At 42.5% G+C, this 72,089-nt stretch overlaps 2 protein-coding genes, 1 long non-coding RNA gene and 1 pseudogene across 3 annotated transcripts; all 4 read right to left on the reverse strand.

Annotated features, from left to right (window-relative positions):
* Nucleotides 1-25,120: 25,120 nt before the first annotated feature.
* LOC131321184 (uncharacterized) lies at nucleotides 25,121-43,771 on the reverse strand (annotated as a pseudogene).
* LOC131318923 (uncharacterized) lies at nucleotides 28,670-29,734 on the reverse strand. Its single transcript, XR_009197832.1, has 2 exons — nucleotides 29,093-29,734; nucleotides 28,670-29,009 (listed from the first exon to the last, which is right to left on the reverse strand). It is a non-coding gene; the product is annotated as an uncharacterized LOC131318923 (long non-coding RNA).
* Nucleotides 33,282-34,429, reverse strand: LOC131318922 (uncharacterized). Its single transcript, XM_058348971.1, has 2 exons — nucleotides 33,747-34,429; nucleotides 33,282-33,648 (listed from the first exon to the last, which is right to left on the reverse strand). Exons 1-2 carry the CDS (start codon nucleotides 34,120-34,122, stop codon nucleotides 33,635-33,637), a joined length of 390 nt encoding a protein of 129 aa, XP_058204954.1. The 5' UTR covers nucleotides 34,123-34,429; the 3' UTR covers nucleotides 33,282-33,634.
* LOC131318921 (uncharacterized) lies at nucleotides 37,689-39,853 on the reverse strand. The gene is made up of 2 exons (XM_058348970.1): nucleotides 38,879-39,853; nucleotides 37,689-38,645 (listed from the first exon to the last, which is right to left on the reverse strand). The coding sequence occupies exons 1-2, from the start codon at nucleotides 39,849-39,851 to the stop codon at nucleotides 38,608-38,610; spliced, it is 1,011 nt and encodes a 336-aa protein (XP_058204953.1). The 5' UTR covers nucleotides 39,852-39,853; the 3' UTR covers nucleotides 37,689-38,607.
* Nucleotides 43,772-72,089: the final 28,318 nt, after the last annotated feature.

Raw genomic sequence — 72,089 nt, forward strand, 5'->3', positions numbered from 1 at the left:
CAAAAATGTCAAACCTGGATCGAAATTTTGATGGAATGTGACCGAATCTCAAGGTGAGATTGCCTACGTATCCCTTTTCAGGGAATCAGGTCAGAACGTAGTTCAGGCAAAGGTTCACTCGTGTATTTTACCTCTCCTTTTACGCTCTAACTTTTGCCTAGCATCGCCTTTTCAGGTTTTCGGTCTAGCGAGCTTTCGACTCTTGCCTATTTATTTTTGCCTAGAACCGCCTCCTTAGGTTTTCGGTCTAGCAGGCTGCTCTAACTTTTGCTTGGAATCGCCCACCCTTGTGGTTTTCGACCCAACGAGCATCTCTCAGGGATAATAACGTTTGAGCTGATCCAGGTTGACCAGGGTGTTGAATTCATTGCCGTCGAGGTCGATGAGCTTAGCAGCACCCCCGGATAGGATGGTCTTGATGATGTATGGCCCGGATCGCTTCGGCCTGAATTTCCCGCGGGGATCAAACACTGGAGCCCGGATCTCCTTTGTGACCATGTCTCCTTCGACCAAGCCCCTGGACTTCACCTTTTTGTTGAATGCTCGAGCAACTCGACGCTGATAACCTTGAACATAATACAAAGCCCGGAGTCTTCTCTCATCAAACAACATCAACTCAATAAACCTTCCGCTTAACCAGTCAGATTCCTCAAGACCGCTTTCGACCATGATTCTCAGCGACGGTACCTCAAGCTCGATGGGAAGTACCGCCTCCATCCCATAGACTAAAGAGAAAGGAGTTGCACCAGTTAAAGTGCGGATAGATGTCCGGTACCCCCAGAGGGCGAGAGGCAGCTGCTCGTGCCAATCCCTTGCAGACTCGGCAGTCTTCTTGATGATCATCTCGACATTCTTGTTTGCAGCTTCGACCGCCCCATTTGTTTGCGGGCGATAAGTCGTTGAGCGGTGGATCTCGATACTAAATTCCTCGAAGAGCTCCAGAACCCTCCCTTTGAAATGACTTCCGTTATCGGATACGAACGCCTGAGGAACTCCGTACCGGTAAATGATGTTCTTTCGAATGAACTGAGCAACCTGAACCGTTGTCAGTGTCCTGTAAGACTCAGCCTCGACCCATTTGGTGAAATAGTCTATCGCCACTAGTATGAACTTATGGCCGTTTGAAGCAGACGGTCTGATCATCCCGATAACATCGATACCCCAAACAGAGAACGGCCATGGTGAAGTCATGCCATACAGCTTAGATGGAGGGACATGCTGCAAGTTTGCGTGGATTTGGCATTTGTAACAGCGCCGGACATAGTCGATGCACTGCGTCTCCATTGTAGACCAGTAGTAACCCTGCCTGAGGATTTTCCTAGCGAGCATGACGCCGCTCATGTGAGGCCCGCAGACTCCTTCGTGAACCTCCTCCATTATCCTTGTTGCCTCGACGCCGTTGACACAGAGCTTGTGCATCCCGCAGTGCGACCTTCGATACAGCTTCCCCCCACAGATGATGTACTGAGAAGCCAACCTCTGCAAAGCAATCCGATCCTTTTTCGTGGCCTCAGTAGGAAACTCCCCACGCTCCACAAAGTTCCAAATGTCATGGTACCATGGTAGGCCATCATTGACATCATCAATGGCGTTGATATACTCGTAAGCGGGCAAGTCCCTCTGTTCAATCACGATTGGCCGCAACTTAACACCTATTGGAAGTTCGATCATTGAAGCCAAAGTCGCCAAGGCATCGGCAAACTGATTCTTCAAGCGTGGGACATGGGTGAAAGTCACCTTATTGAAGCGAGGAATCAGTTCTTCCAAATCTTGGTGATACGGCTTCAGCTTTTCTTCACGAACCTTCCAATCTCCATTGGCTTGGGAAACCACCAAGTTCGAATCGCCAATTACTTCCAACTTCTCGACTCCTAAAGCGATAGCAGCTTCCATTCCGACGATGCAGGCCTCATACTCGGCTTGATTGTTGGTGACATCGAAATTCAGCTTGAAGGCGAGCGGAATGTGAGCACCGGCGGGCGTGATCAACAACACTCCAATCCCAAACCCCCTCTGGTTAGCAGCCCCATCAAAATAGAGCGTCCATACTTCCTCGACCACTGTTAGAACCTCTTCGTCGGGGAATGTGAAATCCACGTCTTCCGAGCCGTCGATCGGGTGATCGGCTAGAAATTCGGCCACAGCGCGCCCCTTTACAGACTTCCTCGTGACATGTTGGAGTTCGAACTCAGCCAGCAGAAGCAACCAACGTGCTAGCTTATGGGTGAGTGCAGGCTTCTCGAACAGATACTTGATAGGATCCATCCGAGAAATCAGTCTCACCGAATAGGCTAGCATGTAGTGTCTAAGCTTTCTTGTAGCCCAAACTAGCGCCCAACACGTCTTTTCCAGAGGGGTATAGCGCTCCTCAGATCCGACCATCTTCTTGCTTAGGTAGTACACAGCCTTCTCGACCCCATTGCTTCCTTCCTGTGCTAGCAGACATCCCATGGCTGTTGAAGAAACGGACAGATAGAGAATCAGAGGCCGACCCGGCGTTGGCGGCATCAGTACCGGGGGGCTCTTCAAATACCTCTGAATAGACTCGAAAGCGGCCTGGCATTTTTCTGTCCATTCGAATGGGACCCCCTTTTTGAGCAAATGGAATAACGGCCCGCAGGTTAGAGTCAACTTGGAGATAAACCTGCTGATGAACTGGACCTTCCCTAGAAAACTTCGCACACCTTTTTCAGACTTGGGCGGCTCCATCTCAAGAATTGCTTTGATTTTGGAAGGATCCACTTCAATTCCCCTTGCGGTGATCAGAAACCCCAACATTTTTCCAGACGTGACCCCAAACGTGCACTTTTGTGGGTTCAGGCGCACATTGTATTTGCGGAGCCTTTCGAGAAATTGCCTGAGTGTCGGAAGATAGTCTTTTTCCTCCTTTGCCTTCACGATCATGTCATCGACGTAGATCTCGACGGTCTTATGGATAAAATCGTGAAACAAGGTCGTTTGAGCCCGTTGGAAAGTGCACCCGGCGTTCTTCAGTCCAAACGGCATTTTTACATAGCAGTAAGTGCCCCATTCCGTGACAAACGTTGTTTTCTCTTGGTCCTCGGGTGCCACAGAGATCTGGTTGTATCCGGAGAATCCGTCGATAAAAGAGAGCAAGGCATGCCCCGCCGTGTTGTCCACAAGTACGTCAATGTGTGGCAAGGGAAAATTGTCTTTGGGGCTTGCCTTGTTTAAGTCCCGGAAGTCGACGCAGACTCGGATCTTTCCATCCTTCTTAGGAACGGGCACGATGTTGGCCACCCATTTGGGGTATTCTGCAACCCTTATGAACCCTGCATCAATCTGTTTGGTAACCTCTTCCTTGATCTTCTGAACCCAATCCAGCCTCATCCTGCGGAGCTTCTGTTTGACGGGAACAGCCCCAGGCTCCAACGGGATCCGATGCTGCACTATTTCAGGATCGATGCCGGGCATATCCCTGTGAGACCACGCGAAAACCTCGGGAAATTCCTTGAGGAGCTTGATCATTCCGGCATGATTTTCCGGGGATAGATTTGCACCGATTTGCATCATGCGGGGGTCATCCTCGTCTTTCAAATTTACAAAAATTACTTCTTCTTTTAGAGGCTGAGCACGCCTTTCGTCTTCCTTTTCGATGAGGGAACGCAACTCAGCCGGGATGTCCCCGTCGAAGTCTGTTCCTTCATCGTCAGGGTCGACACAGTTTATATAGAAGCTAGCAAAGTAGTCAGAAGTAGGATCATGCATTTCATAAAACCCCACAGGGTTGCCAAGTACAACAGACTCGAACTCGAAGTAAAAGCTACGACGTGGAGGGCCAAGAGGCACAAACTCCGACTCTGAGCTAGACTTAGACTTGACAGACTCCGTGTCAGACTCAGACTCATCGTCAATGCATGTTAGACGCGGAGTGAAAATGCAGTTATTGAGACTTCCCTGTGCCTTCACGATGAGAGAGGTAGGATCCTTGAGAGCATCTGAGGAGTCGGGCCCGAGCATCAGCACTTCAGCTTCTTCGCCCTTGCCAACCAAACCTACTTGGGAGAACAGCATCTCCAGATCCCCTTGATCAAAAGCCTTCAGCCAGTCAAACTCTCCCTTGGTCTGACCCAGCTGCTTCTCGAACTCCTGTTTGGCCAGTTTTTCTTCGGCCGTCTCCTCATCGGACCAGGTGTCCGCAGCAAATATTTCAAATCCCGGCAGCCAAGTGGAAGTCTCCGGATCCCAAAACGGCTCTATCTGTCCCGAATAAGCAGAGCCTCCTCCCTCTCGCACAAAGTAGCTGTCGGGGTTACCAAAAAGGGTTCGAGGTTTTCCCGTGTCTTTCCTCCTTTTGGCGTCTTTGGCCGGTGGAGTGTAACCGAGACCAAAACGACCTTTGTTGGAAGGAAAGACAGGGAACTCAGCGATCCCTTGTTGGTTGACCCCGAGTCCTAGGCCCGGCATGAATGACATCTTCCTCATCATTTCGAGGACAGTTGAGCTTATGGTGAAGTCATCATTCATGGCAATGGCGAGGACTGAGCCAGATGTGTCGAAAGAGAAACCCCCGAAGTCCGAGTCTTCTTCCCCGTGCATAATGCCCAAGACGGGTGTGCCGTCATCTGTGAGCGGGCGGATCCCAGAGTCCGCGCAGATTGTTAAGGTTCCGGTAGGCAGCCCCAGCATGACTTTCTGGTGCAGGGTTGAAGGTACAGCCATAATGTCGGCCCTATGAAGCCAAGGCCTGCCCAGCAGCAGGTTAAACGTGGCGGGGACGTCGACCACGTGGAACTCTACGTCCATTTCGAAACCCTCAGCATCCAGTTTCAGCATCAGAGTTCCTTCCACCATGCGGCGAGTGCTGTCGTATGCCTTGACGGCCAGATCGGATGGCGTTAGGTCACTTTTGGAGAATCCCAAACGATAGGCAACCCTCATCGGGCAAACGTTGATGGCCGAGCCGTTGTCAATCAGCACGGTTGGCACCCAATGTCCCCGGCACTTGACGATGATGTGCAGTGGGCGGTTGTGAGTGGTTCCTTCGACGGGCAGATCCCTCTCGGTGAAAGTGACGGAGTGCTTAGAGAGAAATGGCAGCACGAGAGCAATCATGGCCTCGGGGGTGATGTCGATCGGTACAGTGAGCCGGGCCAACGCGGAGGACAGCTTCTCACTATGCTCCTTTGATGACGATATCAGACCCCAGATAGAGACAGCGGTCGAAATACGTTCGAGCTGTTTCAAGATGGCGTCTTCTTCTGGAACCCCATTCGGAAAGAGCGGATCAGTTCTCTGAGCAGCAGGAACAGTGGCTTTCTGACCGGGCGGATTGGACGAGCTTCCAGCCTGGAGGTTGGAGGGCTGAAACACTCGGCCGCTCCTAGTGACATTGGCCACGTCCCACCAAGATGATGAGTCAATAGAATCCCACAGATCGGCCGGTGCTTCTTCCAGCTTGCGCTTCCCTTTGTCCGTTGATGCCACCGTTGCAGACGAGTCTGTCCCCAGAGCGGTATCCCATTCCAAATCCTCCATCACTAGACCCTCCCAAAAGGCAGGATCCTGTGCAGCCTTTTCTTCAAATGGTGCTCCCGGGTTAGTGACGAACGGAACGTCCCAAAATCCTCCATCGACGAGAGCAGCATTGACGGTCCACACTTCGTTCCCCATGTTCAGGTCGACAATGTTGTCGACGTTCCAAATATCAGCGGGCGGTGAGGTCTTAACGGCTTCTCCCGCATCCCAGAGGTCGGCCGGAAGCGCATCTAGAACCATGATTGAGCAGTCGTCCCCGAGAGCAGAAACAATAGGGCAAGGCTGTTCCACAGATACGAAGTCGAGAGTAGGATCGAATTCATGGATGCGACGGTCGAACGTGTCAGCAATAGCATTTACCAAGGGTAACATGGCGCCTAGTGGGCGACGAACATCGGGCACAATCTCCCCCTCTTGGAACTGGTCCCAGTACTTCTCATCGAAGTCGTTTTGGTCCACATCAGTCTCGAGACCTTGACCCAATTGCCATCCACCAGGCTGTGGATCCCACACGTATTCCTCGGCCTCCACTTCGACTTGGCTTAACTCGGGCTGGTAAAAAAGCGCGAACAAAGAGAGACCATCCAGAGGGTCAGCCTGTGCCGCATTCCATTCTACCTGCCACTGGTCTAGCCATATTTGATTGACCTGAGGGTGCGCAGGGAACCCCATGTTATACTGTTCAGTCCAATCACTGCAAATCTCTTCCCATTCCTTGGCTCTGTCTTCCATGGCCCAACGGCCGCCATCATGTTAATGCTTGGTTCGGAGGGAAAGGGTACAACTGGTCTTGGGTTGAAGGTTGAGGTAATATGGTCGGTGGGGTTGAATATGGTGGGGCTGAGGTTTATCTGGTTCACTTGAGGGTTAGGGTCATGTTTGGGTAAGGAATTGGAGATGACGTTGGGCTTTGTGGGTGGAGTTGGAAGGGTGCCATTGTCCACCAAATCCTGTATCGCATGACGGAGGCGATAGCAGGAGTCGGTGTAATGGCCGAGCATTTGGTGATACGCACAGAAAGCGTTGGGGTTATGGCTAGGGGGTGGATTTTGAGGAAGCGGAGTTGGGGCTAGAGGCCTGAGGTGCCCGGTTTTGATTAGCTTTTCCAACACCGAGGAGAGAGGCGCCTCGAAGTTGGCGAAGATACGAGGCTGGTTGCGGTTTCGGGGTCTTTGAGGGGTTTGAACTTGGTTAATGTCGGCAATGTGGTTAGAGTTTTGGGTAGAGGGGTTGTTGGCAGAGTTCGCGTTGGCGTAACTGTTGCCACCGAATAGGGCAGTGCTGTTCCCGGTGTATGCACGGGGCTTTGATTTTGAGGCTGAGGTGGAGGAGGAATTGTCACTCCTAGGCAGAACGCCGGTTTGAAGGGCTTCTTCGATGGCCAGCCCGGAGTCATAGAAGGTTTCAAAATTTGCGCCCTGAACCAACACGAGGTTTTTGGCGAAGTCGGGCTGCAGATTACGGGAGATGATGCGGATCTGATCCTTCTCGCTTGGGCGATCGGGCATGAGAGCGGCCTTGGCTCTCCATCTTTGGATAAAGTCTGCAAAGGACTCCTTTGCAGTCATCTTGGTGGATTCCAACTCCCGAGTGGTCATTTTGAGTTGGGCGTTGTAGCTATACTGAGCATTGAAGGCCGTGCCGATGTCCTCCCATGTTCGCCTCTTGGAGATGTCGAGCGACAGGAACCATTGGAAGGCGGGACCGGCAAGAGTTTGCGGAAATAGCTGAGCCATGGCATCCTCCTCGACGCCATGCAGCTTCATGGCTCCATGATAGGCCAACAAGTGAGTTTTCGGGTCTCCAGTACCGTCGAACTTTGCAAAGTCGGGCATTTTGAACCGGTCGGGCAGCCGGGCATTCGGAAATGGGCAGAGGCGGTCCATGTCTAGTACTCCCGACCCTTTTCTTTCAGATTTGGCGACGGCTTCTTCCAACTTGGCCATTTTGGCGACCAAAGCTGCCACTTCTGGGCTTGGAGCGGGATTCTCAACCAGCGGTCCCTCCTGGCTGGCAGCTCCCTGTTCACGCCTTTCACCTCCTTCCCCTCCTGCTACCAGGGGAAGTCGCTCCTCGATTAGGGTTTGAAGATTGGCCATAGAGGCGTCGGCCTGGTCGGCTCTCTGTTGCATGATGGCCAGGTTGCGCTGCAGATCGGCTAGGACGGTTGCAAGATTCGGAGGCGGGACATCCGCCATGAATAGTACTTTTGTTTTAACAAGCTTGGGAGATGCTGGCGGAGATGGAGTAGACGGAGGGGACTCGTGCGGAGTAGTCGGTGGCGAATCCTCCCGTGACACAGTGCAGGCCAGAGCTTCCGTTGCGGTCGACTGAAAGACGAACCCCAAAACAGATCCTCAAACAGACTCGACGGACAGTCCCAAGTAGGTTTGGCTCTTGATGTCGGAATTCTGCTTTGACATCGGCATGACTAGACGGCAAAGTATAAGAGCTCAGTGACAGCCTGCAGTCATTTTATTTGAAAGAATAGACGGGAATTGAAAAATGATCATGCCAACGTCGTCGGTGTCCTCCTAGACTCTAGAACTAGGGGGAGTCTGCTTCACGCCACTCGGACAGTTGCCATGGAATCCTCGGATTTTCTTTTCGACGGTGTATCCTTGATTGAATCGAATGTTACTAAGAGATGCCAAAACAGCCTAAGTCTTTGACTTTCTCCCTTCTCGAAGTTTCAAAGTTTGGTTTTGGAACAACTCGGTGTGGATGTCATGATACCGTAACCGAAATGGCGTAAGCAGCACTGTGCCGGAGCCTGGTGTAAGTGATTAGCACTTTTAACCTGAGTGGTGTAAGCATCATGCCATTTTCTCCGTTGTTCCTAGTTTTCGGTTTGAAACCTCGATGGGGTTTTAGACAAGGACTTAGGAAGTATCGATTTCCCGAAGTCTCATTGATTAAGGATTTGAAAATTCTGGTAACGTGCAACATCGAGATGCACGACTCGTCATCGGTCCAAAGCAAACGCCGAGTGGGCGCAAGACAGACTCGACAAAAGACATCCTAAAAGCCGCCCTAGCATGCTCCTACGCAAAACGATCATGGATGTATGTACAAGCATGCGATAGGAAAAGCGGTAACACATAAACAGGATATGGGGTTAGAAACAAGTAATCCTACCCTGCGGGTTCCTGTCTTATGTTGAAAGGTTCTAATGCATTGTACACGCTGTAGAGGCCGGTTTTGGCTTAAAGGGGTTCCTCTGACTAGAGCCGCGATATACCTCCCATTGCAACGCGTAGAGCAAAGCAATGGTCGAACGGTAGTACGACTCATCATCGTCCAAGGTTGTTGGGCGTTCGAGGACCCCGGGCTCCAGTAAACTGTGCCGGTTACCCAAAACACCTCAACGGGGCTGACCAACCATCGATACGAACGGAGAATGCCGAAGAATGATCAAATGAGAGAGAAATGCAACGCTTTTGAAAACAAATGCCTTTTGAAGCTTGGCTCACTTTCGTTAATTGATATTTGGAGAAAACTACACAAGAGAACAATAGCAAAAGCCCCAGTTCGGATTGGTCGGATGCTGAGATCCTGTTACGTTACCATTCCGTTCTTTAGCAGCGCGAAGCATACTGTTTTTGACAAGCTTTTGCGATTTGTTCAATTATGTATTAATCGCCAAATATTAATCAACGCAACGTCCCCAGCAGAGTCGCCACTGTGGGCACGCCACCCCGGAAATTTTGCTTTGTGAAATCTGGTGCGGCCCCTTTTTGTTTTTGGAAAAGCGTGGCGAAACGCCTCGATTCAGAGTCGCCACTCGGGTTTTAGCGGTGAGAGCACCCAAGGAACCGAACTCGAAAACGTTTGCCACGTTTGTTTGATTTTGAAAAGGCATAGACCGGTCCGTCGTCACCTTCGATATCTGAGGTTCGGGAGCCATGTTACGAGAGGGGAAGGGTTTTATGGCACCCCTCTCGCCCAATCCGGAGATCGGTCTCTACTCGGGCATTTTATAAAACATTTGCATTTCTCTCTCATTTGATCATTTTTTAGCCAGTTAGGGCGGGGGAACAGTTAATGGGGATTAAAGCACTGTAACAAGTTGTGATTTATGACAAAAATGCTTATGAATGGCTTGATTGCAATGCTACAATATAGATTGAGAACAAGCACTGAGCAAACTGGACAAATTGCAGTACGCTGCCCCGCAGGGGCGTGAGCAAGTTCTACCAGCATGCACTGGCCGAGCCACTGCATGTTGATATGTCTTGCGCACGCCACAGGGAGACTGGCGTACTCCAATCATCTGGTTTCACAGTCCTTGTTTGCAACCCTCTGGGCTCTGGAAAAGGACCAGCGCACACCCAGGACAAACCATGCAATTAAATAAGCAGGATATATATATTTACAGACAGCTGGGATGGCTTGAAGCCATGAACATAGACAAGAAACCCCCTAAACAGAGTGGGGACAGAAAAGAGGCCAAGACTGAACTAAGATGCAAGGGCCAGCCACTGGATCCTAGCTTTAATTGTCGTACGCCAGTCATGGACTGCCGTACGCACGTTTGACCCTAATCCAGTGCTTGGCTTTTACATCATCTGGGCTCTGGAACATGACCAGAAGGGTCTCAGAGGCCTTCCAAACAGAAAAAGAATAGGCAATAACCTTTGTATCTCAACAGTTCTAAACATACAGAAAGCAATAAACTGGTTATTTAGCATGCAAGGGTGATTGACATAAAGATAGAACAAAAGGAATGACGATCCATGATCCCCACGCCAGTTGTGCTCGTACTGCCAAAACTGGCGTACGGCATAGGGTTACTGGCGTGCGCCATGTTCGATCTGATACGATCGTCGTATTTTACCAGTTTGAGGCCAGGACTAGTATTACTTACTAGCCTGGGCCTCACTGGTTCCCCTCAGGGGCTAAAAACAGAAAGGGACACAAAGGTGGTATACCTTTTTGTTTGAGGATTGAAGGTGGTATTGAACCTTAAAGCTTGGAGATGGAGGTTTGATGGTGACTGGGTGACAGTGGGATGTATGGAAGTGGACTGTTTTCTTTTCTCTTTCAATGGAAGAAAAAGAAATGGAGGGCAAGAAAGAAGGAAGGAGAGAGCTTTTTCTTCTTAATGAGGCCAACCCCTTGCAAATGAATGCAAGGGGGGTATTTATAGGGGAGAGAGAGACTGATATCAGTCTGGTCTAGGGCCTTGTTTGGCTGATTAAGGCAAGGTTGGAGCCTCCCATGCATTAAATGCATGGGACTTGCCTTGATGGGGGGTGTAGGAGAAAGAGGGAACGTCTCTGCCGAGAGTAATCATCAGGGACGCTGTAGCCGACGTCAGGGTGGCACAAAAGTCCCGCCCAAGTTGCTGAATAAAGTTGATTTGACTAGATTTGACTGGCGTGCGCCACTATTAACTGGCGTGCGCCAGTAAAAGCTGGGCCACTGGTCGATGACTAACACGTGGCAGGTGACTGGCGTATGCCTCCAGGACACTGGCGTATGCCAATTGGGTTTTGCTGGGGCTGTTTGGCTCTAGTTTGAAGGGTTTGAAAGGGGTTTCGAGAGAGGTTCGGGACGCTCAAAGCTCAACCACACCTTTGTCCTTAAACTGTTTTCGACTAAGATCATCATTGGGAAAATAAAAGATCGACAAATAATGCTATCTGGACAATCCAGAATGGGGTGTCTACATAATGATAGCGAGTTGACTGAAGTGGAATTATCCCTATTGCTGCTGCTACTACTACTATTACCACTACTACTACTACTACTACTACTACTATGTGAATAAGCCTTCGTTGTGATTTCACTATATGTGATTGAGATGAATGACTACATTGTAAAGTATATCAGAGGAATTGTGGTATGGTGACCTATGATGTGACCTGAATTAGCTCCATCAGTGAGGGAGGTACCAGTGGGGAGTAACGGGACTCCGTAAATGGCCTGGCAGGAGCAAATGCTCATAATATATTCAGGACCTACCAACGGGTAAAGTGCCTGGTAGAGGGTATCGGGATCCCTTAAATGGCCCGGCAAGAGCTTTTGCTCATCACACAGAATGATAAGGAAATTGTGACATGGTGTGAATGAAAAGGGGTTTATCATGGTGAAAGTATGAGTGGTATTAAAGACATTTGCGTTGCAATTCTTTGATTATGATAGTTTCATAAGTCAAGATATCGGATTGGTGATTTGAAATAAGATGAGGGGCAGTGTGGCAGTCATGGGAAAATCATATAGATAGTAAGTTCTCGTGGTCAAACTAGAGTCTTGGTGTGTAGTGACGGTACTTCGTTTTGTCATCGATGGTGCGATAATTACTAGCCGTGTTTTGTTTCTCCTTTGAGATACCGTACCTTGCTTCTATTATTCATTCTACATGTCATCTCATTTGCATATAATAGTTTAGTAGATTTCTATATTGGGCTAGTGTAGCTCAACCTATCATTTTTCAGGTGTGATCCCAGAGCAGTAGCATGGAGCAAAGTGCATGCATTCAAGTGCATATTTTCGAAAGAAGTGGTAAAAAAGACTCATGGACATTTTGATAAAAACATGTTTTGGGAATGTAATAGAACCTTAACTCTATTTCTTTTTATGATGTAATATATTCAAACTCTTGGAGTTGGATCTGTAAATTAAATGACTAGGACATGGTGAACTCTTTTGGGGTATTATCTATATTACATTACACAACGGTTTTGCAAAATGTCTCTCTCACAACTGTCCTTCGTGGTAGGTTGAAGGGTTTTGATTGAATTGTGTTATAATCCTTCGTTCAATCCTAGGGCCCAAATTCTCCCCTAATGAGTTTTGGTGGTGGGGAGTCCATTATGGCACTCTTTTTGGACAAAATTGAGTGTTGCTTATTTCCAAAGGTGAAGATTGATTCTCTCAGATGGAATTATTGATGGATTTCAGAATATTAGTTTTGGTTTTCCAATTTGAAACGATTTCTCTCTTTTAAGTATTTCAAATTTAAACGAGGTTCCACTACTATGAATTGGGTTAGTCCACAAAGGACTCTCTCTGGAAGGAAGGAAAATGGAGTGCAGAAACTCCTCCAATTGATATAAAAGCAAAAAATGAACCAAAGCAAAAATTCGAGAGATTTGGTCGCCCGACATTTATTTAATTCGTGGATTAGTTTTTGGGATGTTTTTGGTGTGTAATTTTTTAACAAAGTGGTCTAGCAAACTTTAATTGTTACTGGTTTTGTAGATGTAGTTGTTAGTTTGTTTATATGTTGATTCAAGGTAACCGGTGGATATACTTGAGCTATTCTTTTTTGCGTAATTGAAATTTAGTGAATGGGGCCCAAGGCCTTCAAGAAGTTAGAGGAATAAAACTGGATAATTTGTTCAAAACCAATTTCAAGCTGTGCCTTCAGGCAAGGGCATGCACTAGTGCAAAGATAATGTGAGGAATTTATTTATGAAAAGCTATGTTTTATTTATGTTGAAAATCGAGGGCGTGACAGGTAAATTGCTCAGAAAGGTCAATTCCACCATTGTTGCCCTTGTTCCTAAAATCCCAAATCCATCAAAGTTGGGGACTTTAGATCAATTTCTTGTTGTAATACTGTTTACAAGTGCATCTCTAAGATTCTGGCTACAAGGTTGCAAACTGTCCTCCCAATGTTAATTGACCCTGTTCAATTAGGTTTTATTAAGGGAAGGAGGATTGCGGATAATATTTTCCTCACCCAGGAGCTTATGAGAGATTATCACAAATCATCTTCATCTCCTAGGTGTGCTATGAAAGTAGACATCATGAAGGCGTATGATAATGTTAGGTGGGATTTCCTATGGGATGTTCTATCCTCCATGAATTTTCATCTTACAATGATCAATTAGCTTCAAGCTTGTGTTACTACTGCTAATTATTCTTTGAACATCAATGGTGAAGTCAGTGGGTATATATATATTAGGGCAAAAAGTACTTAGGCAAGACGATCCACTATCCTCCTATCTTTTTGTGATTGTGATTGAAGTTCTCACTTGCCTTCTGAGGGAGAAATCCCTTCTTCCTGACTTCCACTTCCATTGGCGGTGTGGCAGGATTCAGCTCATTAATCTATGCTTTGCTGATGATCTAATGATTTTTTGCAAAGGGGAGTTGACCTCAGTCAATCATATTTAGGATGCACTCTCTGAATTTCAAATCCTGTTTGGCCTTTCTCTTAGCCCTGGGAAGAGTAGTATTTACTTCTCTGGAGTTAATGCAATCACTAGGCTGGCCATTTTGGATGTCTGAAGTTTAAAGAAGGCAGTCTGCCTGTCAGGTATCTTGGAGTTCCTTTCCTTTCTACTAAGCTCAAAGCTTCTGATTGTCGGTGTTTGGTAGATAGCATAATTGCCAAAACTAAGTCCTGGACCAATAGGGACCTTACCTATGCTGGTCGGATCCAGCTGATTCAAAATGTCCTCTTTTCTATCCAAAGCTACTAGTCATATCCTTGTTTATCATCCCTAAAAAGGTGATCAAGGAAGTTGAGTCAATTCTCAGGGCCTTTCTTTGGACTGGCCCTGATCTTTAAAAAACTGGTGCCAAGGTCTCTTGGGAGCACTTGTGTTCCCCCAATCAGGAAGGGGGTTTGGGTTTCAAGTCCATGCAAATTTAGAACCAGGCAGCTATTGCCAAGCACATATGGTTCATTATCTCAGGGGAAGAACAGCAAATGTGGTGTCAATAGGTCAAATCTTACTTAATAAAAGGCAACAATTTCTGGAATCTGAAAATTCCAGGTGATGATTGCACATGGGTTTGGAGAAAACTTTTGAATCTTAGTCCCAAAGTGCAGCCTTATATGCTTAGTGTGATAGGTAATGGTCATGCTACCTCCTTGTGGTATGACAATTGGCACCCTTTAGGCCCTTTGTCTACCAAGTTTGGCCATAGAGTTGTCTATGACTTTGGATACCAAAAGAGGCTATTGTGTCTCACATCATCCATAACTCAAGATGGGCATTTCCAATTACTCAAACTTTGGAGCTCAATGAGGTAAGAAGTGCACTGCCAATCCTTTTACCATCCAAAAGGAATGAGAATGACCAATTTAAATGGTCCCTCACTTCTAATGGTCAATTCACAATCGCCTCTCTTTGGGACAAACTAAGAACTCCTTTTCCCAAGGTGTTGTGGCATAAATTGGTGTGGTTCTCTGGTCACATTCCAAAATCTAGTTTTATCACTTGGTTGGCTATTTAGTCTAGGCTTTCCACAGCTGATAGGCTAGTGTCTTTTGGTCTTCCCCTCTCAGCTCAATGTAGTTTTTGTCCAGAGAGTGAAAGCCACGATCATCTATTCTTTAATTGCCCATTTTCCAAGCAAGTGTGGGGCTATATTCAATCCAAGCTTCATGCCTCTTGGACCTCTAGAACTTGGGCTGATTGGGTTTCCCCTCTCACTAATATAAAAGGGAGATCTATCCAAGCTGTTCTCACTAAATTGAGCTTTACAATCACAGTCTACCAGATTTGGATTGAAAGAAATGTGAGGAAATTCCTGGGGAATCCCTCTACTTGGGGGGTAATTGTTCACAAGATTTGTTCAATGGTGAGAACAATGATCCTATCATTACCCAAACTGTCACAATCTCAAGCAGATCAGGTTGTTAATGCATGGAATGTTGTTGGAAATTAATTGCTCTATTTAGCTGCATATTGGTTTACAATTTGACATTTGCATCATTTGTTTTCCAAAATGTCCAACATGCTATCTTCAAGATACATAGTTTTAATTTTGACAGGTTACAAAGGAGGATTCTGAAAGGTTCTTTGACATGACTTCAGGATGCTCTAATACTTCTATCTATAAGGTAGTTAACTTAAAACGCAGTGCTATAAAACTCTTGTTTTGGCAACCTGGAGGGTTAGCGTTGCATTTTCAGTTTGTATATGTGTGATCCTGTGAGAGGTGTGCTTGAGCCTCAAAATTTCTTGAGAGTAGAGGGAGTTAGGGCCCCTGTTGCTTTAGATTGCTGGTGAACTAGGCTTCGAGGGAGTAGTAGAGTGAGCATATAGCAATGAGCTCTTAAGCTCTCTAATTCTTGTTCTTGCGGTCTGATTGTAATTGTTGTGTGGCATTGGCCTCTTGTTTCTCTCTTTGGCCTCTAGGAGTGGTTTATTTCCTACTACAAACCACTTCAGTCTTGATTATACTTCCAACAAGAGTCTTGTTTCTTCTGCTGCTAAACCATAATGTTTAATGCTGTAAAGAATCAGTTTCTACAAAGTTTTTTAACACGTCATACATATGTTGCTATGTTTCTGAGTTGTTGTGTACTTGGAAGTACATATGTGTTGCTCAGGCTTTGGATATCTTGTTGGCTCTTGTTCATGTCATGCAATTTGTAAATACCTTTTCTGCTGTTGCATTTGTACTGTTGTTTCAATTGGAATGCATTATGCTATAGCTACGGTTTTTGGCTGCTGCTACTGTTGCAGATTCATTTGATTTTTGTACATTTAAATGGGTGTGAAGTAGACACTTTTAATTAGTAATGGCCTGTCCTTGGGGGGATGTCCCTTGGAATGTGTATGCTTTTCTTAGGGCTGTCCCTAGCTGACTGTTGTTGTTTTTGATATTGTTCTCTGCTGTTTTGCTGCTGTATTTCCATGATGTTACCTCTTGGCCTTTCAAGACTACTCCATCATTTCTTGAGGACTTCACTGTTTGGCATTCCTGTGGTTCAAGCTACCGTTTGGGAGAGGCTCATGACTCAAATGGCTGCTGTTCAATTTTGATTGCTGTCCGGATTTGCTGCTGATCGTGTCGTTTCTGTATCAAAAATAATTAATAAAATAGAATAATTACTACTACCTAAAAGATAGCGGAAAGTACTCCGAGTATCGTCCTCATAGATTACAAAGACTAAGTTGCAATTATTTCAATCGATTTCTAAATTAATTCGGAAAAGGATTTGATTGTTGGATTTTGAAAATATTAAAAGCTAAATTAAATTAAAGCAATTAAGAAATAACGAGAGTTTATGAGAAAAGATCTAGGGTTTCAAATCCACTCGACCATTGTAACAATATTTATGCGATGATAAAGGTTAATTATTCGAATCAATCCGGATATCATTAGGGTTCGCGGGCCCCGCCTAAAGATATTTATGAATCACCAAATAGCATGGGGTATCGCCGCCTAGCACGAACCGTCTTACTAGTACGACCCATCTCTATGGTACGGATCGTCTAATAGCACGGCGCGTCTTACGGAGCATAACACATCTTACTCAGTTATCACAAACAATTAAGAACCGTTGTATGAACGTACATAAAACCCATGAATTCATACACAAGATGAGATTGAAAAAATTAATATCGCAAATAAATCCTTATGTCATACAACCACGATTTGAATAATAAAAATAGTAAATCAAAATATAAACATTATTGTTCCGAGTTCGAGCTTCATCTATGCCCTACAGAAGAAATTTAGCCGGACATGGAGAAACTATAAACGATCATGACATAATAAAACTCCATGCAAGAGAATAAAGGTTTCGGTAAGTATGAACCAATCCTTAACCTTTTATTTCTCCCCTTTATTTCTCCTCTGTTGCCCAGCCGTGAACGCCAATTGTTGGTTCTGACGTGTTGGAACTACATGCGCAACTCTCACCTCTTTTCTGTTCTGTGCGTGCCTCCCTCTGTTGTGCTTCTTGTCTTTTTATAGCTCTCGTAGCCGACCTTCGGTAGCAGCCCCATTTCCTTGCCAAAGCCCCCGTAGTAATATTGACAACTTGGGTCGAGCCTTAGTCAGAAGAACAATTAAACATCAGGCCCAACCAATTGTACGTTCAATTAATATAGCTTCGGGGGCCCACCAATACATTTACAACTTGTATTATTCTGCTAACTCATTCCACTTCTAGTACCACATACACGGCAAAACACACTAGGAGGAGGAAAAATTATAGGACGCAATCCATGCTTCTCAGCAACTAAACAAAGCCCATTTAAAATGTCAAAACCTCCAAATATCTACAACACAAAAATCAAGCATTAATCTCCGGAGTAACAATATAAACAGACTTAGCAAGGATAAATTAGGAGGCGCGTATGTGAACATTTATGCGCCTATCAGCTGTTGTCCAGATCTACTCTTGTAGCAGGTTCATAACTCTCCTATGGCCAGCTGGTGGTCCGACTTTTGATACTGTGGAGGGGAGTCTATCCTCTTCACAGCCTTTGATATCTTGTTTTAATTTGTTTTGTCTTATTGTGTCATTTGTTTTCCTTCCCTCTTGAAAGATGGACGAAAACAGTGTGTCCCATCTACCTTAAGTAGCCATTTGGCTTAGCAATTTTTCAGTTCTTTTTGTTTCTTTTCTTTTCTTTTCCTCCTGGGGTATGCCCCTTGTAGGCTGTATATTCGGTTAGCCTCTTTTCAATTTCAAGCTGATTTACCCAAAAAAAAAAAAAAAGGGTTAAAGCCCAGGTTGCAAAACTTCGGAGCTTTGATATCATTAGGATTCCAAGAGAAGAAAATGTAGAAGCAGATTATCTAGCCAAGGTGGCCATGGCTAAGGAAGACGCCATTCCACAGAATGCACCAGTCCGTTATCTGGAAGTGCCAAGTATCTTTGCCCCAGACGTACAAGTTCAAGTTATCGACTATAGTAACTCATAGACTGTCCCATAGTTGATTACATAACGAATGGGACCTTAATAGATGATAAAGTCAAAGCTAGGCAGCTTAAGATTTGAGTAGCAAAATACCTGCTCATGGGAGACATGTTGTACAAAAGGAGCTTCTCATTACCATACCTCAGATGTTTGACCATAGTGGAATTTGAACGGGCTATGGAAGAGGTCCATCAAGGAGTATGTGGAGATCACCAAGGTGGCCGCACATTGGCTTATAAGCTCCTTAGGACGGGCTATTGGCCAAGCATGCAAAAGGATTGCTACTCTATGGTCCAAAAATGTGAAAAATGCCAGAGGTTTGCAAACATCACTCATGGTTCTCCCACTGCCCTAACTCCAATGAGAGGACCATGGTCATTTGCCCAATGGGGTGTGGACTTAATTGGCCCACTTCCTAAGGGAATAGGCTAGGTACAACATGCAATCGTAGCTGTGGACTATTTCACGAAACGGGTCGAAGTTAAGGCTCTGGCCACAATAACTGCAAAGGTTACGATCGATTTCTTATGGAAGTTAATAATAAGTCGTTTTGGGTTACCACGCGTGATAGTCACGGACCGCAGTAAGCAATTTGACAACGCCCAGTTCAGGGCATACTGTGTTTCCAAGGGAATACAAGTACATTATGCGTCCAAAGCTCACCCGAAAGCCAATGGACAAGTAGAAGTCACAAACCGGACCATTAAGAAGGGAATTAAGAAGAGGTTGCAAGAAGCCAAAGGAGCCAGAAGAGCTATATAATGTGCTATGGGCATATCGTACTACCCCCCAAACGGCAACTGGAGAAACTCTATATTCCCTAGCTTTCGGAGTTGAAGCTGAGCTCCTCAATTACAGAACTACAAGTGTGGATTATCAAGAGAATCAGGATGATCTTAGGGCTGAGCTGGATCTCTTGGAAGAGAAAAGAGAAACAGCGATGGCCAGAAAGGCCGTATACCAGCAACGAATGGTTAAGTACCATGAAGTGCGGGTTAGGCAAGGAGACTTCAGAGCAGGAGATCTAGTCCTCAGGAAAGTTGATCCAACGGGAAAGAAAGTGGGCAAGCTCGGACCAAATTGAGAAGGACCATATCAGGTCTTGCACCATGTCAAGGCAGGTGCGTATAGACTGACAACCCTAAGGGGTAAAGAGTTGCCTAACTCATGGAATGCGGAACATCTAAAGAAGTACTACAAGTAGGCGCTTTGGCGTTGAAATTTAATTTAGTTTTTAGAGGGAATTCTGTTTTCAATAAAAATCCTTAGCAATGAAGTTGTTTTCAAGATTTGTTATTCCTTTTAACTTTCCGCCACAAAGGCCAATAAATCTCCCTAAGAGGGAGGATCGTTCAATATTTACCGTAAACTTAATATTAAAATGGCTCACAACATAAAAATACTGCATAATTTTTATTCATAAACCACAACTTAAGGGTGTGGAACCTTTTACATAAATATTGTGTGGGTACCCACACAATTAAACACTAACCACTACTTCCCTCCCTTGGAGGAGAGGGAACCTGAGGCGCCGATTGCCCTTGGAAAGCTTCCAACTGATCCCAGTTGGCGATGAGCACCATTCGGACAGTCTTCTCCATGGTTGACAGAGATTCCGCCATGGCGTCCATCTTGACTATTAGCTCAGTGACGAAAGCCTTTAGGCTCTGCAACTCACGGCACAACTTGGAAACTTGATTGTTGCTCGCCATTGCAACAAAAGATCACTTACAGAATGAAGAATAATTTTTTAGGGCTGCTAGCTTTTATAGCACGACCTAATGACGGTTCAAAAGCGTTTGGCAATCCAAGCAACACAATCCCATTTAAAACAGAAATCGAACTACCACTTTAACCGTTCACAGTAACGGAAGGCCAAAAGCCAAATGGCCTTCGGCAGTTGAATCAGTTGCCTTTATTTAATGCATAATTATTTAATAAATAAGAGCATTGGACCCCTGTGGCCAACTGTGTATGTTTAAAATAAATATTTATAAAATCTCACAGAATTATAATTAATCTCCAATATGAGGGTCATCCCAAGGGAAATTTATATAAGTGTCTTAATTGTTTGGATGCAAACAATTCACACACTTAGGGGAATAGGACCCCTACTACCATACAAATATACCAGGCAAAACTCAAATGTGCATAGAGCTCAGGAAAAACCTCAAAGCTTAACACACTTAGCACATCTATGATATGATATGCACAGAGGTCAGGAAAAACCTCAAAGCTCAACACACTTAGCACAGCTATGATGTGCACAAAGATCAGCAAAAATGCCACAGCTTGGCAGAAATATAGGCACAACACACCTTTGTTGTGTTACCTTGAAATGAACCTCAGTAATACTGGAAAATCATCAAACAGCCAAATACCAAAAGAATGCTGTAATTTCAAAACAACGGCCCTAAGAAGACTGAAAGCTCAAAAAGATGATCTAAAGTGAATCATCTGTGAGAAGGGGAGTTCAAATCCACGTATGATCAAGAGTGGAGGTCTAACAAAAAGACCACTCCTGAAAAACAGTCAAAAGTATTTAATTACAGACCCATCAAATAAAAGTTCATATCCACATATTCAAAGGCCAAGGGTGTTCTTCTCAAGAGGGGAAACATCAGGAGCCTGCCCATCACCAGTCGTTGGGCCAGGAGGAGGTACTTCAGGAGCACTTTCCTCAATGGGGAGAGTCACATTTTCTGGAGTCTTAAGAGGGGAAGCACTGGAAGTCGGAATGACAGAGGAAGAGCTGGGTATGGTTGTGTCTTTCTCAAAGGAAGCAGCATCATCAGCTGGGTCCTCTTCCCTCCTTCCCCCATCTAAGCTAGAGAACCCGTCATCATCATCAACTTCAAATTGGGAAAAATTCAAATTTGGGTAAGCCAATGCAGCCCGGTTCTTCTTCGCATCGAAATCATCAAAATATTGCTGAGTTATATCTTGACAATACTCAGAGGATTTTAGGAAAAGCAAAATAGCTTCCCTACAGGCATTCTTCACTTTCTCTACCATCCCCAGGCTCATAAGCTTATACTTTTCAAGCTTAGCATCCCACGACAAGGTCTTTTGCTTCAAGCTCCTCGCAGTAGCCACAGCTATGTCCCTTTCCTCCTCCAAACCTCTCTTTGATTTAAGGGCAGCATCCCTTTCTTCTGTAACTCTCTTGAGCTCCGCCATCATGGTGGCACCCTGGTTAGTGAGCTTGATATTAGCCTCAGTAAGGGTAACCACTTGCTTCCCCAAGCTTTGGCTTTGAGAAGTTAAATAGCGACCACGAGCTGTAGCTTGAATAAACAAAAGCATCAAAGAAGAGGACAATGACAGTAAAAAATCAATACGAAAAGAGAAGAACAGGATGTACCATAGCTATTTCAACCAACATTTACTCTCTCACAGCTTGGAGAGACATCTCAGCCATAAGCTCTTCGTCTTCTACGCACAGCAGCTCAAAAACTCGTTTCAAGGCCTCATGGTGATTACTCAGCATAGAAGGGCCAGAAGACGCCCCATGTGCAGAAGAAGCCTTCGTCTTCTTTGCAAAGGGAGCTTCCCCAAAGGCAAGTCCCTTTGCCTTTCTCTTCGCTTTCTCTATCTCCTGTGCCTCTTCCACTGAGTCCTTCTCAGTCAACACTGCTAGAGTGGGGTCAGTGGGAAGGTTGGAATCAAGAAAGCTGTCTACATTTAGCTCCTTTTGCAGGCGTGAGCTCTTCCTTTTTGAAGCCACTGGTCCCGCAGACTGTTTCCCTCTTTCGGCCTTGAGTTGAGCCAAAAGAGCCTTATCCATTTTTTGTTGCATCTTGGTCTCCTCACTTTCTTCTTCTGAAAAGAAAAAGAAATATAAACAATGTAAAAGTCAGCTAAGAGCAAAGCTCCAAATGAAACAAGCAAAAGGTACCCCTGGCAAGAGCTAAAGCCTCACGAATAGTTTCAAGGCCCAGTAGGTAAGTAGCTAAAGACTCAGGAGTCATGAACAGTTCCCAACTATGAATTTCGTAGCTCTTGGCTTGTTTAAGCTCAGCCTCTATAGCAAGGGTCAATGGGTATGGAACCCGAGTTGTAGAAATACAATAGTAGATTTTCTTAGAATAAGAAGTAATCCATGAAAATTAAAAAGATAAAGAAAAGCAATAAATTACAACTTGTGAAGGGTACCCCCCACCTAGCAGGGACACGCTGGGTATAAGACCCAACCTCCCAACTTGGGAGCTCCCATCCGTCTCCCCCAACAAAAAAGAATTTATCCTTCCAATTCTTATTAACATTGGGAAGCTCAGTGATCAACTCCTCTTCGCCAGGTCTCTTGGTAAAGTAATACCACCCAACACCTTCAGGAGCTTCCTTGACAGAAAATTGATTGAGGAATGGCCCCTTGGACGGGGGAGTCTGTCCATCTGACATTTGCACCCCGAAGAGCTGCGCAGCCAATCAAGAGGTGCCATGAATTGGGTACAATTTGGCTAGGAGCCAAACCCAAAAAACTCAGAACATCCCTGACCACGGCAGGAAAAGGCAAGCGCAGACCTCCCTCCAAAGCCCCAATATAGAGGCAAGTCTCTTTTTGAACAGGGGAACAAGCTCGTTCAAACCCAGACGGCTTCCTAAGAGACACCGAAGCGGGGATTGAATATCTAACCCTAAGAATGGCCAATTCCTCGTTGGTGATTGTAGAAGGAATGTTTAAAGCAGAAAATATGGGACACCCACGAGAACCCCTCGATGAAGAGGCTGGAAGTGAGAAAGGTTTAGCGCTACTCGACTGACCTTGGTCAGACGAAACCATAGCACCACTACTACGACGCATCAAAACTTCTTCCTCCTCATGACATTCCTCAGCATTTAAGATAGAGGAGAAATTAATGAAACCCTCAGACATTAGAGTTGCAACAGAGAACCGTGGATATAAAGAAGCAGACAAATAAAAAAGGTCCCCAAAAAACCTTGTTCTAAAGAGCGATCGAGTAAGGTGCAAAGTATCCTATAACAGGGGAATGCAGGTTAATGGAAGAAAAACCTATCAACCTAGTGCAAATAAACTACCCAGGAACAACCCACTTTGGGTCAACAACCTCTACACTGGAAGGAGAATCCAGTTTTATGATGAAAAAGGTACAACGCAAAATGGAAGAATATGAGCCAGGAATAAAGGACGTACCTAAAGAGGACAAACTCTAGGGATTTGCAAGGAAGACCGATGCAGAAAATCTCGTGAAATAGTCGCCTTGATCACCCAAGAAAACCCTCCAGCCTGAGAGTGGTATGAATGAAGAGGAGCTCAAAGGCTGTATTACAATCTCGAGGAACCCCCTTGATCTCCACCGTCTACCCAAAGGCACGGAGAGTGGTAGAGATGTATTACAATCCCGAGGAACCCCCTTGATCTCCACCGTCTACCCAAAGGCACGGAGAGTGGTAGAGATCACACCACCTGTCCCACGAAGTGACCCACGCATTTAAATCAGCAGCAAAAGAAAAGGGTGGTAACCGCTATACGTTTCTATCTTATGTTTCCAACCTCCAGGGAAAAGCTAGACCTAGGAAACAGGGGAGTACTTAATAAGTATAGCGAACCTAATAAGGTTCGCACCGTGAGAGTCACAGACCTAAGGAATGGGGGCCAGTCTACCCTGGACCCCTTGACTAATGCTTACCTGGGATGAAGTCAGGTCATACGAGGTCAGCTCCGCAAGAGAAGTTGTCATAAGGTCTGAGGATCAGCTCTGATATTTAGCTACGAGAATAAGGGATTCAATCATTCAACTAAAAGCCATGGAATATACTTGATGCAATAGAGGAATCCCTTGTTGACTTAGATAAAGCCGAAATCCTAGGAGATAAAGGATATGCCACCTACAGGATAAACATGAAGCCCATAGGGTTAATAATAAAGGATGGATTGGGACTCCTAGTTATGATAGGACTCCTCCTAACCTTGATTAGGTATCCAGAATCCACAAGGAACAGTCCAACGAGGACTCAACCTCCTATCAAAATGCCTATAAATACAACAGTAGAAAGCCAGTTAAAGGTACGCAACATACAATAGAGAACTTTGTTTTCCTCACCATATACCAAATACTCTACTGACTTAGGCATCGGAGGGTGGTTGGCAAGCCACCACACCGGTGACTCAAGCTCTCATTATTTTTGCAGGATCAGGTCAGAGCTGTCGACAAAGCTGATTCATCACTATCTTATTTTCCTTTTATCTGTTTTGAGACATCAATATCTATCTCAATGAACCACATTCCCTGAGCAAAAAAGGTTGAACTTCTTAACATCCACTTTATGCAAGACATTTGTGATGAGATCCCTACTGTTATGCATTCAAAACGAACTTTTCGTTGGATGATTTAATTGTATACAAAATGAACGATTTATCTTATTAACATAATAAAACTCGTGGTAAACCAAATCAAACCGAGTCTTGTGTCACAATAAATTGATGTCAGCTATACGAATCTTATTTTTTCATTAAGCTCTGTCAAAAGCTACCTGTTTACTTAGATTTAGTAAGCTCAAGTCCTTCCATATCACGTATCACATCATCCAAAGTTAGTTTAGATTTTCCTCTTCCCCTAACCCGACTATCCATTACTATCATGTCACTCTTCTTGACTACTACGTCTGCAGATCTATGGTAAATATATCCAAACCACCTTAATCTATTTTTTCTCAACTTATCATGTATAGATACAACTTCTACCATCTCACGAATAGATTCGTTTCTAATTCTATCTCTCCTAATTTTACCACACATCCACCTCAACATCCTCATTTTAGCCTCACTCATTTTACTCGAATGTTACTTCTTGATAGACCAACACTCCATCCCGTATAGCATCGCTGATCGTATACATGTCTAGGATTTATCACACTACTTTCCATCCTTTCCTGTTTCTCAAACCAACCATACTTTGGGAGCAGACTTATTGCTTTGATCCAAACTTTACCTTTCCAATACATCCACATGCAAACTCTGGTGCAAGTCGAGAAAATTGGGTCCGGAAATTAAAACACTACTACAAAATTAAGGTCTCTACAGAAAAAGATTCAAAGCTAATTAAATACCGTCTCATGTACCCTAAAATTTCCATTCCAAATTTACAAGTTCACCATATCGGTGAACACCACATATTCAATGATTGCAGATTTATAGAAGGCAACATTCACAAATCAAGATGGCATGATCACTTCATCTTTCCCATAGATACGCTGGAGTTCGCGAGTTGCTGCTTGAAATGATGCTGAGAAGAACAAAACATTGAAAACATGTGTAAGAGAAGAAAAATGGGGGACAGGAAACACAAGTATTTAAATGATCTACATTGAGAAAATGGTCACAAATAATATCATTTTGATTGAAGGTACGGTTATTCAAACAGAACAGATAAAATCACCTTTCCAAATATGGAAGTTGGTTTGATTTAAGGGGGATCCAGTCACATTTTGAATTACTTCAAACAGCATCTCCTGAGGGGTACTCTTCAGCTCTTGGGCCACCGCATACACGGTCTTTCCATTCTCGAAGTAAATGTGATTATTCGGGTGCTTGGTCTTACAACCAGCATGAAGCTCCAGTTCATAAGCATTAAGAGCCTGCTGCATATAACAATTTGAATAACCAGTAAAGACGGCAAATTTCTCAACCTTAGAACATAGTTTACCACTTTTACATTCGAGAACTCGCAATCTTTGAAGCCACACAGATAACCAGTCCCTTTTATGATTCCTTTGAGATTTTTCTGGAAGCATACAAATTAAACACGTGTCATGATAATTGAAAATAACCTCCCGTAATGAGTCCCGAATGAAACTAAAAACTCACCTCCCGTGACCAGGACACATACTTCGCTGGAACTCCGTCAAACAAACCAGTCGATAACAAGCTTTTGACATTTGAAGGAAAGTTGTTAGGAGGAACATTCTTGGGGGGTAGCTTCGGCTCCTTGATCTTCGGGGTGGCATTACTTTTAGAAGTCACTGCAGGAGCACCACTTGCAACAAAACCAGTATTATGCTCAATTGAATCATCCATTCCTAGCGGGTTTGAAGTTAGAGACGAGGCTTGACTAGTCAACAAGCCATAGTCACTAATGATTCCACCATAGGGATTTGTTTCAGCTTCATCCTCAAAACATCCAAAAGATATAGTACTGCTCCCACCCTTTTAGTTCTGTCCCATTGATAGAATGCTAGAATTTCCGTTGTCATAGGTGGTGGCACTCCTCGATACAACACTTGTAGCTGCCTTATTAGAAACTGGACCCATGGATAATATGTTATCATCCCCCTTCCCATAAGAGGGACCAATTGAATGAAAACTTGATTGGTTTTGTCATAGGCAGAACAGATCGGAATGTAATTCTCAGGCTCCTTGTTGTAAAAAGGACCCTCCGATGTGGTAGGGCCATTTCCTTCTCATATTGATGACCCATTTGTATGAAACCTCCAGTCCTCTTGTCAAAGGGCTGACTCATCGGTACAACATTAGCATCTCCATTGTCATAATTCTGACCCATAAGCATGAAACTGCCATCTCTTTTGCCGAACGTTTGACCCATTGAAATAAAATTGTCATCTGCCTTGTTATAGGTAGGGCCCATCGAAATGGTATTCTCATTTCCACCATTATATGTCGAGGGCACCATAATATTGTTATCGATTATTATATCCAGCCGCGATTGATCTACTATTGTTATCTCCCCTACTATAGCAGGATCCCATTGATATTGGCTTATCATTGTCAGAGTCTCTGACTTGATTGACTTTAACTTTTCTAATCCCATCATAACTGAGACATGACGAGGGATGTTCGATCGTATGCCGCATGGATAAACCAACCGAGGAATTGCTTCCAAATTGATCCTCAAAACCCTTTATTTCCAGATTTAAATTTCCCGTACCAACAGCCGGAATGCTTCTATCAACCAGCCAGGTTGAAGGCCCTTGAAGTTTCAGATCCAAAAAGGCGATCCGTAAACTGCCCCGAGACTGATTGGAAACTTGAATTGTTTTGCCACATAGAAATGTTTGCATTTGAAGTCCTTGACATTGGTCTGCTGCCATCTACTTCTACTGCTTGCTTCTTGTTGCAGAATAGCTCGGGTTCGAACGCATCCATAAACCATTGGTGAGCACACTTTGGTTCAACTCTTGACGAAGCATCATAATTTACGTCTCCGTCAGTTAGACACTCTGCATCCCTTGGCATCCAAAAGCTCTTATTCTGAAAAGACTTCCAAAAAGATGTAGTATTAAAAGTTAGTAAATGCAATGGGATAACAGTGGAACAGAATGAAGTTGACTTGCCGATTAATAAACATGAAGTTGACTGCCCTAGGTCTTCAAGAGGAGCAACATATCCAAATGGTGCGAGTTGGCATCCGAAAGAGAAGTAATGGCAACGATGCAATCCTCGAACCTCTTTCAATGGGAAAAAAAGTACAACATGCATACCAACTTTTTGGTGAAGATTTTGAGCATTCACATTTCATAGATTTGATCCCAAGTATACTAAAAAAGGAGGTGAAAAAGAATCCAATTCCAACCTCGATTATTTTTGAAAGGACCAACCTCGATTACATGTTTGTTTAGAGCACTACTAGGTGAACTGCGCATGCTAGCACGCGGAGTCTCATGCCTGTAACGTGTCGTGCCTGTGAATTTTGTGCCCATGATGTGGCAGTATGCATCATGAGGAATTTTTAGGTGTAAATTGAGGTAAAAAACATGGATGGGCTATACTTTCTCATGTGGTTTTGCCTGGATGTTTTTCTGAAAACAGTTTGTAGTTAGTATGCTGAATTTTCAATGGTTAAGGTATTGAAACCCTGAAACATGACATACTTTATTTAATATACTTCGGAGTGAATGAGTTTTTTGCTTCTGGTTAGGTTTGTAGTAGCTTACACCCAACATAAATCTTCAAATGGAAGCTTTTGAGCTATGGATACGGGAATAAAATATGCAACTGAAGTCTTCGCCTAGCTCATAGGAAAATGCCCTGATTGCACTGCTCTGAGAACCCCACTTCAACATGGACTATCTACAATTACAACAGGTTCGATAAAAGTCCAAAAGAAGAAAAAGAAAGCAAAAAGGGGAACATGAAACAAGCATAGCTCCAATATGTGGTATTTGCAATGTGGATTCGCATTGGAGTAGAGAAATCCTTCAAGGCTTCAACAGGTCAGTATCAGTCAACTGGGGATATTGTCATTACCATCACCAACAGTTGGGAAGAATATCAGCCTATCAGGATCAAATTGGTGGGTTGAGAGCGCGCTGTATCTCCTCCAATGATCGACCCTTTGTTTCCACAACATTACCAGCTATGTACAGGACAGCTAGAACATAGACCATCGAGATCAATAGTAAATTTGGACCAATGGTGTACTTGAAACATACCTAAGGGGGCAGTCACTAATTTGACCTTCTCTTTTGTTTAGCAGTAAGACGCATTTCACTTTCTACCATTCCAACATAAGTGAAGTGCAGTCAAACCTACCGGTGTGGTGACTAAGCCACTAAGGTATCAATAAAGGCAACCTTAACATGGGAGCAAGCCATTTTTACTTAGCCATTAAAATAACTATACGGGGCATATCTCATTGTACGTCTAGTATCATTATAGATATTATTGACACTGAACTATAAATTCTCAAATGCACATTCTGCATGTGACTGTATGTCATCCAGTATCAATAGCTTCCCTTCTTTTCTGGGTATACCTTTCCGATATCGGTTACTGAAAAGATCAAACTACCCAGCTTCTGGTTCTGAGGACCCTTGACTTGTTGCACTGAAGTCATTCATTACCTCAGCTACTCTTTCCTTTCCAAACAGTCTTTTTATTGCCATTTCTGCTTCAGAAAATTTTCCTTGCTGCAACCAAATTTGTATAGCTTAGCTAGCTTCCCTTACACATACCAAAATTTGCGACCAAATGTGACTAAAAACAAGAATACCTGATAAAGCCACCTAGGGCTTTCTGGAGAAAATGCCATTCCTAGTGCCAATAGAACAGATGGGATAATTGCAATGCCAAACATTGTCCTCTACCTGATAAAAGAGGGAAGAGAATACAAAAGAAAGAGTGGTGGTTACAAAAAACTCTGTCAACTTCCTCAAAAGTTACTTACAATGGGATGATCCAAAAACAAGGGGTACGATATATAGGATTTTATTAGTATCCAAGGGGTCGTATTCTGAAACTGGTCCTCATTCCTTATGCCCTTTTGTTTAACAAGAGATGCAGCAATTTTTAAGGACAAACTTATTCAATCATTTGATCAGGCAGAATTTCTAAATATAAGCGTACTTTTGGCAGATTGGCTGGTAAGAGGAAAATGCACTAAATATGTAGTATCAGTCTTAGCACCTTTGAACAGTGTCTATCAACTTCTTTGGTACATTCATATCTCCCTAAACATCAAAGCTACCTTCCCGTCATGTAGGTATCATGCAAGAAAAACATACCATAAAGGATTTCCTGATAGATCCAAGTGTGCCGCGAATTTCAGTTGGTGATATCTAACCATTGGAAAGAACATCAACAAAAAATGATAGCTATCAGAATATAACAACAATACTTAAGTTAAAACGACATGTTAATACCTCAGATATGTAAAGTGGCACAATAGCAGAGATGCCAATTCCAATTCCAGCAAGTAAACGGCCAAAATTATTAATGTCTGAACACTCTGGGCAGTGGCACTGCATGATTTGACAACATTTATGAGTTAGTTTTGATACCAAAGCAAGAGCACAATCTGGTCATTGAAAAGAAAGAGACATACCAAAGAAATGCTCCTACAGCAAGGGGAATTGCATCCAGTTGAAACGTTTTTGTTCTGCCAAACTTGTCAGCCAATGTTCCGCAAGTAAATGTCCCAATAGTAGCACCAGTAAAGATTGTGCAAAGCTGCAGATCATATTCCACCAAAAGTAAGTAAAAATAATCTAAGCTACACATCCCAACAGGAACCACAGACCTATAATAGTACACAGAGTACACAGATGATTGGTGGACATGGGCATATCTTGCCTCAACTAAAACTATTAACAATAAAATCATTCATTACCAAAGTAGGAGTCTTGAAAATGCATATGGTCCATCTAAACTCTCCCAAAAATAGAAATTTTTACATTTAGCGTATCAATTTTGGACTACGAGCCTAAAAAGCTCTATGTGAATCTTCCAAACAATTGTCCTATCTACAAGGTATAAAAACACGATTAATGGGGAGAAAAGGGTATAGCCAACACTTGTTTTAAGCACAGAGCTATATTGGTCTTTGTTTGAGATGCCTAAGGGGTAAGGGCAAAGGCACATATCAAAGTAAAAGCTTCGCTAAAGTGAAAAACAAGCAAAATAACGTTCAACGTACACCTGATGTCTGAAACAAAATGTAACATTTGGATCGTTTTCTTTCTTCGAAACTCAAAGGGTGACGGTGTCAAGAAAATAGACATAGTTGCAAATCATGCACCGTGAAAAGATTTGCTACAGTGTCTAATTTGTTAAGGTCTTACAAAAGAATTGGATCACATATATGCTCTTTCTTGTGTCTCAGTTTCTGAGGTTGGGTGTCACTCCATTCAATGGTATTTAACTTAGGTCTTGTTTTTTCTTCTTTAAAAAATAGGTTGGCTTACCTACTCTAAAGTTTGTGCTTTTGCTCATTTTTTCTCTTTTAAAAAAACTTCATTTCAGCTGTAAAAAATCAAACAATATTGCAGTTTCACTCTTACATTAACTAAGCTTTTCGTAAAATAAACTCCTACAATAATTTTGATGGCAATAAACACTTACTAACAACTGAAAAATTGTATCAAGATAGATAAACATCTCGTCCAACTGTGAACTCCGAACCAAAACCTTTTCCTTCGAACGGAAGAAAAGTACACTTTTTTTTTTGGGTAAAAAAAAGTAGACACACTTACATATTACTTGTTCTACAAGTGTGAACTTTGAAGCAAAAAAATTTCTGCTGAACAAACCTATATGAGTTGTGGGTGATCGAGCGTGCCTTGGTTCAAATTCATTACATTATTTGGTTGTGAAAAAATAAAAAAGGAAGATAGGGGCATTAAATCTGAAATATATGCCAATGCAAAATTTAATAGACAATAAGTAACCAAACAATAGTGAAATCGGGTCTTCCACTCTTAAAATCCTATAGAGTAAACGAAGTATAAGTTGGATAAGTACATGCAAAAGAGACAATAAGATTAGTCACTATGTTAAAAACATAATGAATAACTCAAAAATTGTAGGTTAGCAAAAAGAGAATTAAGGAGACACTTGCAAATCTTGTTTCAACCCATGAAAAATTACACAAGAGAATTCCACATACATCTAGATAATAATTGATGTAAGAGCTAGAGCTGCAATGTTGGAAAAAGTAAATATGAAAGCCAAATAGAAGGGCTACAAATAGTAAAAGCAAAGAGGGAAAAAAATTAAGTGGGGAAAAATACCCTTTCTTTTAAATGTAAATTCTAGATTAACCATTATCTCCAAAGGAATATAAACAATCATCAGATACAAAATAAGCCATCAATTAGTATACGTCCAGTTGCCAATTGTTTCAAATCGGTTTAGCTTAACTGTAAATCTGTAATATTAGTCGGTTAATCAAAAAATCAGAAAAAAATTTAAAGAACAGAAGTCTTTATCTTGTTTTCCAATTCGAACACAAAAAAAGAAGCTCATAATGTAGCAGATTAACATACATTAGTGAAATCATACCACATTGACAATCATATCGATCGACGGGACACATTGCTCTCAAACCTGCAATTGTGATAGAAGAAGAGGGCCGTCGTTAGCTCTATCGGAGGAGGCAAGATTACCCCACTGTTACTATAGTTGGAAGTCTCATATAGAAGCAAACCCAAAAAATATGTCAGATACATTACATCAAATCATTTAAAGACAACAACTACTCTCTTGGCAAATGTAATGTCATCTTATTCTTTATTGGCTTCCCCCATTAGATATCAGTCGAAGTTCCATTGTATTGACAATCTATGTACTCAGCTATCTTTTAAGGAATCATAGATGTCGCATATTATTTAATTGGCAGAGTAACAAATTGGAACTTGAAACAACCACCAATGCGAGTGAAGCAAAGCAATAAACACGGAATCACATTTTAACATAAGTTTTTCATCATTGAAGAATAAGGCACGTCATATGTTCTTGTAAAGCAAAAAATTAGCACAGAATTTCAACGAGCTGAGAAACCAGATAAAAAAAAGAAAGAAAGAATCGGCAACGAAAGTACTAAAAAGCTTTTTGCGTAGGCGAATGATTAACTAAGCCCAAGAAGGCAAAATCACTGCATGGATTTATTTTATTTCCCCAAATTTCTAGACAGAACCAAAGAGCTACAAGCAAGATTCATGAAATCGTAGAACCAGAAATCAAAAAGGCCACACTGTTCACTTGCACAACAACTAACAAGCACCATAGCCTCTCATTAAACAACACACAACAACAAGCAACCCTAACCTAAGAAAGACCACTCGATAAGCAGAACCCATCTACTGAACAGTACTATCCCATCTCCCAAGCACGCATGGTAAACTGTGTTTGTATATTCCCAATTGACATTCCAGCGAAAACATTAACTCACTGACTCACCAAAGTAAGCACAGGAAGGAAACACATACAAGAAAATGAAAATCTACCCACACCGTCAAAGTAGTCAGAGTTTCGAGCAAAGTTAAGTTACAGAACAAGGAAACCAGGTATATCCCTTTTTACGCAACAGATTTACCTATGGTCCCTCACACAATCAAAAGAGGAAACCAAAAAGCATGTAACAATAACGAGATGCAAATAGCAAGCTTTTCCTTCACTGTGAACCCAAATACAGTACCCCAAAACCAGAGCCTGAGAACGTAGACCAACATCAAAACCCTCGATCAACAACAAAGAAACCATAAACACGCAACTGCAGAAACACGTACATAAATCGACATAGAAAATAGAAATCCAAGAAACAGGAACCAAACCTGACGGAACAAGTGACAAACGCAATTTCACCACCGGAGAAACAAAAGGAACATCACCAAATCACGAAGTCTACGGCGAAGAACCCCACAGTGGCACACCCTACAATCCAAACGCGTATATTACATTATTACTTGACAACCAAATATACGGAAGACAATGGTTAGTTGAGTATTTGGATCGGCCAATCCTTAATGGATAAAAATTGGCCTTTAGCCTCTCTATCTTGAGTATTCATATTCACCAAATACAAATATTTCATGATCGTGGCCTGTGGGTAGACATGGCATATGTGAATGCACGTATGCGTTGGTGTGTAATAGATTTTTTCCTAACAATTCTACTCCTATAAGTTTGCCATGGAAGTAGAACCACAAAAAAGAAGAAATGCTCTGAGATGGTTATCCACATTATTTCCCATCTTTCACTGATGAATCGTCATACTTGCAAGTTGAAGTACAGCAAACCCAAAAAGCCTATGGTACAATTATGTAACAACTCCTGAAAGAAAAGCAAAACTTAATTTTTTGATCTTATAAAGCTTGTTTTTTTTACATGGCTTACAGATTTTCCTCAAGATTTGGTCGAGACAATGTCACCCACTGATTTTGCCAGTTGACGAAAAAAGTAGACAACAATTACATAGAACAGCAAAAAACCCACACCTCCATACTCACTCCCATTACATGCACACGAGAAATTGAACGACAAAATCACATCTACAAATTTGTTCACACCGTCCACAAAACGTAATCGACCTACGAAATGTGATCGATCTACAAATCTATTCCCACCATGTGCGCAAGAAAAAAGGAGAAGATAGACTGGACAGAGGGAAAACGACTTTAACCCTAAAGGGACAGAATCTGACCTGGTGTGACCACCCTCAACCGCCAACACCACCGGAATAATCGATCGGCTTGCTCCCGCAGCAAACCCACAAACGCACCCACAAACGCTGTTCTCTCTGACCATCCGTCGCCTACGCTTCTCGTTCTTCCGTTCTTCTGTCGGTGTCCAAGACTATCTCCTCTCTCTCTCTCTCTCTCTCTCTCTCTCTCTCTCTGCTATCTGCTCCAAACCAGACGAACGAATGGGAAAGGGAATAGCGGAGGCGTGGCTTGATCTGGGCCAAGTTCTTCGCATCATCTGGAAGCATCTACTGCCTGAGAGAGGAAAAAGAGAACCCATAGATCTACACGTGTAAATGACATCAGCACATTATAACGAAAAAGACGAAATTACCCTCAACAACAAAACAGGCAGCTGCCCAATCGAGGGGCACAATTGGAAAAATCGGACCAATTATGACAATCGTTCCAATTGCTTTTGTTCTCTTAGTTTTAAAGCTTTAGAGATATGGTACTAGGTGCTATTAGGAAATTAATGATTGGCCCAAATTCACGGTAGAGATTTGTAGGAACAACTCAATTTATTTGGACTCATGATTGAGATGCTTTTCGATACTTAAACATACAAGTTTCTGAAAATACCTTGACAAAGTAAAAACGATTTCCTAGAAGTTTCAGCAAATATCTTCTTGATGAAGATACTGGGCAAGAGTTGGCGATGACAGGGTAAGCTTTTTGCCTTAGTCTGATAGTTATGGTGTCGTAAATGGTTTCCCTAAAGCCTAGAGTTTGGCATAATCAGCTTAGTCTAGGATTGTGATGCATCTTTTTTGTATAACCACCTAGGCACGATTCCTCAGTCCTCTCTGTTCGTAGGTGTAAACTTTTTCCCTAACATATATGAAGGCGCAACTCCTGTACAACTTTTTGTATCATGTTCTCTCTTATCTTTAACCATCAACTTCTTTGCCCTTTCCCACCCTTTCATCCCACTGGTTCTTCTCACCATCCATTTAAGCCATTTACTATCAGATTGTTAGGATCAGGAAACATATATTTATACATCTATTAGTTAAGCATGCACTACTTGATTGGATATGCATTCTAGAAAAGAAAACGAAACAATAGGCGATGTATACAAAACCCAACATGATTGCATGCCAAATAAAGAATCAAAATTCGAGCATACAGTTTTAGGACAAGTCTAACAGTCAAGCTCATCCAAAGTGGTGAACAATGAATTGAAAGCAGAAAACAGAATCACTTGACAAGCCAAGTACACCTCAAAGCTATGTTGCTCGGACTCGGGTACGAGAATCGGGTGTGGGTGTGAATCTAGGTGTTGGACACCTCAAGTTGAAAAATACAGGATACGTGGACATGGATCCAGATTAGGACACGGGTACGGGGATATATATATATATATATACAGTCCGGATCTCCTAAGGGATCCCGCACGGCCTTACCGTGCGGGACTCTCCTTTCCCGATCGAATTGCGACGATCCGAGCCACTCAAAGTGATCAGAACGTGATTTTAAGGGTACCCGCGACAAATCAGCAAAAAAAATGATCGGGAAGGGCTTGATCCGAACAATTTTTTATTGAACGGTTCAATAAAAAACTGCTCGGATCAAGCCCTTCCCGGTCACTTTTTTTGCTGATTTCTCGCGAGTACCCTTAAAATCACGTTCTGCACACTATGAGCGGCTCGGATCGTCGCAATTTGATCGAAAAAGGGGAGTCCCGCACGGTAAGGCCATGCGGGATCTCTCATTGGATCCTAATATATATATATATATATATATATATATATATATATATATATTAAATATATATATATATATATATAATTTTGTTTTTTCAAAAGTTTGTAACAGCTCAATAAATAGAAACTGACAATTCAATTAGAGAAATGGAGTTGTGTCTTAATTAACTCAAATTACATCCAATTCATAGTTCAAACATAATACTTTTACTTTTTTTATTGGCAACATAATACTCTCATTTTAATTTCTTCAGTTGAGAATATGAAAAGCCTTTACTTTATATATAAATATATTGTTATTAGAGATGAGGAAAAGTGTATAGGGTGTTAATGAACCCTTACACATATACCTTTATTTATATTACTCTGAAGAGTTACACATACATAAGATAAACGATGTGGGACAAACCCACTTTCTCTAATAAACACTTCTAACACTCCCCCTCAAGCTGGAGAATAGATATCACAAATTCCCAGCTTGTTACATAAAAATTCTAAACGAGGTTTAAATAGTGATTTGGTAAAAACATCTGCTATCTGAGCACCTGTGGACACAAAAGGCATAGCCAACACACCAGCATCAACCTTCTCTCGAACGATATGACAATCTACCTCAATATGTTTGGTTCTCTCATGAAACACAGGGTTCGAAGCGATATGTATTGCCGCCTGATTGTCACAATACATAGGAATGGGTAACTGCACCCGAAATCCCAGCTCCTCAAGAAATGATCTCAACCAAACAACTTCACATGTAGTATGAGCCATGGCACGATACTCTGCTTCTGCACTAGACCTTGCAACAACAGTCTGTTTCTTACTTTTCCAGGTAACTAAGTTGCCACCAACAAATGTACAGTAACCAGTTGTTGAACGTCTATCAGAAGGTGACCCTGCCCAATCTGCATCAGTAAATGCCTCAACACGCAAATGACCATTGGAACGGTAAAATAAACCACGTCCAGGATGAGCCTTAAGATACTTCACAATACGAATACAAGCTTCCCAATGTGGAAGACGAGGAGCAGACATAAACTGACTCACCATACTAACAGCAAATGAGATATCAGGACGTGTATTGGTAAGATAATTTAACTTACCAACCAAACGACGATATTGGTCTGGATGAGGAAATTCCTCCCCCTGATCAACGCAAAGTTTGACATTAGGATCCATTGGAGTCTCCATAGGTTTGGCTCCCAGCAAACCTGTCTCCTCTAGAATATCCAACACATATTTCCTCTGGGACAAACTAATCCCATCCTTTGACCTTGCTACCTCAATACCTAAGAAATATCGTAGCTTACCCAGGTCTTTAGTGTGAAACTGACTATGTAAGAACTGTTTCAACTCACCAATCCCTTTCTGATCATCTCCAGTAATAATAATGTCATCTACATAGACAATGAGCAATACTTTCCCTCGAGCCGACATAAGGGAAAACACAGAATGATCTGATTGACTTCGATGCATGCCAAATCTCAAAATAGCCTCACTAAACTTGCCAAACCACGCTCGAGGAGATTGCTTAAGTCCATAAAGTGCCTTGCGAAGACGACATACCTTATGATGCTCCCCCTGAGCAACAAACCCAGGTGGTTGCTCCATATAGACTTCCTCCTGGAGATCGCCATGGAGAAAGGCATTTTTGACATCAAGCTGATACAACGGCCAGCCAAGAGTGGCGGCAAGAGAAATAAGAATTCGCACAGAGCCAAGCTTGGCAACAGGAGAGAACGTTTCGGAATAATCAACACCATAAGTTTGGGTGTAGCCTTTAGCAACCAGGCGAGCTTTGTGACGCTCAATAGTGCCATCAGGTAGATACTTGACAGTATAGACCCAACGACAGCCAACAGTAGATTTCCCAGCAGGAAGAGTAACCAACTCCCATGTGCCATTAGTATGCAACAGGGTCCGAATAATATGGTAAGGACTCATTAAACGTGACATCAGCACACACAAAGTGACGACGTAAAGTAGGAGAGTAACATCGATAGCCTTTCTGGGTGTGTGAGTATCCCAGAAAGATACACCTAAAAGATCGAGGATCAAGTTTACTCCTATCAGGATCAAGAGCATGAACATAACTGGTGCACCCAAAAACTCGAGGGGGTAAAGAGTGGAGAGGCCGACCGGGAAACAAGACCGTTTGAGGAACCTGACCACCTAAGACCGTAGAGGGCATACGGTTGATTAGATAACATGCAGTGAGAACGGCGTCACTCCAATATGACTTAGGAACCTGCATTTGAAATAATAAGGCACGCATAACCTCGGACAAGTGCCGAATCTTGCGCTCAGCAACTCCATTTTGTTGTGGAGTCCGAGAGCACGACGATTGGTGAATAATACCATGATCATCGAAAAAATGAGAAAGAATATGGTGAAAATATTCACGGGCATTATCGGAACGAAATATCTTAACACAAGTATCAAACTGATTTTTGACTTCCATGTAAAAAGTTTTAAAAACAGATTTCAATTCAGACCGCTCTTTCATTAGATAAAGATATGTAAGACGAGAAAAGTCATCCACAAAAATAACATAATACTGAAAACCAGAAACACTAGGCACATGAATAGGCCCCCAAATGTCTGAATGAACTAACTGAAAAGGACGCGACGCACGACGCTCAAGCCTAGGTAAAAAAGTGACTCTACAGTGTTTACTAAACTCACAGACCTCACAAACCAACTTATTAATGGAACGACAGGAGGGCACAAGGTGCTTCAAACTCTGAAGAGAGGGATGACCAAGACGACAGTGCTGTTGGTATGGAGACTCTGATGTCTGAAGAGCTACAGGCTGAGAAACAGTCAAGTAATATAAGCCACCTCGCTCAATGCCCCCACCAATCTTCCTCCCCGTCTTGAGATCCTGAAAAACACAGCCATGAGGAAGAAATGTGACGGAACAATTTAAAGATTTTGTAAGACGGCTCACAGACATAAGATTAAACGGGAAACGAGGAACATGTAATACAGATGATAAAGTAAAAGAGGAAGTGACAGGAACTGAACCGAAGCCAGTAACAACAGTGGTAGAGCCATCGGCTAAGGTGACATGAGATGTTTTACCAACCGGTTGGTGATCAAAGAAAGCAGATGTACCAGTCATATGATCTGTGGCTCCTGAGTCAATAACCCAAGGAGAGGAAGAAGAGGAGGCAACACAAGCAACGGATGAACCGGTCTGAGCGAGCGTAGCAGTAGAGGATCCTGTCGCAGCCTGAAATGACAAAAAACGTTGGTACTCCTCGGCTGAAATAGCCACATCGGCAGAGGATTGAGTAAACTGTTCAGTATCCTGAGAGATAGTAGCCTGATAAGCCTGGGGAAAGCCGTGAAGGTTATAACAGAACTCCACCGTATGATTTGTTCCCCAACAATGAGTGCAAAATCTTGAATCACGGCCGCGACCGCGGCCACCTCCCCCTGATATGCGACCCCCACGATTATCAAAACCAGAGTCACGGCCACCAAAGCCACGACCACGACCAAAACTACGGCCTCCAGAATCACGACTACGACCTCCAAACCCAGAATCACGGCCACCAAAGCCACGACCACTCACCCCATAATCGCGGCCACGACTACTAAATCCAGAATCACGACTGCGACCGCGACCATGGCTGACAGACAAAGCAGAGCTGTCAGAAATAGCGGAAGACAAAGCAGAACGACCAGAAGTCGGTGCAGAAATAGACGATGACTGTCGGAGACGACTGAATACCTCGCTGAGCGGAGGTAAGTCACGATTTCCCAAAATCTGATTACCCACAGGGCCAAAAGTGGATGATGCACCGGATAAAAAACGAGTAACCTTCATACGTTCACGCTGGCGCCGTATAACCTGAATATCAGCAGTAAGTGGCTCACATATATCCAATTCATTACAAATGCGCCGAAACTTAGCATAATATTCCTTAAAAGAATCATCACCCTGAGATATATTAAAGAAAGACTGATGAAGATCATATGTGCGACGGAGGTTGTCGACACCTGAATACAACTCTTGTGCCTGTGTCCACACCTCTCTAGCTGTATCACAGAACATCAGCGTACTAGCAACCTGTTCCGTCATACTATTCCATAATTCTGAACGAACACGGGCATCAACAGCTTTCCATGCCCTATATGTAGGTTCAGCAGTAGCAGGAGGCTCATCAGTCAAAAAAGAGTCCTCAGACTGACCCATATAATACACCTCAACAGCTTTAGCCCAAAGAACATAATTGCCCCCATTTAATGGTGTGGAGGTAATAGGGCGCCTCTCGCGAGACCAAGAACCACTTGATACGCTACCAACAATAGTAGAATTAGAGCTAGAAACAGTACCAGAATCAGAATCCTTCTTCTCAGACATTCTACCGAACAATGGAAGGGTAACAACCAATAACTAGCAAATAACCAGTACGCAACCAAAGCAAAATACCAATAACTATTGATCAACAAAATCAACTAATATACTAACATCGAACCAGTCACCAGGCTGGATAGATACCCAATATCAACAACCCCAACATAACATATTCTTCACAATCACTAGTCCACCACATGACAGCGATACTTGACAAGAACAGTATAAAAAATAGTTACCAGAATGAGAGAAACATCAACGGAAATTGCAAAAACGAGAAAACAGGGCCTGGTGATGCATGCCAGTGCATGAAGATGGTCGCCGAAACAGGGATGAACAGTAACTGTAAGGTGATGAACAGTAACGTAGGTGAACAGTACTCGGTGAACAGTAACGTCGGTGAACAGTACCCCGTGAACAGTCGCGATGAACAGTAATCGTGAACAGTATGCGGGAACAGTACAGTGAACTAGGATTAGGGTTAGGGTTAAGGCAAAGGCTAGGGTATGGTTTAGGATTAAGGTTAAGATGGTGGTGTATTAGGATTGTGGTGGTTTAGGATTAGGGTTAAGGTTAGGCTCTGATACCATGTTATTAGAGATGAGGAAAAGTGTATAGGGTGTTAATGAACCCTTACACATATACCTTTATTTATATTACTCTGAAGAGTTACACATACATAAAATAAACGATGTGGGACAAACCCACTTTCTCTAATAAACACTTCTAACATATATATATATATATATATATATATATATATATATATATATATATATATACAGTCATTTTCAAATAATGAGGCCTCTCCATTCCTCCCATTTTCCGTTCGAATTTCGATGATCCGAGCCACTCAATGTGTTCAGAACGTGATTTTAAGAGTATCCGCGAGGAATCAGCAAAAAAAAAAGACCAGAAAGGGCTTCATCCGAGCAGTATTTATTTGAACCGTTCGATAAAAAACAAACAAAAACTGCTCGGATGAAGCCTTTCCGATCATTTTTTTTTGCTGATTTCTCGCGGGTACCCTTAAAATCACGTTCCGAACACATTGAGCGGCTTGGATCATCGAAATTCTATCGGGAAAGGGAGGTCCTTATTTTATTAAGTTAAGGTGGTCCTTAAGAGAAGGGGACTTATATATATATATATATATATTGAACAGAGCAAAGGTTGCATTTACTCTTGTTAAAAGCTGTGAACTGAACACGTAGCATTGTAGGCGTAGCAAATAAAACCCTTTAATACAAATCGATACACAGACTTTTCATATTCATTGCGCGCGTTCTCTCTCTCTCTCTTCGTCGTCGGTTTGCCTTCCTCCTGCGGCTTCAATTTTCAAACCCAACCCTAAATAGCCCAACTTAATTTAGGGTTAAAACCAGCAGCCCCCTCTGTTTGTCTTCCACAATGAGGCTGCTTCGTCTTCCACGAGAAAGAGTTCACAGTCTGGCGAACAGAAAACTCCATCTCCGATCAGCCTCTCCCTTCTTCTCAAAGCCCAGGTAATCTTCCATTCTCTTCTCTCCTCCTCCTCTCTTCATCTTCTTCTTCTTTCTTCTGAGATTTGGAACTGCAAAGTAGCTAATCCGGATTTAGCCCGCCGTACACCGTACAAATCTCGCACCCGTACCTGTGTCGGGTCGTGTTGACACGGGTACTCAACCAAAAATGGCAAGTCCGCGTAACATAGCCTCAAAGTAGGTCGAAGTGCCAATTTAAAAGACATCACAGAAGCAAAAGAAGACGTGTTTTGCCACAAAGAACTGGACCTGAAGTATTTCAATTTTACTAATTTCAGGAATCCCCAAAAGATATGCGACAATGGGACAATGCAATCAAAACAAAATAAAAATAAAAATAAAGACTGAACGCATGAATAAACAAGAAGTCATCGGCCTCGTGAAACGACGACTACAGACTTCGAATTCCAATGTGGGTGAAGCTATATCAACTACAAACTTCTAATGCAAGTCTAAGAATGCTGGCTTCTGTCTCTACAGTTACGGCAAAAAATATAAGGAACTTTAAGCGATAGGAGATGAGGAGTGGAGTGGCGGTCATGCAAGCAAGTGAAGTATAATTAGAATGCCAAACAATCATGTAACTTGGCCCCTTAAACTACTTAGGCATAGGATAGAAGATGATGGAGCAACATACCAGTGGAAAACTGAAGTCCTAATTCAAATAAAGAACATAAAAACAAAAAAAAAATGAAATTTTTCCAAACAGCCACCTTTGTAGCTAGGTTATTATGATATAAACGACGTTTGGAGAATGGATGGCTAGAATAGATCAGTAAAAGCCTTAAGCTATTCCTTGTTAGGGATAGCAGCCTTAGAGCTTCTACTATTATCGGCTAATCGGTGTCAATAGGCATGATACACTTTCAATCCGTAGAGGCGTTCTACTTTCCAAGAACCACAAGAAGACCTCTCTCATCCTAGAACCTCAAGAAGACCTCTCTCATCCTATCAATAAGGAAACCTACACCCAAAAACAGTAAACAAGGACAAGGAAAATCCCGATTTCTTTGCTTCTGCCACTCATTGCATCAACACCACCGCACTACCACCCTTAATAAACTTTCTGTCTGACTATCTCTCTTGCTCGGTGCTCAATGTGAATGTTATTCAGTAAGATCGGCAAGCAACTAAGTAATTGGTCCTTTTCTTCAAATTTCCATTGACAACTATCTTCTCAAAGTAGAATCTTCAAAAGGATGGAGTCCAGCGAAGTTCTAGGGATGAGGACAGTATTTAGGGAGTTAACCAGTCAGGAAGCAGCGACCAGAGTCTTTTAAGGAAACAGCTCATTAAAGTGGCTTATGTTTTGAAAAGACTACTGCCAAGTAATATTGGCCTATGGGCACGTATTCAGGAACAATAACTTTCCCTTTTGAGATTTCAATCTGTCTATCTGGTTTCTCACAAACAATTATATTGACGAGGCAAAGCAATTTTCATAATGTGCCCCTAAAGGGAAAGCTAAAACACCGCGAACTTTCTACACTAGAGTAATTATCAAACCAATGGGTTAAAAAAAAACACGGTTGGGCTCCAAAGCCATCGACCCGCAAATTTTCCATCAATAGAATTAGACTTTAGGTAACCTACAATCCTTCACACAGAAAACCAATGGAAGCCCATACCTATTCAGATACCAAGAGAACTGCCAAAACTACACTGCCAAAAAAAGAAAAGAAAAGAGCATACTCAAGAAAATCCTTTACAAGTTTTATCACAATTAGTTCAAGCAATCTAGCAAAACAAAGTAGTAACAACCTAGAGATAAACAAATAAGATGCCCCACAAAAGAACAAAGCATTGTTATGGGAAAAGATTCAAAATCCACCATTTTCACGCCGCTGTGAGTCCCCCACTTCCTTCTGATCCAAATCGACTCGGTGAGTCAGCTCACTCACTCAAGGACGAAATCACCCCTCACAATAACCTCTAAATAACTTGATGACAGCGTCCGGAATCTGTAAGCCATTTCCACAAACCATGAGCAAAAGGCACAAACTCAATCTACAAAACAAGGTAACAAAGCCTAGTAAGCGACCACCATTAACGAGTTAAAGTTCAAGACCGAGATGAATTAAGAATCCAACATATGTGCATATAGAAACGTTTAACACATGCAAAATGCATAATCGATGAGAGAGAGAGAGGGGGGGGGGGGGGGGGGGTGTGTGGGTGTGGGGACGGGGGGGCGACCGTCGAAGAGATATCCGGCAACAAACTCACCTGGAAAACAGAGCCCAAACCGTCGAAAACCCAATGGGAAGAAGAGACGCTGAAGTGAGTTTCAGCGTTTTTATACTATGACAGAAGAATGTTGTGGTGTGGTCACGTGTACCACTGTCATGTTCGCAATGGACGTGGTGGGCATAGAGGTGTCAAACGTGCATGTCGAGCCGTGCCGTGCCGTGCCATTCAACTTCCGTGCCAACCGTGCTTCGTGCCGTGTGGTGTGCTGTGCCCGTTTACTTCATCGTGCCATGGCGTGCCGTGCCGTGCTTTAAGCGTTCCATGATGGGCCATTTTTCTTTATCGGGCCGTACCTTTTTTAAATCGTGTCGTGCTGTTTCCAATTAATTAATCGTGTTGCGTCGTGCCGTGCCTTTTTTTTGTCGGGTCGTGCCGTGCCTTTTTTTGTCGGGTCATGCAGTGCCTTTTTGTCGTGTCGTGCCGTGCCTTTTTTGTAGGGTCGTGCCGTGCTTTTTTTGTCGTGCCATGCCGTGTTGTGCCATCGAGTAATTAGAGCGCTGCTATTCGCAGCCCTTTATTTTCTCCCATAGCCCGTTAAAAATTTCTAATTATACTCGACATTTAGTTACCGAAATTGAGATATATTTTCAGCATCCAATTACCGAAATATAATATTTTTTTCAACAACTATTTACCGAAAATGTATATTCAGAAGTTATTTACCAAAAGTTGAACATATTTTAGACATGTAGTTACCGAAATATAATCTTGTTTTCAACAGCTATTTACCGAAATGTTATGTATGATTTTCGACAACCATTTACCTAAATGTAGTGGGTTATGGGAGAAAATAAAGGGCTACGAATAGTCGCGCCCATTAATTATTCTGTGATTTTTGAGAATTTGGATCAAACTTGGTTAGCTAAATTAAAATACAGAAACAAAACCTCAACAAAAATAAAGCACATCAATTGTTAAAAAAATAGTATCAAAAAGGTCTTATCATAAGTGGTGACGGAGTAAGTTATTTGTAGAATTTGTCATTAACTTAGAACTGCGATGCTGTTTAGATTTCGTTTTTCACTTCTTGATGAGTTGGGATATACAATGGATTGCGGCTTCTTTTTGTTTTTGTTGTTTGAACTTCTAGGTTGTCATGAGATTTACTTTGTGGCTTGAGCAAAACCTCCCTAATGTCTGGAAATGCTTGAAGTAGGCTTATAATGCTGTATTTTACTTGTATCCTGGATACTTTTGACAGTTGACACAAATATTGCCAAATGGTGCTCTCTCTCTCTCTCTCTCTCTCTCTCTCTCAGCTGTCGGCAGTTCCTGGACAATTTGCTCATTTAGACTAACTGCATATGAAAGGCTAATAGCTTAATTGTGTTTAAACTGTCAAATTGCTCCTATGTACTAGCTGTTGTCTTACATTTCCCGGACTGGACCCAATTCTTGTACTTTCAAACCAGACCGGTTCACATTTCATTCTCCTTATAAGGGGAGCTCTTTGCCATTCGCGAGGCCTGTCTTATGTTCAAGGGCTTGTGGGTCTTTTGTGCATGACTGTTGAATCGGATAAGGAGGAGGCCACTCTTCTCAGCGCCTCCATATTGGTTCTTCCTTGGGAGGTGTTTGCCCTAGTATCGGTTATATGGGAACTGGTTTTATCAAGTGCTTTGAAGTTCAATTGGATTCATCGCACAGGGAGCAAGCTAGCTCACCCAGTGGCAGCCTTTAGCTCGTAGAGGACTTCTCCCTATTTAGTGGGTGTCTGTTACCCCTTCTTTTCTGTCAGCTATTGTAATTTCTGATGCTGTTTTGTAAGCCTTGGGGCAGTGTTGGAAGATACTAAAAGGGAAAAAAAAAGTCTTGTACTTTTGACTCTTATGTTAGCCATGGGCCCACAGAAAAAAATACGACAACTTCTACAAACAATAAAGCACATCAGCAGTCATAAAAAGGTCTTATGTTTAGCCACATGATACTACCACTTAAAGCATCGAGGGAAAGAACACAGGGTGTAACAAAGGATATGATACACTAGCACTTCTGGCATGAGGTCCTCTTAATTCAAACGAAGACCACCAGATGAACAACAACTCAAATTCACGTGCTTTTAGCTTGACATCATGACATGATCAATTGACTGGAGTGCTTGGTTGGCAAAAAAACGAACGTCAACATACAGATCCTCAGCGAGCTCAACTAAACTAGGACGGATTGTCTTCTCCACAAGGACCACAACTTGAACTGCCAAACGAAAATGCAGACAGATATCATAAGTAGCAATTCGTGTTGTGTGACCAATAGTAAAGATCCAAGCAAACGATGCATGTCTACACACTGAAGCAAAAAAAATTAGAGTCCAAACAAGCGTGATTCCTGCATTATTAATGTGGATAAAGTTTTTCGAAAATGGCATGATGGCATTGGTTGTCTCAAGTACCCAACCACTGCTATAGAACAACACTTGGAATCTGATAGCCTCCCATTATAGTTGATAAGTAGCATACCAACATATTACAAACTCAGAGACAGAACTCAAGATAATAGTTACCCTTGAAAAAGTAGCAAACACTAAAGAGATGCAATTTCAATAGAATATATGAACATGTTGTGTAAGTATACCAGATTGAGCAGAGAAGCATGGTCCCAGCTACAAGTCCCATAATTGCACTTCTCATGAGGTCAGCTGATATCTATGACCAATAGAAAATAATTTAGAGAGAGAGAGAGAGAGAGTTATGGGGATTACGTACTATCATGACATAGGGAAAATCACTATCAATGCCGACAGTAGCTGCTGTTGCAGTCTTGCCACTGTCCAAAACAAAGCAGTTAAAGAAAAATGATCATTATTTGCCGATGAAAGGAATAAGCATCAAAATCAAAAAGCATCAAGAAAAGGGGGCCATTACTAGTAATAACGAAGTGCCAAAACTAATTGGCTAACAATAAAGGATTAATGTTAACATTGATAACAACAGATTCACAAGTAAAAGACCAGGCTGCCGAAAACATTAATCAATTATTAGCATCAAAATCCAATCATATACAATAAACTCTGCCCGAAATCAAAAAACCTTAGGACAAAAAAACTGTTGGGATTTAATTTGCAGATTGAGCAATGAAAAGATAAAAAAAACAGGTTCTTTTGTGTGTGCGTGTGCGTGCCCAAGGCTACAAAGTAGGTTGACTAACACAAAAAGTTAAAAACAGAGTCAATCTTGCTTAGGACTGCACATTTAACCAATTTGTAATATCAAAATCAAACACAAAAAGTTTAAAAGATGACAAAGGATCCATGCTCCTAAGGCTAAAACTATCAAACCGTACCGGAAAAAAGCTCCACAATTCACGTCATATTTAAAGTGCAAGCAGTTGAACAAGACCTTTTAAAGTTCAACATTTTGGCTAAAATGTGCCAAAACAGTAAGATGCAGACTTGTATTCTCAACAAGTTTCCAAATAACTCCAACAAGTCTACTCAATGGATCAAAGTTCAAATAAAACTCACAGTGATAACTTCTGACAAACATGGATTAAAACCCCGATGAAAGCCACATCATTTGTATACCTTTGGTTCCTTGCCGTTCAAAATTTTTCCAATCTGCCGAGCCATTAGAGTTTTCCCAGTACCAGAGGGTCCGTAAAGCAGCATTCCCTTGACATGGTTGATGCCCAGTCTGAAACATATTTTTTTCCCGCATCAGAGTCAATAACAAAACCAATACAATAGATTCCAAAACCAGACAGGACAAAGGTGAACGTACGCACGAAAAGAAAATTACTTATTGGTCACAAGTGGAGGAAAAACCCTAGAGGCAAAAGCTCTATGTTGGCCAATTGCTTCAGCTTTCTTGTGGTTTGGTCCTTGGCCTCTAGGCCCTCTACAATGTCCTACAAAACATGAAAACAAAAACCAGCAAGCCAGGCATGCACCAACAGCAGCAGAAAACAGGTATATGAAAGCCAAATGAAGAAGAAAATTGAATTCTGCTAAGATATTATCATCATAGCAGAAAATTGAAATGGATGCAACATTAAGTTGCCATTAAAGCCTTCATAAGTTGCAACACCACTTCATAGAATCATAGTTCATAACAATACCACTATGGCTCAGACATTATAGTTTTTTTTTAATCATCATAGCTGGAAATTGAAATGGATGCAGCAACATTAAGTTGCCGTTAAGGCCTTCATAAGTTGCAACACCATCACACTTCGCTTAGCCAAAAATTGGGGTTGTGTCTGTGGTTTATTCATTTCAGACTAGAAGGAGACACACACACACACCACAACGCATGTAGGCAACATCCACTTCAGTTAAGTGAAGCTAAACAGACCTGTAACGCCCCGAATTTTGGGTACGTTAAGAAGACAATTTATTGATAAAAATCTATAACGCCCTGAATTTTGGGTACGTTAAAAGAACATTTTATTGATACAATCAAATGGAGTCTGGCTCTTATTACAACAACTACTCTCACAAGAGTTCAATATTTTACACAAATGGAGGGGGATTCTAGGGTTCCTAACTACAGCTCCTCAGCTCCTCTATTCTTGCCAGCTCCAAAGCCTCCACGGTGATCTGCTAACCCTGATTATCTACAAAATCTGACACATTATACCAGCGTCGCCACCGATATAATATGTCAGGGTCACCAAAAAGGCAACACCGTGAGCTACAAAGCTCAGCAGAGTAATCCCATACCCGCTAACCCATAACTTATAACAAAACTATAATACAACATCAATTTCCACATGATACATATATACGCAGCTTAACAATGACACATCCACATTCGTTAATCAACTATCGTTGGTGTCCAAGAGTTTCGTGTTTCTCCTACGCGACTCATCGTAGACCGTGTCAACATTTTCATTTACAAAACAATCTTTCAAAAACCATTTGTTTAACACAAAAACATTTGCATTGGCTCCGTACCGCGGATAACCAAGCTACACACCCAACTTTTTAAAATCATTAGCATTGGCTCCGTACCGCGGATAACCAAGCCACACACTTTCAAAATCATTTGCATTGGCTCCGTACCGCGGATAACCAAGCTACACACCCAACCTTGGTTCCGCCGCGCCGGGTTCCCAAGTATCCTCACAATGGTTCCGCCGCGCCGGGTTCCCATTGGCACACAAAAATATTTGCATTGGCTCCGTACCGCGGATAACCAAGCATACACACCCAACCTTGGTTCCGCCGCGCCGGGTTCCCAAGTATCCTCACAATGGTTCCGCCGCGCCGGGTTCCCATTGGCACACAAAAAATATTTGCATTGGCTCCGTACCGCGGATAACCAAGCATACACACCCAACCTCGGTTCCGCCGCGCCGGGTTCCCGAGTATCCTCACAATGGTTCCGCCGCGCCGGGTTCCCATTGGCACACAAAAATATTTGCATTGGCTCCGTACCGCGGATAACCAAGCATACACACCCAACCTCGGTTCCGCCGCGCCGAGTTCCCGAGTATCCTCACAATGGTTCCGCCGCACCGGGTTCCCATTGGCACACAAAAATATTTGCATTGGCTCCGTACCGCGGATAACCAAGCTACACACACCCTACCTCGGTTCCGCCGCGCCGGGTTCCCGAGTATCCTCACAATGGTTCCGCCGCGCCGGGTTCCCATTGGCACACAACCTCACAATGGTTCCGTTTTTCCCGGATCCCATTGGAACACACACAAAACACACACCACACAATGGGCTACCACGTCCGGCCACATTGTGGTTTTCACAATCCACGCAATGGGCTACCAAGTCCGGCCACATTACGAGTTTTCATACACACAACGGGCTACCAAGTCCGGCCACGTTGCGGTTTTCAAAACATTTCAAAAACCTTTTCAAATGTCTCTTTTACACACGCACACAACTCACATAATGTCACCCAAAACTGGTCATTATGTTGTTTCAAAAATATTTCCTTCCTCGGAAAACATTTCTTTTAATTAACCACACCCTAGGTGTCATGTTTCTACTTTCTCGGTTCTCGTGTCTCGTTACATTCAAAGACTCCGCGGTAGGACATAAATCTTTCTAACAAGATCATCCAATTCTATATTACTTTAACACGCTCAATCACTACTTATAGCATAACGCCACATATACGGACGCCTTTGGAGTGTATCACTTATGCTTTATTCAAAGCACAACGCCACATGTACGGACGTCTTTGGAGTGAAATCACTTATGCTTTATCACATACCACAAGTAATACAAGCAACTCATATACGCATACTCATAACTATCTTAAAGATCAAAATACGAATACTTCTAATCAAACGATAAGTACGTAAATAAAGATAACCTACTTTATATCATACGGTTCTATACGTGGAGTTAGGGTCAAGGGGTTCTACATTATACTTTCCAACATACAGTTCTACGTTATACGTTGAGTTAGTGGACGAGGGACTCTACCTTACTTCTTGGCGGTAGTCGGCTACGGAAAGTACGTCGGTGGTCGGACGGAGTAACTTCCTACGGTGGTCTCCGGTAGCTTCGAAAGAGAAAGGTTTCTCTCGAAACTTCTACTTGACTATTACTACTACTACTTTTGGATCGAGAGGGTGGTCGAGTGGCGGTCTAGTGGCGGCCTAGGATGAGTTTCTTGAAGAACTCAAGAACTACTCAAGAACAAAGGAAGAACTAACAAGAATCAAAGAAATAATACAATTTTTCTAGAGAGAGAAGTTGCTAGGTGAAGGTGTGAGTTGAATGGCAAACATGGGGTGCTATTTATAGGCAAAACCTTGGCTCTCCCCCTCTCTCTATGGCCGGCCCTCTCTCTCTCTATATCTCCCATGGATTTTGCTCCATCAAGTCATCAAATCAACCTTTCAACCAAGTCATAGCTTGTCCAATCTAAATCTTAGGTGTAAGGCTATGTAATCAACTAAGATCTTAGGCTTTTTAGGTAGTCATAACCTAGGTTTAGCTTGTAGTCAAGGTCTAAGGCTAATAAAGGCTAGGATTATGTCATAATGGTCCATCATAGGTTGTCATTAGGCATAAAAAGACTTAGGCCTATATAGGTAGCTTGCAAGGCTAGTTTGTACCAAGGATGGGATTTATGGGAGATTTGTTGGAAGGATAGGAGACAAGGGGTACAAGATTTGGTTTTAAACAAGGCATGGAGGTACAAATGGGGAGTTATATTTGGTTAGGAGAAAGATTTACTCATGGATTTGAAAGGACAATGGAAGATCAAGGGAATCAAAGTACATATCAAGATCTCTCTCTCTCTCCTATCTCTCTCTCTCTCTCTCTCGGCCTCTCTCTCTCTCTCTCTCTCTCTCTCTCTCTCTCTCTCGGGTCTCTCTCTCTCTCTCCCTAGTACACTAGACACACATGTATATATATATATATATATAAATATAAATGCAAGAAAGAATAAGAAAAGTACAAAGGTACAAGATTTTCTAAATCCAAATCCTATTAAAGAAATCCAATTTAGGCACATGTTGATTAAATAAATAAACTAGGGTACTTTGTAATCTAGAAAGATCAAGTCCCCAATAAATAAATCCAATTGGGTAAAAACCCCAATACAAAATAATAAAGGAGTACTTTGGAAAATCTTAGGCCTTAAAGGCTACTAAGGCTAATAAGTACTTTCAAATTAAAATATGGGTACTTCATCACATGGGTTTTAAAAAAAAAAAAAAAAAAAGACTAGTTTAATAAGCCCATGTACTTGGTGAAAGAATAACTCTATTACCCAATGGATAATAAATACCCTAACGGTTATCGTCCAACGGATAATAAGGTACGAGTACTTTAAATCATAATTTAAGTTTTTGGAAAAGACTACATGTCCTTTTTGAAAATACACATGTGATATATATATATGTACTTACCAAATAAAATAAAGAAAAGGCTTTTGACCAATGGGTAAAGATTACCCTATCAATCATTGTCCAAGGGACAATAGTTACTAGGGTACGTTTATTAGAAAAAATAATCAAAAGTACTTTTCAAAATAATTATAAAAGTCTATTCAAGTACTTTGCTCAAAACCCCTTTAATATAAAGAATTGGGTTTCTATTATCCAATGGATAATAGTTCCCCTAACTTTTATTGTCCAAAGGACAAAGAGTAAAACCAATTTAACAAAAGGAAATAAGTAAGTAATTTTCTAGGGTTAAAAAGTTTGACTAGGATTCTCCCCAATAAAATAATAATAAAGTACAAGTCAAATCAACTTTATTGGAAAGTTTCCTTGTCACATCGGTTCTTTATTTGGTCAAAAGTCTCTATTATCCAATGGTCACTAACTTTCCTAACGGTTATTACCCAATGGATAATAGTTTCCCTTGCGGTTAATAACCATTGGTTAAAAGAGTACAAGTACCTTTAAAATAAAATTTTGAAAAGACTACATGTACTTTTTATAAAAAGTTTATTATCCAATGGACAAAAATTACCCTTGTGGTTATTATCCAAGGGATAATGGAGGGGTGGGAGAATCCCCAATAAACAATGCATATAAGTACTAGCACATGTTTTTATAAACCATTAAAATATTATATCTTTGTACTTACCAAAATATTTTAAAGGAAAGCCTATTGTCCAATGGATAAAAATTACCCTAACCATTATGGACCAAAGGGTAAAGGCAAAGGTTCAAAAGGTCCAACTAGTAACTAGGTAAGTTGGTTGCTCGGTTCCTCCAAGTAGTCGGTTGGAAATTAACCAAATTGGCCAAGTAGGGTTTCTAGTTGAGACCAAAATCTAACTACAACGAATTTTACAAGAAAACATATAGTCACTCAAAAGAAAATAAGTAAATTAAATAAAATTCAAATTTTTAACGAAATTTTTATATACCAAAATTGAGGGTCGTTACAAGACCACAAGGCATGCAGAAAACTTAGGCTAAACATATTAGTTAAGAAAATACATCATAGCCAAAAACTGAAGCGAGGGCAACATCATGTTGCCATTTAAGGCCTTCATAAGTTGCCACAACATCCACTTCAGCCCACTTACTGAAATGAATAAGCCACAAAACACCACACTGCCACACACACACACACACACACCACAACGCATGCAAGCAACATCCACTTCAGTTAAGTGAAGCTAAATAGACCACAAGGCATGCAGCAAAACTTAGGCTCAGCATATTAATTAAGAAAATACATCATAGACAAAAACTGAAGCGGAGGCAACATCATGTCGCCATTTAAGGCCTTCATAAGTTGCCACAACATCCATATTAGCCCACTTACTGAAATGAATAAACCACAAACACAAATACACAATACTGAAATGAATAAGCCACAGACACAATCCCAGTAGAAAAAATGAATAATAGATTCAAACCAAATGACAACAGGTCCCCCTAATCACTGTCTATATCAGAATATGCAAAATAGCCTCTGAATTCATCTTTATCTGAGCGTTTTTGAATTCCAAAGCGTGCATCCTCCCAATCTTTCAAGCATATGAGACAATCCAAAATGTCTGGAGGTAGTCTGCTCCTCCTCTCATCCAACACTCTTTTACCTGCACTAAAAGCAGATTCGGATGCCATTGTAGACACAGGAGGAGTTAGTAGATCACGTGCCATAATAGAATGAATGGGATATTTATCTTCATTTTTTTTCCACCAAGCTAAGACATCAAAATCAAGCCTGTCATTTGCGTTAACAGATTCTAGGTCCAAATATTTCTCAAGTCCAATGCGTGAAGTTACAGTGCTACTTCCTATTCCTATATTTGAACTAACGAAATCCCAAAATTCATCATTGGTACTTGTAAAAGATGTTAAATGAGCAACAGTACAGGCAGCATTAGAACCAAACTTAGAGTCATATTTAGCATACATGGTAGTCAATAAATCATTCACAATAGCAGAAGAAGGTAAAGTAGTAATCCCTAAATTCATACCAATCTCTCTTAAGAGCAAGCTAACACCTTGTAACTTCATCCTAGGGTCCATTACTGCAACTAACATAAATATTGGTGGCATTTTCTCATAATATTTTCTAAATTTTGCTTCCATATCTATACAAGCATTTGCAAAATTTGGATGTTCCTCATGTTTACGAAAATTGACACTGATATTGAAAAGATGATGAAGCACAATACAAGAAGTAGGATAACGAACACCCGAAAAAGCTACGGTAGCAACATAACACACTTTCAAAAATTTCATAAACTCAAAACCAATTTTCCAATCAGCTGGAGTTAAAGGAGTACCACGACACGGTCGATACCTTTGATTAAAAAAAGCAAATATTGCATCACTATATTTCCTACAAGACTTTAACATAATGTAGGTCGAATTCCAACGATTTTGAACATTAGAGTTCATATTTTTGGGTTTAAGATTGTAAAATGATGTGCACAATTTATCAAATTCTTGTTGCCTAGATGGGGAAGTAGCAATAAAAAGAACAACATTTCTAATTTTTGAAATCTGAGGTCCTATACTTTTCAAACCATCTTGCACAACTAAGTTAATGACATAACATACACATCGCAAATGCAATAATTCACCAAAATAAGGAGTCATCAAATTTCTTATAAACAATGGAAGTGTAGCACTATTAGCTCTATGGTTGTCAAAAGTAATGCTATAAACTTTATCAACAACTTCGAAATTCTTAAAAATACCCATGATACTTTAAAAAATCTGTTCAGCATCATGAGGAAACTCCACTAAACGGAAAACAATAATTTTTTTTTGCAAAGTCCAACTAGAGTCTATATAATGAGCAGTCACACAAATATAACCACGATTATTTATACCAGACCACATATCAGAAGTAAAACCTATTGCACCAACAGTTGCAAGTTCACTAATCAAATCTTTTTAACTTCACTATGAGCTTTCTTCGTATCACTACGGGTTGAATTTCTAGAAACTTTAGCAAATGAAGGATTCAGACAATTTTGGACAAAATATTCAAATCTAATATCATCATCAAAAGTAAATGGTTGTTCTGCTGTAGCTACATAAAGGGTCAGTCCATGTCTCATTTTTTCTTTTGAATAAACAAAATTACTACTATCAGATGCACCACTAATTTTATCAGCATGTTTACTTCTTAGATGTCTACCATGTGGCCCTACACCATTATTACTTATGCATTTATAATGTGTGTCACAATAATGGCATACAGCCCTAGCTCCTATGTCAATACCACTTTCATCTTTGAAGTTTTTAACTATAGAGAAATGATTCCATACCCATGAGTAGCGTTGTGACCTTTTTGAACAGCTAAGGCCTGAATTTGCAGCTGCAGGAGTAGAATCTGTTGGACTAGCAGTAGAACCTAAAGGTCCTATTCCACTTCCACCACCAACAATGTTTGAACCAGCCTCCTCACCTACAAAACCCATATCTTGTGGTGCAATAGGGTTTCGTGGTGGTTCATCAGAAGAACCTAAGTGGGAGTCACGATCCTCCCCATTTCTAGCATCCATCTACAAAAAAAAAACACCATAACAGCGGTTATTAAAGGGGAAACAAGAAAGCCCTAATTTTGACAAAATCAATTTCGACAAATTTGTCAAAAAATATACTAATATAAGAAATTAGTAACAAAATCATCAGATCTGGCCTGACTGGCCAAAACCCTAATTTAAGAAATTAGTAACCAAATCCATAATTTCGTAACCCTAATTTCAGAAATTAAACACAAAAGCCCTAATTTCATAACCCTAATTTCAAAAGGTAGGTGAAAATCCTTTTCATCAGATCTGGCCAGAACCCGAAGATACTAATATACGAAATTACTCAGTTAGTAACAAAAGCCCTAATTTTGAACAATTAGTAACGAAAGCCCTAATACACGAAAGTCCTTCACGCCTTTATCTGAGATTCAAAAGATTCTCCTATTGTTGCTCAACTAGCTCGGTCTCAAAGAGTGAGAGAGACACAGAGAGAGACGTTGAGAATAGATGAACAAGGAACATAGAGAGAGAGAGAGAGAGAGAGAGAGAGAGAGAGAGAGAGAGAGAGAGACGTTGTGTAGACACCCCAATCTGGGCTTCCAGATTAGTTTACTTTCAGTTTTTGATTTCCCAATGATGAAACGGATCAAGAACACCCCGAAAATGTCGAGTGTTTGAGCTTTGAGTGTTTGCAAAACCCTTGAACCTAATCTAGCCAAAGCCACTTCAAAAGCCAAAAACCCTATAGGCACGCGTTCGTTGAGAGCCTGTGCGCGCAGATCAACTTGACAGGTGTTGGTCAATGGTCAAAGCTTGACCGTTGACCAACACGTGAATAGGTGGTACACGCGCGCGCTGCTCCCAAACCCGCGCGCACGAGTCAAACTGCCAGGTGTGGTCAACAGTCAAAGCTTAACCGTTGACCCACGCGTGCGAGGGCACAACACACGCGTGCCAGAGCGCAACCCGCACGCGCCGGTCAAAACCTATCCCCATGACCTTTATGGGTTGGTAAGCTTAACCACCAAGTAACCCTCAGCCAGCCTCGTGGACTGGCTGAGCTCCTCGCTTTGCAGCTCCATACCTACCTCATCTCTCCCTATAGATACCCCCCATGGTTCATCCATTAAAAGGGTTCCAAAATTTCAAAGGTTACAAAATACACACTTTGGGTGACATACAAACCCTAATCTCAAGAGCATAGCTTGTTCTTCCTCCTCCTAACACCTCAATCAGACCTCAAATCTCAAAGCTCAAGTACTCTTTCAAACTCAATTTAGGTATAGTATACCAACTGTTTTTTGTTCTGATTCTTGAGGGGGGCTGGCAGGGCCAAGGCTGGTAATCAATACCAGTCTTGGTCCTAAAGCTGGCAGAGTTTCAAAAACCATAAGGGTAAGAACCAGCGCGTGCCGGTCCATAGTACGCGCGCGCGCAGCTCTCAGGCTGCGCGCGCATGTCGACGTGGGGATTGGTGTCTTATTGTTTTTATGCATTTCTTTCCATATTCACCACTATTAAACAAGCTAATAACCAATTTACTGCTTCCTTTGTTAGAACTGTTAGCTGTATTTCAATATGCATATCTGTTGTTGTGGAGTATCCCTGGGATCATTCTGGATATGTTCCAGAACCCAGAAACATGTAAACCAAATACTGGTTAAATGGCTTAGACACGCGCGCGCCAGGGCACAACATGCGCGCACCAGAGTGCCATACACGCGCGCCAGTCTGTCTCTGACCAGCGAGTGGCCTTGCATGGGTAACTTGGCCTTAGGCCACTGTTTTTTCCCCACACTGTTTATGGGGTATTTTGTTCATTTGTAGGGCTTTTCAGCCTTTAAACTGTATATTATAACTGCTTAGAATTGCTTTAGACTGCTTGGTTTGTCCTGGGTGTGCACTGGTCCTTCCAGAGCATAGAGGAGGATAAAAACAGAGCTTGTGAGAAAGGCACATCCGCGCGCCCGTGTTGCATGTTGGCACGTGTAGGTTGGAACCGCGTGCAGTGGCTTTGGTTAGTGCAAGCAAGTTCCTTTTTGCGCATGTCAAATTTGGAATAGTGCACTGGGTTTGCTTTTCTAAACAAAACCTGATTTTACCCTATTTATTGCTTTTGCATCCATGCTATGCAATCACACCATGCAAATCGTGTTATAGCTTTAATCCCCATTAAACAATTCCCCTGCCCTAAATGGCTAAAAAGAATTGATTAATCAAACAGAATCGCAAATGTTTTCGCAAATGCCTAAGTAGAGACTGATCTCCGGATTGGGCGAGAGGGGTGCCTTAAAACCCTTCCCCTATCGTAACCTGGCTCCTAAACTCAGATATGGTTAGGACGGACTGGTGCCTTCACTTTTTCAAAATAAATAGCGCAGCGAGCGTTTCAAGTTCGGTTCCTTGGGTGTCAGACCTTCAAACCCAAGTGGCGACTCTGAATTGAGCACTCGTCTGCCAAAAGTGCGCTCATCGATCCGCCTTTTTTAAGGGCATGCTGCCAACAGTGGCGACTCTGTTGGGGATCGAATCAATATTGGTCTATACTTAGATTTTAATACGCTTGAGAACAATCCCACAAAAGTCTGTCAAAATAGTGAGCTTCGTGCTGCTAAAGAAAGGATTGGTGATTTAACAGGATCTCGTGTCCGGCCATCCCGACTGCGGCTTTTCCGATTGATCACTCGTGTAGTTTCCTCTAAGTATTGATTAATAAAGAGAGCCAAATTTGAAAAGGCATTTGCGAATTTGCGATTCTATTCCATTAATCAATTTCTTTAGCATCTTCATGTGCATCGATGTTGAATAGCCTCGTTGGAGTGTTTTGGCAAGCCGACACGGTTTACCGGAGCCCGGGGACCCCGAATGCCCATCAACCTTTGACGATGATAAGTCATTCTACCATTTGACTGTTGCTCTGCGGTTACGCGGGCAGCCGAAGGTATATCTTGGCTTTAGTCCGAGAAACCCCCTCAAACCAAAACTGGCCTTTGCATATACAAAGCATTAGAACTCTTCAAACTAGGACAAGTACCTGCAGGGTAAGATCTACTTGCATCTAACCCCCATATATTGTCTATGTGTTACTGCTTTCCCTATCGCATGCACTGTACATACATACCGTTTTACGTAGGAGCATGTTTAGGGCGGCTTCTAGGTTGTCTCTCTTTCGAGCCTGTCTTATGCTTATAAGGACGCTGTCATGGCCCGATGAAGAGTCATGCATCTCGATGGTGCATGTTATCAATTTTCAAAGTCCTTAAGTCAACAAGACTTTGGGAAATCAAGACTTTCTAAGTCCTTGTCTAAATACCCGATCGAGGTTTCAAATAGAAAACAAGGAACAACGGAGAGAATGCCGTGATGCTTATACCACCTTGGTTATCATGCGCAGCACACACACCGTTTAGACTATGGCGCTGTGTCGCCTACGCCGCCAGGTTCTGGTATCACGTCATCTATACCAAGTTGTTCCAAGTTCAAAGTTGAAACTTCAAGAATGGAATAGTCAAAGGCTTAGACTGTTTTGACATCTCTTTGTGTTAGTCGATTCAAACAGGGATACACCTTCGAAAAGAATTCCGAGGATTTTGGCAAGGTCTAAATATCATGAGACAGACTTGTCTTTAGTTATAGAGTCTAAGAGAACACCGATGACGATGACGTGTACATTGCATTTCTTTTTACAATTAACTGCTGCAACAAGAACGTCACTGAGCTTTCAATTGCTTTACTGTCTGGTTTGGAACCATTGCACCGAACAAGAGAGTACCGAAAAGAAGAACGAAACCTACTTGGGAACATCTTCAAAATCCGGTTCAAAGACTTGTCAGGCTAGATTCCCTGTCAGTCGCAACGGAGGCTTCTCCAGGATCATTGTTGGCCGCCCTACAGTCGGGTTCGCCATCGATTTTTCAAAAAGCCACACCGCCAGCTTCCCCATCTTCAACTTCTTCATCAAGCTCATCTGAAAAGCCTACGATGACAGACTAGCCGCTCAGTCTAGAAACCATGCTCACAAACCTCCAGATCAGTATCACTACTATGCAACAAAGGGCCACTCAAACAGATGCTAACATCACCCGCCTGAATGACCTTATCAACGCTCGTTTTCCACTGGCAGCCGAAGAGGAGGACGAGGACGATGAGGATGTTCATGCCACTCATGTCTTTGTCGAGGATCCAAACCATGCAGGCCAGCTCATCGTTCAGCCCATTCCTAGAGAGGCTCGTGCGCCTGCTCCAAACCCAAACCTTACTACTGTTAAGCCTGTTCAAAACTCTGATATGGCCGCTCTTATGGCCAAGATGGCTAAGCTGGAAGAAGCTGTCTCAAAATCCGAGAAGATCAGCGTAGGAGGAATTGACCTGGATCGTCTCTGCCTATACCCTAATGCTAGGCTTCCCGACAAATTCAAGATGCCTGACTTGGTTAAGTTCGACGGGAGCGGTGATCCCAAGACTCATCTCTTTGGCTATCGTGTTGCAATGAAGCTGTTGGGTGTGGAAAGTAAGGCTATGTCTCAGCTGTTCCCACAGACTCTCTCTGGGTCTGCCTTTCAATGGTTTTTGTCTCTTGACATCTCCAAAAGAAGAACTTGGGAGGATATTGGGGCTGCCTTTCTTACACAGTACAATTACAACTCTCAACTCAAGATGACAACTCGTGAGTTGGAGTCCACCAAAATGGAAGCAAAGGAGTCCTTTGCAGATTTCGTTAAGAGCTGGAGAGCCAAAGCCTCTCTAATGATTGAACACCTGAGCGAGAGGGATCAACTTTGCATCATCTCGCGCAATCTTCAGGCCGACTATGCCAAGAACCTTGTGTTGGTTCAAGCATCTGCAAACTTTGAGACTTTCTTTGAGTCTGGTTTGGTCATTGAAGATGCACTGCAGAGTGGAATTCTGCTTAGGGGAGAGCCCTCCTCACAGAAAGTGAAGCGCGACCCTATTTTTGAAATAGTAGCGCACTGTTTGGTAATAGCAACTACTCCAATACAGCTACAAGTGGAAGCGATGCTCCGATTTTCAACTCCAATCGCATTGTCGATGTCAATCAGGTTCAAAACGCCCAAAGCTACCGGGCCCGAACCCAACCTCGAAAATTCTTTGTCTTTGAGGCACCTCTATCCGCAGTGATGGAAAAACTTGTCAATTTGGGCATCTCAAACCTCTGCCCCGACTTCCCCGCCAAAAGTCCTACCTTCTGGTTACAAGCCTAACCTCTTCTGTGCCTTCCACCAAATGCCTGGCCATCCCGCTGACGCATGCTATCATCTTCGACATGAGATTCAAGATCTCATTAACAATGGCACGGTTCAAGTTCCACCAAAACCCAACGTCATTTCCAACTCCTTGCCTTAACACCACCCTGACCCTCTGGTTGGTTAGATATCTATCACCGCCCCTCAAATCAACCCTCGCTCCACCATATTCAACCCTAGCCACTATATCGTCACAGAAAGCCAACCCAAACCAATCGTATCCATCCCATTCGAACCAAAGATTAACATGATGGCTATAGGTTAGGCAATTGAGGTCTTCACTGTCGACACCTGGATTAACAGTAATGAGAAGCTTACAAAGGAGCTGACTGATGGGCTGAGGTCCATTATTCAAGGGAGCACCGAATAGGTTTGGTCGAAGAAGCTAAGGAAGCCGAAGTGCTGTTGCTTGGGCCTGATATCCTCTAGATCCCACCTCTCTGTGAGGAAGCCAAGGGTAATTATAATAGTTGCATTTTCAAATCGCGTCTATTTTGCATTGACACTTTTGAGTCTCAGTCTGACACAGTGTCTATCAAGTTGTCTAAGTCTAGCTCTGAGTCGGAGGTTGTGCCTCTTGGCTCTCCATGTCGTAGCTTCTATTTGAGTCTTTTGTTGTACTTGGCAACCCCGAGGGTTCTTTTATGATATGCATTATCTTGCTTCTAAGTACTTCACTAGCTTTTGAATAAACTGTGTTGACCCTGATGACGAAGGGATAGATTTTGATAGGATCATCCCCAAGGAAATGTGTTCCTTCGCCGAAAAGGAAGACGAAAGGCATACTCAGCCTATTAATTGAAATTGTAGTTTTCAATAAACTTGAAAGAGAGGTAGACCCCTTGAATGGTTCAAATTGGTTCAACGCTATCCCCAGTGGAGCATTGTGCCCAGTCAGACAGGCTCGAAGAGTTCATCGACATCTTGGCATGGTCTCTCAAAAGACATGCCTGGTGTTGATCCTGAGATAAACAAAACATCGAATCCCTTTGTTACCGGGTGCCAAACCATGTAAAGCAAAGCTCAGAAGGTCCAGCAGCACATACCATGTTCAAGTTTGCAGGAACAGCGTTCCGCCAAGCACAAGTTAGAAAGTTCAAAATTGGCCTAGAGCAAGGAGTTTCAACCAAAGCACTCTGGACTCTGTGCTATCAAAAGCCATTTTATCTGGGGTTGCAGCCAAAAATCTTCGATCTCGACGGCAACAATTCAATACCTAAGCCAGCATGGATTAATTCAAAAGCCTTTTCCCTGAGAGAAGCTCGTTGGGTTGAAAACCCCAAGGGTGGGCAGATCCAAGCAAAAATTAGAGCAGCCTACTAGACCGAGAACATATGAAGGAGGTCTAGGCAAAAGTAAAATAGGTAATATTTGAAAGCTCGCTAGACTGAAGACCCGAATGGGCGATTCTAGGCAAAAGTTAGAGTGTAAAAGGTAAAATACTTGAGCGATCCTTAGCCTGAACTACGTTTTGATCTGATTCCCCAGAATGGGATATGTAGGCAGTCTCTCTTTGAGATTCGGTCATCATCTATCAATTAGATCCATGGTTGACGTTTTGGTATGCATCAAAGGTCAAGAAAGGTCGAGGATATGACAAGCTTCATATGTGTAGAAGGGGGAAAACCTTTCGTCTTTCAATCTTATTTCAATCTACTACTTCAATTTCAAAGCTGAGCAAAAGCCTTAAAAGATTTTAAGCATAAAAAACAGAACGAAATGCTTGCGAGGCCTAACGGCTCGCAGTTTATTTTCAGTTCAGCGAAGTCTAGTTTGAGCAACTGCAACAGCTTTGCAATCACACGCGTTATGTCAATACTCATGCGTGCTCATTCAATATGATGCGCGTTGGTCTCAAACTTGCGCACACTACTTCAATTCGAACAATAATCAATAAATAGTCAGCTACTGCCTTCGAATGTCATTCAAGGGGCTTTGCCAAGTTTTGTCATATAGTGCAGGTCATGTAGGCTTAATATGACTGCATGGGGGTGTCGGTTTCAGTCCGGGCATATATGAGTCATTCTTTGTGTCTTATGTCCGTCTTTGTGACATTTTTCCAGTTTTTCAATCATTTGTCGTATCGAGATGCTTTTCTCGGTTCTTGTTTGTTTGTACAGGTCATTGTACAGCTGTTTGACCTTACGCAAGTGTTAGTTTCACCTGTCAAGAGGATATTTGAGTTTTGGCACGTTAATGCCTAAAATTTCATTATTTTTCGTGTGTCTAAGAGTCCGTGTCGCATCATGGGGCTCTTTCTCCCTTTTCGTTTGAGCTAGGCGAGTTTGTGCATGTGCGTATATCTGTGTATCGACTCAGTTCACTTGTCAATGCAAATTAGATATTAGTGGATAGTTTTTGTCCATAAACTGAAAAATGCAATTTTTACATTGCTACCATAGCTTCCATAACCCACAAGCTGTGGAATCTCGTGGACGGCAAGGGCACATCAGCCCAAGGCCAAGCAAGGCATATCTCTGGGGCACATCTGCCCAAGCATCGAAGAAAGGGCGCGCAGGCCCAATGCCGTTACTATATCAATTGGGCACGCTGACCCGCACAACGTCTATTTATCTGGGTGTGCATCTTAGAAGCAAAGGCAATAAAGTACTAGGGCTTAGTGCTAGTCCTTAAGCATCGTTGCCCTCATAGGAGCTGCCCTTAGCTAGGGTCTGCATTTTCAGTTTGTGTATTCATATAGCATACATCGTTGCATATTGTGTATATCAACTGTTGAAAATAGGAAGGTGGCCAGTTCGTGGGAGTTTATGCCCGAATGGTTTCCATCAAGCCTTTGTTTGCCAACATGCGATTGAAAATCTTCTACGGCATTGTTCTCATAGTAGGATGCAATAAAATCTTCTACGAAACAAATCGACGACAACCGGTCCTGTACAACTCAACGACGATCAGCCATATCGTCCGTCTACATTCAGTGATGGTCAGCCATATGATCAACGACGATCAGCCATATCATCCATCTTCATTCAGTGATGGTCAGCCATATCATCAACGACGATTAGCCACTTCGTCCATCTCCATTCAGCGATGGTCAGCCATATCGTCAGTGACAGTCAGCCATATTGTCCGTCTCCATTCAGTGAAGATCAGCCATATCATCAACCACGATCAGCCACATCGTCCATCTTCATTCAGTGATGGTCAGCCATAACATCAACGACGATCAGCCACATCGTCCATCTCCATTCAGCGATGGTCAGCCATATCATCAACGACGCTCAGCCATATCGTCCATCTCCATTCAGTGATGGTCAGCCATAGCATCAATGACGATCAGCCACATCGTCCATATCATCAGCGACGGTCAGCCATATCGTCCATCTCCATTCAGCGATGGTCAGCCATATCATCAACAACGATAAGCCACATCGTCCATCTCCATTTAGGGATGGTCAGCCATATCATCAACGACGATCAACCACATTGTCCATCTCCATTTAGCGATGGTCAGCCATATCATCAGCGACGGTCAGCCATATCATCCATCTCCATTCAGTGATGGTCAGCCATATCATCAACGACGATCAGCCACATCATCCATCTCATTCATTCAGCGATAGTCAGCTATATCATTAGTGACGATTAGCCATATCGTCCACCTCAGTTATTCAGCGATCAGCGATGGTCAGCCATATCATCAGTGACGGTTAGCCATATCTTCCATCTCATTCATTTAGCAATGGTCAGCCATATCATCAGCAATGATGAGCCACATCGTCTATCTCATTCATTCAGCAATGGTCAGTCATATCATCAGCGATAGTTAGCCATATCATCCATCTCAATCATTCAGCGATGGTCAACCATATCGTCCATCTCATTCATTCAGCGACGGTCAGCCATATCATTAGCGACGGTCTGTCATATCGTCCATATCAGTCATTCAGCGATGGTCCACCCATCCACAACTAATCATTCCCCAGGAGAGTCCGCCTCGGCCTGCCCCAAACAACTACCTCTACATCAGTCTAGCTTCAAGTGCATCTTCCAGCAGCCTTATTGCTCTGTCTCAGATGGTCTTTGATAAGGAGATTGGCTCTGATCCCAACAGATTGAATTCAACCTGCCTGACACGACCTACCCATGATTATTGGAATGCTTTGTGCCGAGGATAGCTTGATCCCAGCAACGACGACCTGTCCCGTCCAAATCTGCAGCGACAGCCTGTCCTGTCCAAATTCGATAAACAAGCGGCGATTCACTTGTCCACTTCTACTTCCATCCCCGGCAATGGACCTCTCGTCCATTCCACCAATCAGGTTCCTTAAGTTTACAAGTCTACTTTGCTAGTATGCTTGGTTCTGGATTGCCTTAAGGGGTGTCTAGAATTCTTTGACGTTACTTGTACCAAGTCGATGGTGCTTCAAGTGCCGTCAAAGAGGGGCTACTATAGACACCCCAATCTGGGCTTCCAGAATAGTTTACTTTCGGTTTTTGATTCCCCAATGATGAAATGGATCAAGAACACCCCGAGAATGTCGAGTGTTTGAGCTTTGAGTGTTTGTAAAACCCTTGAACCTAATCTAGCCAAAGCCACTTCAAAAGCCAAAAACCCTACAGGCACGCATTCGTTGAGAGCCTACGCGTGCAGATCAACTTGACAGGTGTTGGTTAATGGTCAAAGCTTGACCGTTGACCAACGCGTGAGTAGATGGTACACGCGCGCGCTGCTCCCAAACCCGCGTGTGCGAGTCAAGCTGCCAGGTGTGGTCAACAGTTAAAGCTTGACCGTTGACCCATGCGCGCGCCAGCGTGCGACCCGCGCGCGTCGGTTAAAACCTGTCCCTATCACCTTTATGGGTTGGTAAGCTTAACCACCAAGTATCTATCAGCCAGCCTCGTGGACTGGCTGAGCTCCTCTCTTTGCAGCTCCATACCTATCTCATCTCTCCCTATAGATACCCCCCATGGTTCATCCATTAAAAGGGTTCCAAAATTTCAAAGGTTACAAAATACACACTTTGGGTGACATACAAACCCTAATCTCAAGAGTATAGCTTGTTCTTCCTCCTCCCAACACCTCAATCAAACCTTAAACCTCAAAACTCAAAGCTCAAGTACTCTTTCAAACTCAATATAGGTATAGCATACCTACTGTTTTCTGTTCTGACCCCTGAGGGGGCTTGCAGGGCCAAGACTAGTAATCAATACCAGTCCTGGTCCTAAAGCTGACAGAGTTTCAAAAACCGTAGGGGTAAGAACCATCGCGCGCCAGGGAGCCATGCACGCATGCTGGTCCATAGTACGCGCGCGCCACTCTGTGGCTGCGTGCGCATGTCAGCTTGGGGATCGGTGTCTTGCTGTTTTTATGCATTTCTTTCCATATTCACCACTGTTAAGCATGCTAATAACCAGTTTACTACTTTCTTTGTTAGAACTGTTAGTTGTATTTTAATATGCATATCTGTTGCTGTGGAGTACCCCTGGGATCATTCTGGATATGTTCCAAAACCCAGAAACATGTAAACCAAATACTGGTTAAATGGCTTAGACACACGAGCACCAGGGCACAATATGCGCACGCCTGAGCGCCATACGCGTGCGCCAGTCTTTCTCAGACCAGCGAGTGGCCTTGTATGGGTAACTTGGCCTTAGGCCATTGTTTTGTCCCCACACTATTTATGGGATATTTTGTTCATTTGTAGGGTTTTTCAGCCTTTAAACTGTATATTATAACTGCTTAGAACTGCTTTAGACTACTTGGTTTGTCCTGGGTGTGCACTGGTCCTTCTAAAGCCCAGAGGAGGATAAAAATAGAGACTGTGAGAAAGGCACATCCACGCGCGCTTGTTGCATATTGGCGCGCGCAGGTTGAAACCGCGTGCAGTGGCTTTGGTCAGTGCAGACAAGTTCCTTCTTGCGCATGTCAAATTTGGAACAGTGCACTGGGTTTGCTCTTCTAAACAGAACCTGATTTTATCCAATTTATTGCTTTCGCATCCATGCTATGCAATCACACCAGGCAAATCGTGTTATAGCTTTAATCCCCATTAAACTGTTCCCCTGCCCTAAATGGCTTAAAATAATTGATTAATCAAACAAAATTGCAAATGTTTTCGCAAATGCCTAAGTAGAGACCGATCTCCGAATTGGGCGAGAGGGGTGCCTTAAAACTCTTCCCCTCTCGTAACTTGGCTCCCGAACCTAGATATGGTTATGACAGACTGATGCCTTCACTTTTTCAAAATAAACAGCACAGGGAGCATTTGAAGTTCGGTTCCTTGGGTGTTAGACCTTCAAACCCAAGTGGCGACTCTGAATTGAGCGCTCGTCTGCCAAAAGCGCGCTCATCGATCCGCCTTTTTAAAGGGCATGCTCCCCACACGTTGTGAGAGTGAGATGATGGTTGCCGTCGCACCGACTCACCGTTTGAGTTTTATCATGAGAGAAAGAGAGAGAGAGAGAGAGAGAGAGAGAGAGAGAGAGAGAGAGAGAGAGAGAGAGAGAGCTGTGAAGTGTGAGTACTGTTTAAGAGAGAGAGGTGAATTTGAACACCAAGAATCCAAATGTTGAGAGAGTCAGAGAGACATTGAAAGAATCAGAGAGAGTCAGAGAGATCTGAGAGATTGAGAGTTCGAGAGAGATTGTAGATATGAGAAGAATGAGAATGACGTGAATGAGATGTCTGTTAGGGCAGCATCTCATTCCTTTTATATGATCTTTGTGATCATGTGCATACGAGACACCATAATCCATATGCACCAACTTATCGAAAATTCTCGTAGAATCCTGTAATGCATCACTCGAGGGCTTCCCGAGGTGTTATTTGAAAATCAAAACCGTCTATCTTCTATGTGGGAGTGATTATATTATTCATGCCAAAAATGAAGTAAATTGGTTATCGTTATATACTTGATCGTACATAACGTCAAATTTCCTATTAATGAATCTACGTTGCGATGAAAGGGCTTCCAAAACCCGATAGACCTGAAAATTTGCGAGAGTGATTAAAACATCGAGAAAAAAAAAATGAACGGTATGGATCATCAAACTTGTGTTGCAATCGTTTGATTAGCGTACATTAGACTATAGTAGAATACATTGGTCCATAACCAGATAAGTTGGATGTATACATTTGAAAGGTAGCTGCAGACTCATTTTTTCGAATGTCCGATCTAAACCGTTACGATTTAAGATCTTATCAAACTTATTATTCTCCCCTAAATAGGGGATAATTGAATGTCGAAAACCACGTGATCAGAACACCGTTGGTGCTTTCAAAAGCGTTAAAGTCCTATAATGCACCACTTGAGGGCCACTCGAGGTGTTATTTGAAAATCAGAACCGCCTACCATTTATGTGGGAGTAATTATATCATTAGTGCAAAAAAAGAAGTAAATTGGTTATCGTTATATACTTGATCGCACATAACAAAAAAAAATCTATTAATAAATCTAAGTCTCGATGAAAGGGGCAAAACCCGATAGACCCGAAAATTTGCAAGAGTGATTAAAACACCAAGAACAACAAAATGAACGGTATGGATTGTCATACTTGTGTCGCAATCGTGTGGCTATCATACAAGAGGCCCATTTTTATAGAATAAAATTATATAATATATATTACTTGTTCTAATTATAAACACAAAAAGATTGTTGGCCTTGGTGGTTTGAGATGTGTGTCAAGTCTCAAAGGACTTGGGTTCGAACCCCATAGTCCATGGAGATTATTTTTTTAAAACCAATCTTTTCTTTAAAATTAGTTTTTTTTTCTTATTTATTTTCTGTCTTTTTTTAAAATCTTTGTTTTTCCATGTTTCGTGTCATGCCGTGCCTGATGAGAACCGACACCGTGTTGTGTCGACGTGTTGTGCCTGTGCTGTGCCCAAGGGCAGATCCAATGTAGGCACAGATGGGTCATGTGACCCACCTGAAATTATCGGGATTTTTTTTTTGTGTGAATCAAAATAGGAAGTATTATATATAAAACTACCCAAAATAAAGTATAATGGGTTGTTGGATCAAATGGTAAGGTCTTGTGTATCCCGCATGAGGGGTCGCGTGTTCAAGGCATTGTACTGCCGTAGTCTTAAGAAGCCGAAGTACCACAAAGCCAAACCAAACAATTTTGCTAAATACTCAAATAAATATTTAATAAACGATCAACTGAAAATGTAAAAAACTAGTACATTCATTTTTTATTCTCGTCATATTTTTTTGAACGCATAATCTTTTTATATTAGATTGTGGGTATTTTTATTAAGTTTATGCTTGAAAAGTGATCCATCCGTCCAAAATTTCTGGATCCGCCACTAGCTGTGCTATGCTCGACTAAAATCGTGTTGTGTCGTGCCATGCCTGTCCTACTTCCGTGCTCGTGCTCGTGCCCGTGCCTGTGTCGTGCCATGCCTGACTAGAATCGTGTCGTGCCCGTCTAAGAGCGTGTCTTGCCGTGCCATGTCAGACTAACTTCTGTGTTGTGCCCGTGTCGTTCCCCCTCACTTCCGTGCCCGTGCCTGGCTAGAACCGTGTCGTGCCGTGTCGTGACTCGTTCCCCATCCCACTTTCGTGTCGTGCCGTGTCGTGCCAGGCCAACTTCCGTGCCGTGCCAGGCCAACTTTCGTGCTGTGCCCGTGTTGTTCCCGCTCACTTCCTTGAGCCGTGCCATGCCGCGTGTCCACTACGACCGTGTCATTCCGTGCCGTACCAGGATTAATCCGTGCCTGTGCCGTGCCGTGCCCGTGCCGACCTGACCCATTTGACACCTTTAGGTGGGCATTGATCGATCCGAAGGTGTTGATAAGGTTGCAAAACACCTGATCATGAATCTACAAACGATCATGATGGGCTTGTTCGTTTTGGGTACTCAAAACTCTTGTGCAGTTCGTTAATAAATATTCTGTCTATATATCTTCACTTATTACACTTTAAAATATCTCTCAAAATCCAAACCAAACAAGGTTATCACATGACTTCCTTTTCTTTTCTTTTTTTTGATGGTTGTGGTGTTGGGTTAACTTATCTGCACCTCAGTTAATCTCCTCTCCCTAAAAATCTTCAAACCCTAGCCGCCAACAGCCCTTCTCTTCCTTCACCTCCCCCCTTCTCAGGCAGCAAGATGGGAGGGATCATTCCCCTCCGATCCCTCCGATCCCTCCAATCTCTCTCCCTTTGTTCTGTTCCCTCTATCGTCGAACCGTCTTCTTTTTCAATCCTGTGATTGAAGTTCGGGCGTCCATCGGGAACTTTTTAGCTAGATCATTTTTCGGCGATGTTCCGGGGCTTCGGTATTAGTGGTTGCGGGTAAGATGTTGTCCACCATAATTCTCAGCCTCCATCTTCTTAGATCTATGACTTGACGCCATCCACTATTGAAATTATGCGGAAGCATTCAATCTACTCCTAGAGGGGGGGGGGGGGGGGGGGGGGGTGAATAGGAGTTTTGATATAAAAAAAAAATACCAATTTTCAGATTTAAAAATTAATATAGATAAACGAGTTGATTATCTCGATTAATCCAAACCAAAATAAAAGTACTGCAGTAGAATAAAAATTTTAACAAGAGACACACGATTTACGTGGAAAAACTTAGGGTCCTAAATAACCCTAAGCTAGCCAACACCACGGCCTAACACTACTGCTTTATTCTATTAATCGAAAAGAAGTACAGATTGCGAAATAGCAAAAATCTTACCCAAGCGTTTACCTATTCTCGCCAATCTCCGATGCTCCCAGAGCTTTTTCAAGATCCAATAGATGCACCACGGACTTCACGTCCGATTTCCGGATTCAACCGGCTCCGAATCAATCTCTAAAAGATTTAGCCACAGCAGCAAACGGCACCAAGAACCACGAACAGTGAATGGATGAATAATATGATGTGCAATGTGATCTCGACAAACCAAACGGGGTTCAAAGATGCAAGAGGCAAGAACAAAACAAAAAATGATTACGGGCTACCACACAGAAAATCACCAAATGCCGTGTACCCCTTTTTTTGTTTTTAATACAAAACTCTCGCCTCTGCCTAATACCAAAACCCCAAAACCCTTTCTTTCTTTAGTAAAATTATGTAAGCAAAAACTTTTTCAGGGTCGTAGGTTCCTATGGTGATCAACCCCTTTTATAACTCCATTTTCCCTTAGAACGAAAGTCAATTATTGACGCCACTATGGAAAGCAAATTTTTCGGCAAGACAAACATGTGCAATCTTTATTTTTCATACTCTATAAAAGAAAATCTCGTAACCATAATGACATACATACATACATACATATGGAAAACATGAATTTTTCCGGAAAAGGTAAATCACCTAGTCAAAGGGAATTAAAACAATTAAGGAGTGTGTGTGTGTGTGTATATGTAATAAGAATTTTGAGTAAGAGAAATCCCCTAATCAGTAAAGAAGACTAAAATGATTTTGAGCTCAATAATGCTATGCATGAGATGTCGTGCAATGCTTTTACCTCTCATGCAATTGGATCGATTTCGCAGCAATCAACTTGGCGCAGATCATGGGAGGAGCATCGAGCGAGAGACTACCCCCTAAGAACCTACCCATTATAATTAAACGGAGTAGATATAACAAAGACACCAATGGTGGTTTTGAACAAACCCCGGAAAGCGCGAAAATATCTAACAATCTCCCCCTTTGGCATTTCCGGGACAAAACTAATTGCATTAAACCATAATGGAAAAATACAACTGAAAGAAATAAACATTAGCCCAAACTAGGTCTATCCAATGAAGCTTGAGTTGCACTGCCAATACCTGCAAAGAAAGTTCAACAAAAACTATGCGCCAAAATATATGTTTCGAAAAATAGAATGGGTCAGCATGATGTAATAATAAACGACAAAACAACATTATATCCAAAAGCATGAAAAACTCGATCAGCGATTCATCAATAAAATAAATCTCTCCTTACAAATATCCCCCCAAATGAACAAAGGCACTAAAAAAATTCTCCATCTTTATGCAAGACTCAACGACACATATCACTCTACAACCCATGACCATATCAGAACCATAAAAATTCTCCCCCTTTTTGTCATGGGAAAACAAAGGAAATGACGGTAGCCGAGTGAGATACATGCAACCTGAAAGCATACGAGAGAATCATACGATATGTAAATAACAAGAATCACATAGGCAAGATGGCTATAAGAGAAATGCATCGAATAAAAAATTTAAACCATATCAACTCATGGAAGCAAAATGATGCAGATCAAAGAATGGACAGAATGCCATGCTCAAGCCTATGAATGTGAAGCGTAAATGCCGTGTATGAGGAGCAAGAAAACTTATACAGGTCTAAGTGGGTGCTATAATCTTATCTCAAGAAAGGTTTAAACAATACTATCATGAGGAAGTCAAACCAGAAACGCTCGGACCTAGGAACTTAAGCACAAACCTCATTGGTTGTTTTAGACTTGAGATTAGCGACTTACATTTAGCCTTGTGGGGCAAAGGACCAGGCAGCTATAACCTCAAAGGTGAAGAGATAAATGTAAATAAACCAACCCCCCCCCCCCCCCCCCCCCCCCCCTTTTGTTTGATTTTCTGCTTCCTTTTTTTTATAGGGGTATTTTTT

Source organism: Rhododendron vialii, chromosome 3a, assembly GCF_030253575.1.
Source record: "Rhododendron vialii isolate Sample 1 chromosome 3a, ASM3025357v1".
In the NCBI taxonomy this organism is placed as follows: Eukaryota; Viridiplantae; Streptophyta; class Magnoliopsida; order Ericales; family Ericaceae; genus Rhododendron; species Rhododendron vialii.

Coding starts and splice junctions, on each gene's coding strand:
- LOC131318922 (XM_058348971.1), bottom strand. CDS start 34,122: ATGGTCAGAGAGAACAGCGTTTGTGGGTGCGTTTGTGGGTTTGCTGCG.
- LOC131318921 (XM_058348970.1), bottom strand. CDS start 39,851: ATGACGGAACAGGTTGCTAGTACGCTGATGTTCTGTGATACAGCTAGA. Junction 38,646..38,878: donor AGCCACAGATCATATGACTG/GTACATCTGCTT, acceptor TGTGTTTTTCAG/GATCTCAAGACGGGGAGGAA.